This window comes from Stegodyphus dumicola, chromosome X1, assembly GCF_044657685.1.
Source record: "Stegodyphus dumicola isolate Sdum_Otavi_A_Nest chromosome X1, ASM4465768v1".
Taxonomy (NCBI): domain Eukaryota; kingdom Metazoa; phylum Arthropoda; class Arachnida; order Araneae; family Eresidae; genus Stegodyphus; species Stegodyphus dumicola.
In genome coordinates, this window is record NC_140780.1 from 159106931 (window position 1) to 159179019 (window position 72089).

The 72089-nt window shown below is 32.7% G+C and overlaps 2 protein-coding genes across 2 annotated transcripts; both read right to left on the reverse strand.

Moving 5' to 3' along the window:
* Nucleotides 1-3185: 3185 nt before the first annotated feature.
* On the reverse strand, nucleotides 3186-6851 carry LOC118199968 (uncharacterized). Its single transcript, XM_035371874.2, has one exon. The coding sequence runs from the start codon at nucleotides 6797-6799 to the stop codon at nucleotides 5723-5725; it is 1077 nt and encodes a 358-aa protein (XP_035227765.2). The 5' UTR covers nucleotides 6800-6851; the 3' UTR covers nucleotides 3186-5722.
* A 14869-nt stretch (nucleotides 6852-21720) lies between these two features.
* On the reverse strand, nucleotides 21721-43099 carry LOC118199971 (guanine nucleotide-binding protein subunit gamma-1-like). The gene is made up of 3 exons (XM_035371877.2): nucleotides 42701-43099; nucleotides 27770-27876; nucleotides 21721-25753 (listed from the first exon to the last, which is right to left on the reverse strand). The coding sequence occupies exons 2-3, from the start codon at nucleotides 27866-27868 to the stop codon at nucleotides 25652-25654; spliced, it is 201 nt and encodes a 66-aa protein (XP_035227768.1). The 5' UTR covers nucleotides 27869-27876; nucleotides 42701-43099; the 3' UTR covers nucleotides 21721-25651.
* Nucleotides 43100-72089: the final 28990 nt, after the last annotated feature.

Genomic DNA, 72089 nt, shown 5'->3' on the forward strand with positions numbered 1-72089 from the left:
ATCTTATTTTTATATTTCTATTAGCATAATTAAATAGCTCATTCCCTCTCAATAGCTTTAGGTAGCAAAGAAAAATATATCGTTAAAAAAAACCTTAATCCTAATCTGTGAACATATAAATTAAAATGAAATGTCTTATTAAATAAAGTTGAAAGAAGGTCCACAAATAGTTTCCGCTTTACAGAACGCAACAGGGACCCATTATATAGAGAATCGACAGTCATCTTAACATGGGGTTATCCTAAAATAAGTTAAATGCCTATAAATATAAACGAGTTTTTTTCCATGAGGAAGTAATTTAGTACCATTTTATGAAGGAATTCTTACAAACTTACGACCTCTTCCTCCTTCCGCTGACCCTCCAGTGATCGAACGGTTAAGATCGCTGAATACTGATAGTTCCATCCTTGTTCAAGCTCAAATGAACGGGCCTCATTGGTGATTTCCATGGTTTTCCCTATGTGTAATATTAATACCAGCCAGGTTTCCCTTAGAAACTCCTCTTTGAAGGTACCCCTTCCCATAAGCATATAGCCCTCACGTACTTTGCTTTCAAATAACCTAACTCGCCTCGCGTTTGCTTCCGCGTAATCAGTCAAACAATATGGCTACTAATCAGGTATGAAAAGGCTTTTTCTGTGCTTGAATACGCAAAAACAAATTTCGTTACTATTGTAAAGCGTTGTTTTAAAACACATCGGGAATGAAAATGCGCCTTGCCTTAGACTCACCGTTCAAAAGGCCAAAGCATTGCTCTGATTTTTTCTTTTCCTTCATACACCCTCCTCCAATATTCTTCTGTGCATTTCCGCCTTGGTGTGTGTGTGTGTGATTATGGCAAAGCACACTAGGGCTATCTGCCTAAGGGGAGGGATGCCTTTCGTGGAGGACTTTCTAAGGGAAACTGGCTCGTATACACGTTACACATGGGGAAAACCACGAAAACGCCCATGCAGCCAGCCCGCTTGCGGGATTCGAACCTCGGACCGAACTACCAGTGTTCAGCGTCTTTACCGCTCGGCCGCTGGTGGGCTCCGGACTTTCTAAGGGAAACTGGCTCGTATACACGTTATACATGGGGAAAACCACGCAAACGCCCATGCAGCCAGCCCGTTCGCGGGATTCGAACCTCGGACCGAACTACCAGTGTTCAGCGACTTTACCGCTCGGCCGCTGGTCGGCCATTTCCGCCTTGGTATTCAGACTGTTGTTTAAGACCAGTTTCATTTAGGCTAACCCGGAGTAACAGGAAACAACATCTTGAAGCAGCGAAAATTTCACTAGTTTAAAAATATGTGTGTGTGTGTGTGTGTATTTAATTATGGCAAAGCACACTAGGGCTATCTGCCTAAGGGGAGGGATGCCTTCGTGGAGGACTTTCTAAGGGAACTGGCTCGTATACACGTCACACATGGGGAAAACCCCGAAAATACCCATGCAGCCAGCCCGTTCGCGGGATTCGAACCTCGGACCGAACTACCAGTGTTCAGCGACTTTACCGCTCGGCCGCTGGTGGGCCGCCTAGTTTAAAAATAATTTTACATAAAAGAAATTTATGAGCTATTTATCAATAAATATTTTTGAAGTTTGTAGTCTAAATGCATCTTAACATCAGTTAATTACAAAACTCCAAAACCTTTTCTTTAAAATGAAAATTTCTCACAGAAGAGAAAACTTGGTGGAAAGGGGAGGATAAAATTCACTGAAACGGAAATAAAAGTTGATATGGCTACAAGAACAGAAATGATATTGAATGATTCATTTTGGTTGGCGGCTAACTGAATATGGCAAAGCACAGGAAATTTGCCTGAAGGGAAGGATTGCCCTTATGAAGGATTTCCCAGGAGAAAGTCTTATTTACATTAGAAGTAGGAAAACCCACATGCAGCTAGACCATTCGCTGGAAATCGAAATAAGATGAACTGTTAGTGTTTAGCGGTTCACCATTCGTCATCGGTGGGCCAACACAATTGTGCTGGCCCACCGATGCAAACACAATTCCTACATTTAAAAATTGATATTTCAGTATGACTGAGAAAAGTATTTGTAAAGAATACTGAATATTACGAAATAATTTCTCGTGATAATTCATGATAACATGATAGTTTACATCTGGTATTTCTAATCTGCACTAAGTTTGAAACTTGTTTTACGAAGTTGGAAAAAAAAAATTATTTTGAGAATTGCCAAAAGAATTTTTCCTTTCCAAATTTATGCAACACTTTTTAGGTTAATTTCAGCTGTTTTTTCTGTTCGAAAAATGAAAAAAAAATTGTTTCATTTTCACATTCCGTCCTAATATTTTGCATAAAAAGATCTTGTAAATAGATACTATGTATTATCTTAATATTTCAATGAAGTCAATGTCAGTGAAATTTTACCGACTCATGATGATCACACATGTATTAGATTTCACCTGTGTTGGGGAAATATTTGGAGAGCTTACCTCAGAGTATGTAAATAAGGAAACAGTTTTGTGGCTTTGGTCAGCTTTTATTTAAAAATTTGCTTTTTCGTTGCTTCTCTTACGTTTTCTTCTAGTAAATGAAGTAAATGTTTAAAAAAATAGTAATAAAATCAACCTTATTTTTTAAGTCGTTATGGAATTTATGCTTCTGCACTTCGTAGGTGATATTTTTCACAAGTTCTTTGCATTGCTGATTTTTAAAGCGTTTGAATTAATAATACGCAAATCATCTTTATTTGTAGTAGCTATAAGCAAGTGCTTTGCTTCAATTAGTTGTACACTAAAAAGTGTTCGGTTGCCTACATTATATGATACAAGTCGTTTTTGCATAAAAGTTTTGTTCCCTTTGCATTATCCACTTACTTCGAAATATAGTAATTACTTTGTAATAAATGCTTACATCTGTTTGTTACATTTAAAAATATGGTCGAACTGTTTTTATAGTCAGCGATGTCGTATTGTATTAATCGAAATGCATAGAAAATTGACCGACAGCCATTTTTTTTTCCATCTATTTCAGCTTACTAAAATCAGGATACTTAATGTTGATGTATATTCAAGCAAACTGCAAGATATACTCTAGGCAAGTTCTTGATTGACTAGAAGCTGACCAAACTAACTAGGATTTCATTCTTACAAATGAAAGAAATAAAAACTTTATATATAGTTTTATACAAAGCTCATGTATCAAACAAAAAATAACTGAGTTAAAACCAAATTGAATAGCAAAGGAATTTAATTAACACATCAGTAGCATTCAAAATTAAGGTTAATAACTCAAAGTCTGGCAGAATTCTTAGATTCAAAATTTCAATCATTTGAACAAAGTAGCACATAATTTCACATATCTTAAACACAGATTATATTCATGTAAACTACCATAATTAATGAAAAAAGCTAGACTAATGATTAAACGCACTCCATAAATATGGAGTAAATAAATGTAATACATTCTTGAAGAGCGGAATAGTGTGTATATGCATAAAAAATAATCCAGATAATTGCATATATTCGATAATTGTATAATTAGTACAATATATAGTTTGTAAACATTCTAGATTTCGAAGATTTTGCACAGATATACTGGAATATACAATAAACCTAAAAAATATTTTGAAATATTATTTCACACCTAACTCTTTCACATTATATGAATTACAACATTATTCCTTGAATAGAACACTAATATGGAATTTCTTCATTATTACGCTTACATGTACAAAAAGTTAATTACTATAGAAGTATAACTAAAATTGTGTATGTTTGAATTAGAATATGACCAATGCTTTCCGGAATTGCATGCAACATTATCTTCAAAAATTATTTGTCTTTTCTATTTACATCAAATTTTAAAAATTCAATATTATTCTCTAAAAATAGATTTCTTCCATTTTTGAAACAAATAACTTTATAAACATCTTTAAAGAATAACAGCTATTAAATAGCCTTTAAATGTTTCAGCGTTAAGTGCCTTTCTAGTTCACAATTGTTTTGCAAATGCGTTACAGAAATATCTATTACAAGGACATAGGATATCATTTACAGCACAGTACATTGTTGTACTCTGTACAAGACTAAGTGACAATTAAAAAATTTAGAATTATATGGGCAAAAAGCTACTGTCGGTAATTTTTAATCAAATTTCAGGCAGCTTCAAAATTGGTCACTTGCATATCAAAGAAACACTTCATTACAAGTTTAAGCATAAAAATTTTAAATAATCGGCAGGAAAATATCCGATTTTTAGACGATTCAACGATTAAAACATCGGCTTTCTAATAAGTTGAAATACAATTTGAAAATTTAAATACCTGAACCTAATGGAATACAAATATAAAAATATGATGTAAGTATCAAAAATTCTCAGTCTAATTTCGTATAAAGTTACTATTAAATTTAAAAATCAAATTCCTGGAACTCTCTGTAACTAAGCAAATGACAAAAATATGGAAAAGAGGGTAGTTCTTTTAAAGCACTGCATGCTTTAGCTTAATATTTAAGGAACAGTAAAACATTGAAACTAAGATGCTTATAAATAGGTTCCACCGCAACACTTTTATGATTTAAATAAGTTCCTGCATCTAATATTAGGAAGAATAGATTTTTTTAATGTAAAATATTTAAATGTTAATGTTAGCTCGCATTTAAAATTTAATGCTCTGATGAATGTCATTTTCTTTTTACATGAATGTGCTATGGAATATGCGTTAATATGATGACCAATGACTAAATCAATTGATATAATAAGAAGCTCATGAAATATAGCTTTCATTAAGTTGTTCCAAAGAGTCAGCCTCTATGTACAAAATAATTAAATACTAAGATAACGCATAATGTAGAAAATTTATAACTGCATTACTCTATGTCTTTTATAAGAAACCAAGAAAAAAATTTATAATACAAAATATGACAACAATTTGTACGCTAGAATAAAAAAGTAACTTTTTCTCCTGTGTATATTGGAATGCTGTAGAAAAATCCATAACATTGTGCTGATTTGAGAAATAAAATAAATGAAATTTAATGAGGTACAGCTATGATGATATATTTCTTGATAAGTTTTCCATGCACGCCAACAATTCCAGGAAACTATATTTGTCACAATTCTCACAGAATATCAATAATGATTTAAATAGAAAACTTCTTCAAAACAGAAATCTAGTACAACAAACTTATTCTGAAAAAATTCTGATAAAGTTAAAAAAAAAAGAAAGCTAACTTTTCTAAAATGCTACAGTTTTTTGAAAGAAATGACTGTCTTAACAGGCTGATTTCAAGGAAAAAACTTAATCAAATACATCTTTCTTTTAACTCTTAATGTCCGCCATTTATGTAAAATAAAAATCTTACTTATTCACAATCAAAAATAAACAGTAGGAGAAATTCGGCAAAAGAAAAACATTTCTGAATGCATTTTGTGCATACTTTCTAAAAAAAAAAATTACTCTACCACAAAAAATAAAACTATTCAATTAGTCATCCTTGGTACAAATACTGCATATATAAAAACTGCAGTGCTGCAATTATCTATCAAATTATGCAATTTATTAACAAACTTTGCGTTTTACTTATAAAAAAAACATAATTAACTTCATAATTTTACTTACACAATATTTCATTTCTCTTTTCTATTCTAATACTGTAAGGGTATGATTTCTCAATAGAGCAATTTTATAAACCTGAATATGGATAATTCATTTTGAGAGCTCGTACAATATATCGTTTCTTATGCAACAGTACAGTTGATTTGATATTTTATTCTCGAGGTTTGTATTTCTTTGTTTTTTTTATTACACCACCCTGAATCATTCCATGAACAGTGTCAATTAGCGTTTCAGCAGCAGTATGAGGCTCCACTTTCAGAACTTCCTTCATTCGGCGGTTCGAAAAAGTGTACGTTTGCTCGATTCTGGGTAAAATCAATCTCGTTGAGCTATCGATGCAACTATAAATATAAAGACACATGTATGGAGCAGGCCATGTTGGAATAAAATACCCCTGAGGTGCGAATTCATTCCGCAGCATATGGGCGATATCCTGCAACCACAAATGAGCCGATGTTACAATATGTCTGTGATTCGCAGCTTCCGGTACAGTCATAGCTCGTAAATGAGCGAATGCAACATCACGAACGTCACAAATTGCAATGTACAGACGAGGAATCAGCGGCATCGTGCCATCCATAAGACGTTTTATGAGTTCTAAACTGGTGCAGACTACACCGCTAATGGAAGGACCCATAACTAAACTCGGATTCACAACTGCTAATTCCATCTTCTTGCCAGCGGGCAACTCTTCTCGTAAAAAATCCCAAGCCGACCTTTCAGCCAAAGTTTTGCTTTTAGCATAAGCATCCATAGCTGGAGAATTCACATCACTCCAGTCTTCTTCGTTATAAACACGGCCTTCTTCGTTCGTTGATTCGCCATGAATCGCACTAATGCTACTCGTAAGAACCACGCGTTTTACCGAACCGGCATTTGCACAGGCCCTCAGAATTCTTCTGGTACCTTCTACTGCTGGAATCATCAATTCATCTTCACTTTTGGGGGGAGCGTTTGGAAAGGGCGAAGCAACGTGGATAGCAAAACTACACCCTTTTGCTGCGTTATCCCAACCTGCATCTATGGTTAAATCAGCTTCGACTAGTTCCAAAGGATAGCGAGCATCTGGACACAGACTTAGCAAAGGTTTTATTTTGGCTTCATTTTTAAGACTTCTAACTGTACCCCGAACCTTATAACCCTCTCGTTGTAGCAGCTGTATAATATGCAAAGCAATGAAGCCAGAAGCCCCCGTAACTAACACGGGACCGTCATTGATTTCGGACATGTCCCTACTGAAAGCGAAGCAGTTCTAAACTCAGGAAGCATGAACACCGAAGTGAAATAACGAAGGCAGGTTAGCCGGCGAAGACAGCGCCATGACCTTCTTTCGACAAGTTTCTCGCTTCACGCTACAGCTTAGTAGAAAAATTAGCATCATGTTTCGTCATCTTCCTTTTATTTTTCTTTTTCCTCATAGCCTTCAAAAATATCTTTCGTTAATAATAATGCTATCTTAATACGAACAACCTGGTATTGGTAGAAAAACCTTTGTTGCTGTAAATAAAATGCTCTATGTATTCAGTTAGTATCACACAAAACATATTTATATATCGAATGATTTGAAGGAAATAGGAAATAAGTTGGTTGGTGAATTATTTTAGTAAAGCATAAAGCATGAATTAATTACTGTCAAAGCTTACAAAACTTTTATATTAATGTAAAAGTTTTAGAAATTATTCGGAATACTCTTAGTAATAGATAAAATTATTCAGAGCTAGGTTTTTTAACAATATATTTTCGGGAAAAATATAGCATAAATTTTACGTGGTAAGTAATTTTATAGACTCTACGAGTAGAATATAGGTTATTTTTCTAATTTTCTATTCCTAAATTAAAATGTTTGAATACTTTTAAAAATAATTTCCCTCTCCTTCCACCGTATATTTAATTCTTAAAGTTTGATGTTTGTTTTACCCCTAACCATTTTTTTAATTTTTATGAATTTTTGTGCATTGCATCTCATGTTCTAATGAGATTCAAGATTTTCAAGCATAAACTGAAAAAAGTGCTTGAAGTTCTACTGCTAAATCAGCCACACCTCAGAAATCAAACGCGATATATTTCGCTTTCAAGTGACATACTAAACGATTTCTTTCGAATTTACAATTTATCCACTTTTCCGATTAAATACTGGCTATGTATTAATATGATAATAATATTAATATTTTTTGTCTATATATAACGTAAATACAGACCAATCTCCTCCAGGAAGTCCTCCAGGAAGCCATCCCTCCCCTTAGGCAGGTAGTCTTTGTGCACTTTGCCGTATTCAAATAACCTAACCTACCTTGGTTTCTTCCCAGTGGCTAAATCGGTTGTTGCATGAACATTTAATATCCCATGCGTATTTTGTCATACACAATTAATTAAAACCAGTCTTTTGAACCAAAATAATCTTTGAGGCTAATAGCTATCTTACATAAACTTAAAAATAGACCTACAAATGAAATGTCGAAACTGTTATTAATATATGTAAACAATAATCAAATACATTGGTATTCAGGTTGGTGGAAGAAGAAGAGGAGCGGGAAACTCTGGGATCTGCCATCTTCAAAAGTGAGATGGAGGAGGGGCAAATTCGTACTGTGAATCTATAAAGGCTGAATTTACGACAAGCGCAAACCTTGAGTGTTTAGACTCGAAGAATTCGTAGACTTGATCTGATGCTGATTTCTCGGTTAAGTGAGATGAGTCACAATAAAATTAATTCAATAATTTATGGTTGTCAAAGAGAATTTGTTATCTTAGTTTCAGGGGACAGCAGATGCTTGCATATTAAAAATTAAATTTGCAATCAAAATAAAATATGGCATAATAAACATATAGAATTTACTGAATTTTTTCAGGTCTTTAAATTGGCGCTCGAAACTATAATATAATAATGCTATCACAGTAAGGATGTTTGTCATCGGTCATCGGTAAAGCTTCGTGTTGCCACTCTACAAAGCGTGAGCTATTTATGTTTCAAACTTAATCAGAAAATTCGGTGATATAAAAAGAAGTGTGTTGCCACTTGTAATATATTTTTCTTTTGAATTAAATAAAAAAACTCGGAGATTTAAATGTGTTGCCAGTGTCTGAATGAAAACATTTTTATCGCCAGCGCGGCAGTGTTTTGTAGTTCAGCAAAGCGTAAGCTATAATTTTTCGTTCAAATTGATTTTGTTGTTAATTAACAAATGAAGCGATTTAAAAGCAGCAAACGCGGAGCGAAAATTAAGATTATCCTATCTAAGATGTAAGGGGAGTATTTAAGACGTCTCTAAAGTAAAAATGGAAATTTAGCAAGGTCAAAAATTATATTGCGCAGGACGTAAATATGGCAAAAACATTGGTGAAAACCTCAAAATTAAAGAAGCAATGAAAAAGTACATAAATGGTTGAAAATGGCTTTTCCTTTTTCTGTTTCTTTTAGCGTATTTTATATTTATCAGTAGAATATTAAATGATTCAGATTTAAAATGAGTAATAAACTTTAAAATAATTTAATTGAAAATAAATAGGACTTTAAGATTTTTTTTTTTTTAATTTGTAAGTTTAACTTACCTTTAGTATTTCATAACTTATATGAATAATACTTTCAAAATGTGTTTGAACAAATCTACTAGTCATTTTTTTTAATTTACTGTAGTTTTTATGGATTATGAGTTGCTATATTTTTATGTTTTACTTTTATTTGCTTTATTAGCATATTTTACGTTAATAAGTTTTTAATTCTTACTTTAATTTTAAATAAGACGAATAACACGTTGCAGTAGCACTTCAGCAATGGGAGACGACCTAGATGTATTTTTTCGATAAACAAATTAATTTACAAAGGTTTGAAGTCTTACAGTGCTGAGAGGAACGACACATTACTCATCTCTCATTAATCTACCCGGTTTCATGTTTTAAATACTCACCCCTTCACAAGTTCTCTTTGAAACATTAACAGGACAGATTAATAATTTTAATTGTTAACCATTTACAGACATTTTCATCGCTTAATTTTTTACCGCTTCTTTAATTTTGAGGGTTTTCACCAATGGTTCTGCCATATTTGCATCCCTTATAGCACACCTTTTGACTTTGTTAAATTTCCATTTTTATTTTAGAGATCTCTTAAATATCCCCCCACACCTTTTTCCTTAGATAGAATAATCTTAATTTGTATTCATATTGAACTTTATCTTTTAGTTCAATCTTTCGCAGATTTAGGGAAGGATTTCTGAATTTAAAAAAGTGCAATTCACATTCAAAACAAGAATAAGATAATTGTCTACATACAGAGTCGTAGCTAGGGTTTTCAGCGCCCAGGGACAGCTGAAGATTTCGCGCCCCCTACTGCTTGCCAAGGATGGCAAACATTTAATTCTAAAATGTCGTAACATCAGTTTAGCGCCCCTTGGATTCTGCACCCGGGGACAGATGCCCCCTTTGCCCCCTCTAGCTACTCCCCTGTCTACATAAGATTTTAAAAACCACCCACGGGGTCTACACTCAGGTGTTTTATATTAGAACGCTGCACTCATGTCACCCATCTTAGGTTTATATCGCCATTATTGCGTTCCCGGTATTAGTGGAAGTTCATATATGTTACGCAAAGAATTTATAATTCTTTTCTTACATAAAAATTAATATTAGTAGTTTCATTTTGGAAATCACGTCACCCAAAATAGGCTCACGATGGAACTGTTGTGTTCTCGTTATCAGTTCTTACTAAAACCGTAAGACGGCGCGGTGTTCGTTTACTTTCTAGAATAGTGCAGAACTTTCCAGAACACTCTAGAGCCTTTAAAGCAGATTTTTAACGCGCTCTCTCTGAGTTTCTAATGAATATTTTGACAACGAAGAAGAAATCGGCCAAAGTGGATTCCGAAAATTCATTCCGGTTAAAATTCATAACGATAATAAAGCAAATATACCAGTTCTTATTAAAACCGTTATATAGCGTCGTGTTAGTTGCACACTGTTCTTAAGTTTACTTGAGATTAATAAAAGTTTTGCCAATTCACCTTGAAGCAAAATAAGAGGAAAATCATTGTTTAGCTGAGATTTCGAAAAAACTACTTCCATCCCAATAAATGAAGCATCTTCACTCTGCGTAAAGCCCGGGCAACGCCGGGTCAAAATTGTGTCATCGATATAGAGTGTTCATGGAGGGTGTTGCAGGGATGGGGAGTGAAGAGGAAAAAAGTGGCAGAAAAGAAAGAGGAGGTAGTGGGAAGCTCTCGAAGGGGGGCAACCGGAATCACCAGTATGGCCCGTCACTTTCTGCTTTAAGGTTGTGCTTTTTTTTTTCCGGGGGGGGGGCTATGAGAATAAGCCTTTGAGTGTTTAAAACAAATACGCGCTACTCTGGCGTAGAACGGGTACTTCAGTTAACACAGTTTTACTTGGTCCGTACCCTTACATTCAAAGTTCAAATTAACTAACATAATACAGCAATGAATATCGTTGTACAGAATAGCATTACAAAATAATTGCAATAAAATATCGCTTTCTGACAGCATTTTTGCAAAAAGTGTAAACTGTTTTATTAAAATTTTAAAATAATCACTCTTTTGAAACAACAGTCTTCGACTTCATTTCTCCGAATATGATCAGTGTGAAACACTGAAATCAGAAGAAGACATTTTCTAGGCTCGACTAGATTATTTTGGATCGGTTTGCTTGTTTGAATATGGCAATTCACATGAAGATCAACTTTCTAAGTAAAAAGATAATTTCATGGAAGACTTTCTAAGTTACGAATAAGAACGAATTCGTAACCGGTTCAAGTTACGAATAAGTACCAAAAAATATTCATAAAACCAGTCTTTCTCCGGGATTCGAACCAGTGTCCACCAGTATCGGTGATTTTTAACCATTCGAACACTGGTGGATTTTCTAAACTGGCTGGACTTAGCAGGAGGGCTCAAATTGCTACAGAAAATAATAATAATAATAATAATTCACAAATTAAGCAATATTTCAAACCAATTAAGAACAGTAATGCATATATTTGCAAATAAAACCGAAATTTTGGATTTTTCTTAAAATAGTTTCCAATTTAAATTTCCTGTGGGGGAGAGGAAGTCCCTCACCTGTTAATGGAATATTTTCATCCTAAGCTGTAGTACATTCTGAGACTATTAATGATTCTATGTTGGGTGAAATAAATCCGGATTTTTTTTTTGGGGGGGGGGGTGATGTTATTAACTGAAGTATAACTGATTATGACAAAGTACGCAAGAATTACTTGTCTAAGGGAAAGATACCTTAGTGGAAGACTTTTACAGGGAAGCTGATAGATGTTCACGTTGCACATGGGAAAAACTTAAAGATCGTTAATTTTACTTGTTTTTAATATATATATATATATATATAATTTTAACTACCTAATATTAATACGACCTTGATTAACCATTATTTTTGTTTTTGTTTAAAACTTCCTGTATACCATTGCATATTTTACTTTTTCATATCATACGTTTCGCTTTGTTTCTACCTGGATCTAGTTTTTAACTATAACTATATTACGCAAACCTTGAATATAAATTATACTTTTACACTTTCTAATTAAAATCTACGTCGCTGTAAGGTTGCGTTTTTGCCTAACTTCAGTTTTTCATTGGGATGCTTCTCTCCAAATTATAGTTCGGGTTTTAAACTAGGTTTCTTTAAGTTACCAAACCCTCATACAATCAGCCCGTTTAGCCGTAGAACACGACTCAAACTAAGAATGCTTAGTGGTCTTATAAACTCACCCACTTTGCTTGTAAGACTGTCTTGTACAAATGGTGTTTACACATTTTTAGAAGGATTTCGGAGCCGTTTAATTAACGCTTAGAATATAAAAAGTATGTTTTTAAATGTTCAATTCTACTGGTAGCCTTTTTTCTCCACTTTAAGTCTGTATTGCGATTTCCATGGTATAAGGGCTTTTCGTTAAATTTCCAGGGGTATTGATTTCCCTTCCTCTTCCACAACTTTCTACAGTCTATCAATCGGGGTGAATTTGCGCTTAACAAAAAGCCATTTTCAAAAAACCAGAGACACAACAGACCATAGGTGAAATACCAGGGAACTTCGCAGGAATACATTGAAAAGATATACGCAATACCTATATCAATATTCGTTTTGTCAAGGAATGCAAGTGCTTTTCGAAATACGACTCGTTACTTTGCCTTGATGAAGTTTCACTCTTTTAAAGTCACGGAAATGAAGAATTTTTTTTTTTTTTTTTTTTTTTTTTTTTTGTAAATATCACATGTAAAAACTTTCTCTTGATAGATGCTGAGTTGCTTTTAAAAAATTTTCTCCACTCTCCTTATTTTAATTTTCCATTGTAAGACAATCATAAACCCCTTACTGAAGCATTCTTTGCACTGACGGAACCAGGTTTGTACACTTTTTTCTCTTCGTTTTCTATAACAAAGAAACCTTTTCTTGTTACAGTCATTTAGGTAAACCCATGCTTCACCAATGGTAACAATGCATTTTCATTTATCTTCCGCTAAATAGTACAAATTATTCTTCGTTGAACCACAATCCTCGGGAAGAAAACATTATGCTTTTTACCTTTTTAAAGTTGTGAATCTCGGTTTATTTTACTTATTGTTGCTACTGATATATTTAAAGACTTCACAATAGATTTCTGCTTCTGCAGATTTTCTCTTGTTACCAGTGATTTAGCTTTAGAAACAGTATATACCTTTTTCGCTTGGAGTCTTCTTTCCATTCAGAAGTAATGACTGAAGGTTTTTTCCTTTTCGACTAATAACGGTCCTTATTTTGCACTTAGAAATTTTAATAGTATGCGATTCAGAACGTTTTTGAATTATGGAATAGGAATATTTACCTCCGGAAAGCGCATAAATATATCCTTCAATCCACAGTTGTTTACATGGAACATTTTCAAAGAATAAATTCAAAAGTAGAAGACATTTTTCAGTTCACATAAAAGCTGTTGCCAGAAATTTTTATTGCAAAGCATTTGATTTTATTATTATTATTTCTTTATCGAAATCGTTCTAAAAATGTGTAAATACCCTCTATAAATTCAAACGCAGAATTGTTGCTGTTAATAGAGTCCTTAATAGCAAATGAAAATGTGTTAATATGGAAGCTATCTAACCTTGAATGGGAAAGCTATTATTGCTTTGGAAAGTACATCAAATTGTTTACAGTGCTGGCTAATATCCGCAGTTTCACATACTTATATTCAGGTAAAACATTTCTATTTAAAAATACAAAAATATCACATAAATATGTTAGATGAAGGAAAAAACCGTGTTAACATTGTTTGTGCAGATGATTTATGATGCATTCACCGAGGGCACTATGAGTTAGACCACTGGACTACGGTAGTTTTACCCAGGTTGAAGCCCCGACGAGCAGATAGGAATTTTCGCATTTTCTTCTTTCTAATGTGAATACGAGTTAGGGGCGGGGGCAAAGCCGCAGTCATCGGTGCAGCCACAATGGGCTACATAGTTTAGGAGCTGCAACATTTTTGAGAAAAGGGAAGGCACTGATTACTAAAATTCAGGTTTAGTTTTTTTAAGTATGGCAAAGCATGTCAGAGCTATCTGCCTAAGGGAAGGAATGCCTTCATGAAGCACTTTCTGAGTGGCTTGTATACACGTTACACACGGGAAGAACCACGCCCATGCGGTGAGTACGTTCGCCAGGATTAGAACATCGAACAGAGATACTACTGTTTAGCGATTTTACGGTTCGTCCGGTGGTGGACCTAGCGGAATATAACCTGCAGAAATTGCAGTGAGTGGCAAATCGCCCTGGATACAAACCAGTTGCCGTTTGAAAGTCATCCACGAAGGCATTCCTACCTCTTATGCAATAGCTCTTGTGTGCATTGTAATCTAATAAACACAAATCCAAACTTAAAATGTGACTCTGAGAATCTGTAAAGGCTCCAGAGTAAATGGTTGGTGAATTATTAAGGCTGTTCGCAAATGTTTTAGATGATTTTCGTTGTAATTACAGAAATACTTTACCTAAACTTTTTATATTTTAAATGTTTTACTTGATAACCCTTATTCTTCACTATCTTTATACACTGTAATTTCCGAGACAATAAAGTCTTTTCTAGTATTGAAAGAGGTATTTTATCCATTGCTATCGTACAGCTTTCTAAAGTCTAAGGAGGTTGTAGGTCGACGTTTGAACAACCCGCTTTTTAAAAGTCCAAAAGCTCAAAAATACATTGATAATAGATTAGAAGATTTAGTAGAGATATGACTAAATCTACTAATCTCCTACTAAATAGTAGATTAAACCGTGTTAGAAACGGGTGTCAAGGCAGCCACTCAGGTTGCCTTGACACCCGTTTCTTGTTCCATTTTTCCCAGGAAATTATCAGTATTATTTTGAAGTATTGCTACTTACTTTGTCTTAATGCAGTTCTACTGATTGATCACACTGTGGATAAAGAGAAGGTTTTTTACGTTTAAAATTGGGTATATATGTTTTTGATAATGCGGAGTTGATCTTAACATTTTTCTCCACTCTCTTTACATTTTATTTGCCGTTATATGAAAAACCAGCAACAATCATAAATCCTTTAAGAAAACTTTCTTCAGATTCCTTGTACCATGTTTTAAGATATTTTTCTCCACTTTGACAATAATTGGATCCCTTTTCATTGCAGTCATTTAAGTATATCCAAGATTCATCTATTGTGGCAACATTTTTCCATTTTTGTCCGGATAAATGTTTCTCAAAGAATTCAGCAGCGCGTTCTGCATCCGGCGATAGATATATCGTGGAGAAAGACGATCCACATTGTTTTTTCGCCCTTTTAAGACTCAAATCAGCATTAATCACTTTGTTTACAGTTGACACTGCACACAGCATTTTAATGATTTGGCAACTGTCCTTTGACTTGGTGGATTTTCGTTTAAAATTAAAGATCTCACTTTTGGAACATTCGAATCATTCCGTTTTTTCCTTGGATACACATTTGGAACAATATTTCAACTTGAAACTAAATTTTGACTTCCCCCCCTTTGTTGTTGACATTACATATCATAGCTTTAGATATTCAAAAATCATGGCTTTCACAACGTTTTTTAATAACTAGATACGAATAATTTTCTTCGGAAAGGGCACGAACATAGCCTTCGATCCATTGCTTCTTTAAAAGCAACATTTGCATGAAAAGAAAACGGTCAAGTAGCAAAAGGTAATTTATACTTTCAAAAATACTGCTGCAGTTAAAAAAAGTTCCAGAGTTTTTTTTTTTTTTTCCAGCAAAGCAAAATCGTCTAAAAAAATGTGCGGCCTCTGTATTATATTCATGCACATACTTCTTACAGCTTGATTATCCCCCTAACGTTTTCAGCATATGATTTTAAAACTGGCTCAGGTTAATATGCACGAATGGATACATAAGAAAGTATACTGTGCACATGAAAAGTATATTACTGAAATTCAATTGCTTTGAAGTGTAGAATATTAAGTCTTTCACGTGCGCTTTTTAATTATTAAGTCTATTCATGAGAGCTTTTTAATTATTAAGTCTATTCATTGTGCTCTTTTTAATGTGCTGTGTTCTTCATTTAAGTCTTCCCCTCAGATATGGTTACACATCATGTGATTTTTCGATCAATCTTCAAAAGATAAAATTAGTTTAAAAAATGGTGGAGAATGCGTAAGGAAATACGTTAAGTCGACGAATTAGCAATCTTCAAAGTCATAAAGCAGAGGTTTTTGAAAACACTTGTTTATAAACACTTTTTTAATGTAGAAGGAAAATCATCAGCTGAAAACATTTTTTAAATTGATGTAACACAGAAAAACCTCCCCAAATACCTAACTAATTACCTCAGTTGGGCATTTCACCCAAGCCCACGTTCATCATTACACTTGCTAATGACATACTGATAAGGAAGGTTTTTCAGCTTAAAATGTTATATTTGTTTGAAAATATAGAGTGCTGACTCTGAATCTCAGTAGATAATCAAGGAAAGAAAATTTTAAATGCCAAATCTTCGTCGCTAAAGTCGAACTTGCTGTCAAGATTTGGATCTGTTAGAGAACTGCTTTATATTCGTCAGCTTTGTTAAATACTAGTTCGATGGTTTATGCAATTTTCAAGCTGTACTTTGAAACATAATAATGATTAAATAGTTTACACTTTATCTATATTAATGACTGCTGATCAGTTCTTTATATATACTTGTAAAAAAGAAAACTCACCTGTCACTTTTGGATTTCTGTTAAGTCACAAAGAGTATTGCCAATTGCAATTTTCATATTTTACTTCAATTTACTTCGGTAAGTAGCTGGCGTAAAATTTATTAATATTCTAAACATTTAACCCCTCTGCAAGTCAACAAGTGGTCTGGTAGCTAAAGCCGTGAACTGCCAGTTCTTCCCAATGTCTGTTTTCAGTGATTAAACGGGATGAATGGCATAAGGTTTCAGTGGCTTTTCTCATGTGCAACATAAATATGTCCCGTTGTTTTCGGAAAGTTCTCCACGCGGGCGTCTACCAGAGGCAGACAATCCTTTGTCATAATCAAATAATTCAATTGACCCAAATGTGGACAGGTGACTAAGACCGCCAAATACTTGTAGTGTTATGTATGTTAATGGCCTGGCATCATATGCGAAAATCGCGAATGTAAACCAATTTACCTCAGAAAGGTCCTCCAAAAAAGCTGCTCTTTCCTTAGGCTGATAGCCCTCGCTTATTTGATAAATAAGAAACTAAACATACAATTCAATCCACTGCGTTTTTGGACTAGAAGTTTGGGTGCTTTCAAAAGTTTTTCCCATGTGTAGAGTACATACGAAACAGCTTCGCTTAGAAAGTCCTCCACAAAGGCATTCCTTCCCTTAAAAGCAAATATCCTTCATGTGCTTTCTTTTCCATGCTCAAACAAAACATCCAATTTTGTACAATCTATTTTTCACTGCACTTCATATGTGCTATATATCCAGACTGTAACTAGATAAGTACTGGTTACACCTTGGGGAAATGAGTATTTTTTTACCTCAGGTGATCATGACTGCAGTACGAAACATTTCTTTTCGAAAATTAGACAATTCTCAGAATTCTATGCATTCATGCTATGTTTTTTAAAGATTAAATGCCGTCCACATCTATTTAAGTTTTCAAAGTATCTATTAAATTAGCATATAACGATATACATCTTTCTTCAAAAAACAAACTGGCATTTTTTGTGTGTGTGTGTGTGTGTTTCCTTTTTCAAAATGAATCGTTTGAGACTCGATAAACAGCATAATGAAATCACAAAGAGTTGAGGGGGAGAAAGTTTCACCTCTAATTACGTTGCTTTTAGGTCTAATTTTTTATGGAGTGTCTACAGCAATTTGGCAGTTTTTTGGCATTACGTTACTTCGAGATAGTGTCAGTTTAAATAATTTTGAGGCCTCCTAACACTGTCCCTTTAAAATTCAGTTTTCTATAACACTTTTAAACCATAACGTAAGTTATCACCACTAATCATTTTATTTCGAAATTAAAAAAGCACTAGCACTTAGGTCATCTATTTTGTATATTAACAATTTTCAGAATTATATGATTTTTCACAGCCAGATAGAACACAAGCTTAGTAAATATATATAATGCGACACTTTCTTCCCAAAACTGCTCTAGTTCCTGCTTCAAAAGATGATTGCTTTTTTAAATTTCCATATTTGGTATCGGTGAATTGAACATCACCACATGCAAGCATGTAACTAATTCATTTGCCTTTTCATAAATTTTTTCGAAACCATTTATCTGGACTCTTCAGTAACGTTCACAGAGCTTCATTGATAAGTTCACTTTAGTTAACAGTATCTAATAACAATCCTTCTTTTGAATTACTTAATTGGCCCAATTAAAAATAATGTACCAAATTACAAGACAAAATTTAAATGCTGCGATTTCTTTCAACAAACTAGATATTTCCTAATACAGAAGTATGTCTTTAAAATTTTTTTGAGCTCTTCTAAAACTTATATTTTGTTCTTAAGTTCATACTTAAAAGATTTTCTCATTTATCATCTAATTTCATTGGGAAGTTTTTGCCTCAGATTCACATAACTAGTTAAAATTTTCCAGTGTTTCATAGATGCAGAAAATAAAGTAAACAAACTTTGGTCCCCCTCCCCACTAAAAGACTACAGTTTTTGAAGTTTTAACTGCATCATTAATAACCAAATTCAAAATAATCTCTTGAGTCGATTAAGCATTGAGAACAATGAAGAGTTTAGGATCCCCCTCCGCTTCCTGGGAAATTTCTGGTTACTGTGATAAAAACACAAGATTCCTACCATTTTTGCTTGCACATTACTTAATTATAGAAACATAAATTAAAATTTCTAATTATTCAGAATTTCACACATAAATATTCAAAATATAGTAAAAAAATTTTCACTTAAAACCCATTACACTTAAGTTATTGTTTTAAACACAACACAGATAGTCAAAGGAAATAAACCAATTTTTAAACCAATTCAAAACAAATGTTAGCAAACCTTAATTTTGCCATATCTAATGAGGCAGACAGATTCATAATACAGTACCTTTTCCAGAAACCAATATAAAAGGCATACTATGTTCATGTTTGGTACTCGTATAGTTCCGTTAATTTTTACTGCAGACTGTAACAATAATTATACCGCATGCATTTACTATCACTATCGATACTGCTGTAACATGAAGTTTCCAGTAGTCTGCTTATTGAAAAATAAACAAAACATAAAACAGCAAATGCAAAACATAAAACAGTATATGCAAAAATATAAAATTACAAATGTTCACTTTTAAATTTTTTCTAATGATATTTCTCCTCTTATATGAGAAAATCTTAAGTTTTACTTTGGAAATCCAGATTACTGGATTCTTTAGATACAGGTTTATTTTGAAATTTAAATTAAAAAATTCTGCACTACTCTCTTAAATTTAAATACATCATTCATATTATAGAATATAGCAACATAATTTTATACTGGTTATTAAGCTTGTAGAGTTGTGCGCCTCCAACCTGCACACAACTAAGAGGTGACTGTTGAAACTGGAAAATAGACAGAGTCTTGCTAAGGGTTTAAGTCCCTTTTTATTCAACTTAAGAAATTACAATAGCGTGCTCTTGACGCTCACAAACTACGCCGACCCGGCGGTAAAATAAAAATAAGAACCTGAAAAGAAAATAATAACAAGACTCTAACTACGAGGCTCTCTAAAAGTAACTAACCTCACCGCGTTTTACAATACCGCTGCTAATTCAGCAAACTTTGAATATCACGTTGAACAATTAACAATTCTCCGAGGCAAGTACACAGGCCGAAACGCGGGTTCTTCAATTTCCGGTTAACTACCTCCGCACTCGTGAAGTACGAACAGCACACCTCGAACTCGTTTCCATTCTATTTAACTCAGAATACTTCCGCTGATAATTTGAATCCTTGCGCGTTCTACTAAAATTTACATACTCTGGCATTGGCAGTTCCAGGGGAAAGTAAGGCTTGACAGGAAAGATAGTTTAAACTTAAAATAAATGTTAGTTAAAATAAATATAAACCCTACAAGCTAACTAAATTGCCCACATATTACAAATAATGTACGCATTTTAACAATTACATTTTTATAGACTTCTACATACGAAAACTTTCACTGGCAACTAAATTTAATGATTTTAAGAGGATGGAAAATAAATAAAGTGGAACTTCAAGCATACTAAAAACATTAAAAGCAAAAGAATATTGACATTTTTTAATCCCTAAACAAGAAAATTATAAGTGACTGTGATATTAAAAAGAAGTACTTTCATGTTCTTGGGATTGCTGATTGAATTCACTTGCTACCTTATGCAGTTCACTTATATTTCTTTTGCACTGTATAATACACAAATCACATTACTCCCTCCCCCTTTTAATGCTGATATTCAAATAACTTTATTTAAAATGCCCAGAAAGTTTCTTAAAACCATAAACATAATAGCACACATTAATTACTTCATGTCAGCAATGTATCAGTTAATAGTACAACTCAATAGCATTATCTGCCACAAATTATTATAAAAAAAATTTTACCTCTAAATTTCAGTACTATATAAGCAAACCTAAATTTAAATTAAACAATTCTGCAGGCATTACTTATTTATCACTTCCTCAATGCAAAAAAATAACAGCATAATATTTTTAAATTTTACTTGGTTACTTACAGATACAAAAAGAAATGTTATGTAGTTCTCTTTCTTACAACAGATCTTGAAATCAAAATCAAAACAATTATTTCATTTCCTAGAACCTTCTCTGCTTCAAAAAAAGGGGGGAAGGGGAAAGAAAAAAAACTAATACAAAAATGAAGATTAAATTTGATGAGCTAATTTATAACAGCTAATATTCAAAGATTAGACTGTTCATTTTGCAATGTGTGCTTGCGCTACATTAAACAGGTTAAACAGATCCCGTGCTAAAAATACACTATTTCTCTGCAGCATTTGTAACAGTGTTTTATAATAAGGAATATAGTTGAATATTATATTCGGTCTACAGTCAGAATTAAGCCAAATCATTAATAGCTTAAAAATGAAGTAGCAGTATGGCACAAGACTACTCATATGAGAATCCAAATAAACTTACACTACCAAAGGAGTTAAAATACATGTTTAAAGAGAAAAATGTGGAAAATACAAAGAAAAATATGTACATAAATGAAGATTTCACTCATATGTAATGTAAATTTTTAATATTACACTAATATTAAATTCTGCATCCTTTTAAAGATGTTTTACCTTTAAAGATTTGTTAAAGTGTCAAAAATTATTTTTTTTACTATTTTAGCATGGTAATGAATATTTTAACAAATTTAAAAATTTAGATCCCACTTTCCCAGAGAGAAAAGGAACCTCTCTGCCCCTATCAAAAAATCAGTTTTGAACACAAATTTGTTTTTCTTAGCCCAAATAAAATTAAAATATCCACAACACATTTATTTCATTAGATTATTTAAACTTTGAGAAAACGATACATAATGGCTTTGAAGTTAACATATGGCAAATATTAAAGTTACAAACAAAACTAAAGCTGTAATTTAATTAGGTTAAGAAACTAAGAAGAGCTCAAATTATAACAAAAAATGACTTCACTTTTAACATAGAAGACACCAAATTAAATAACACAATGCAGTCAATAGACCAAGAATAGCTCACAAAAAAATTTATTTATACAATTGGAATATGTACAAATAATACAAACCTGAAAATATGTTTAAAATAGTTTTACTTTAGTATATAAATATGATTAAAATACATTAACTTCAGTTAGATTACTTTAGGCTGGTTTTTTATGATAAATATTAAAATATTTATATGAACTGCAATAATACTGACCTCACAGAAATATATTTCATTAAAATATAAAGAAGAATATAAAAGCAAGTGGTACTGATATAACTTTTATTACATATCATTTATACGCAATAGAATTTAACATATAGGAAAAATTTCATATTTTAATGATGCACATTTTTTCACCCATAAAAGACAAAAATTACAGTAATACATTTCATACAATAAAAACCAAATTTCCCACCAACTTGAATAACTTCATTTTGCTTCTGAAAATAACTTTTATAAAAAGAAACAGAAACTTGATTTTATTCTCAAGTTGCAGATAAATAAAAGTTTTTATGACAGATGAAATACATAAATTAAATTATATTATTAAAAAATTTCTAATTAAGGCACTTTATATAAAGAAATGTAAGGAATTTAGTTGCATAAATATCTTAATACTGTTTAAATAAGATAATAAAAACATCTATTACAGATCTTAAGGAAATCAAACTGAATCAAATATCAATATGCTATTCTATTCTTCAGTTAACTACACATGCTGTGAATGGTCTAGCTTCAGCACAATACTGAAATGAATTATCTACTAAAACCAACCACTGCTATTACATATAAATTTCTCATAGGAATATCTTTATCTTAAGGCTTTTTTATTGGAAAAGTGTAACTTAAAAGTAACAAGTGATATGTATGTACTCTAGTCCTACAAACAATATTTTCAGATGTTTATTGCAACTACTACTATTTTATGCGAATCATTTTTAACTGAAACTTCTTCTGAAATTTACATTCTAACCAATGTGGCTACAGAAAGTTAACCAAAAAAATTCTGAAGAAGCTCCATACGTACATTTTACACATAAATAGATTTTAGCATATAAGATCTAACTAGACACCTACTCAAGAAAATCACACAAAAGTAATTTTCATTTTTGCAGTTTGGCAAGTTATCTTTTGTTATCATAAAAAGATAACATATCAGAAATTCTGATTAAAATGTTAAGAATGTAAAGATACAGTTTAAAAAAAATAGGTTAATTTACCATGAAAAATTAAAGTGCAAAAATCAGTTTTATTCATACCACTTTCATAAATGTATCAAAATAGACATTTGCCTAATACATACAGTACAGAAACTTTTAGCAAATGCATGCTTCATTACAAAATGTAGTAAATGGATTCATTCAAGTGAACACATAATATTTGCGAAAAATTGACATTTTTTAAATAGTAAAAATTAAATAGTAATAGTAAAAAATAGTCTCATATTTTTCATTTAGACAAAACTATTTCATGTTCTTTTACATACTTTTTTTTTAACTGCAAAGACACACTGACAGATGCAGAAAAAAGAATCGGATTTATATAGTAATTAACACTAAATACATTTAAAATAAAATTAACAGTTTGAAAAAAAATGTACATGATATACATAGTATAATTCAATTTTAAAAAGTTATATAGATACTTATTCATCAGCCAAATTACAAAGTTCGTTCACAATTCAAAGTGCCGTATGACTGTAGTTTTCCTCATCTAGATATTTAAAACTCTCAGCAAACATTCTTTACCTTATGTATTTAAAATACATTACAAATTCTTTAATAAACATTACAGAAATAAAAAAAAAGGACAACACTGCTTTCTGATTCTAAAATAATTTATAATACTTTAAAATTTTTCCCAAGAGCTTGAGAAATTAGTTAGAGAAAACATTCTTATACTGCTATTACTTTTAAGTTCAAAGCATTCCATGTATGGAAATTTATGAAGCAAAAAATACAAAAGTTATTAAAAAATATGGAAAAAACTAAGGTGAAAAGAAGTAACCCTAGATCATTAAAACTTCATATGCCCTTTTAAAGACGCTGCCATGCTTCTCAAGGTATCCAGAGAAAGTGAATTTTTTGAAAAAAAAAAATTAAGTATTCCAAATAAGACTACACAGTATTATTACCAATAAATTCCTTTTCATGTACTAAATTTTCAATAAGTAATTTGCATCAATAAATGTATTGCATCATAAAACTTGCAAAAGTTTAGTATCATATTTTCAATTCTTATTTTTTGTACTCTAGAGTAAGTGAGACTTTCAAAATTGGAAAGCCAAATAAAAAACATCATTGTAAAAAAAGGTATAAGATACAAAGTTAAACATGATTTAAAATTTCAGACAAAATTAGAAATTAAAAATAAATGGGTAATAAGTAACAAAAACTTATTAAATCACAACATATTTTCAATTTTATATGAATTTACATCAACTGATCAACAATTAAGAACTAATACAAACCATAGAACTGACGATTTTAAACTACACACTTCTTGCAACAAAATATTTCCCAAAGAGTATGAATATTAAAGAATATCTAAGTGAATACATAAAGAACTATGAAAGAGCCTTCCAACACATTTTTGAACAGGATTACATACATAAAATAATTTCTGATTGATATTATCATTTACTGTCATTTTAGGTTTATGAATAATTTTATTTTTCTAGATCAGCATTAGGAAAATGCAAATATCTCAAACAACAACAAACTGCACAAAATATTTAACACTTTTTCCCACTGTTATTTAATTAATATTGAAGGTTTATGCATAGTGAACAAGCATAAAATTTTGTTAATCTGTAGTAAAAAAAGCATTAAAAGTACACTAAATTATGTATATGAATACCTTAAAATCTCCTTCATAAACTGAATTTGAAAGCCTTACTAATTCATATTAATATTATGATGAAACAATATCTGCTTTGTTACCAATTACTTAATTAGCACAAAGTTAGCTAATTTTCTACAATATATTAACATGATTAAAAGGTGTAAAGAGACATATAACATCATCTATTTATGGTAATAGCCTTTCAAATATTTTTACAAGCAAACTGTTTATACACAGTGTAACAACATCTGTTCATATCAATGCACTTAATTTGTAATTAAAACATTACAAAATCACATCTGAAACAAAAATCTGTATGAAAATATTGTACATGGCACAATTTTAAAAACGCAAAATGTTTTTAAAAGCATTTTAATCAACATGAGCTCTCATTAGTAAAAGCGATCTTATTTAGAAATTAAAAAATACATATATAATTCGAAATATAAATACATCACCCGGCACAGTAATTCTCAAACTATTTATTCCCCATGACGCAGCACTGAATCTTAGAATGAAAACAGCAAATAATGCTTGTATAAATAATATATATATGCGTATTGATATACACATATATATGCAAACACACATACAAAATGGATCACAAACAATACTTATAAAATGAACCAAATCACACATTCTCAAAGCCTGAGAAACGCTGATCCAGAAAATTGCATCAGTTTATTTAATACCAATGACAAATTTTTTACACTTTAAAATACCCCCTTCTTTGTATCTAATCATGAATAATACATACACTAGAATTAGCAAATCTCTCTTTGCATAATGAAGAAGTAAAAAAAAGGATAGCTAAGATAAATTTCAAGTATTCCTCACAAATGATTCAAAATATTGGAATTATTCTATACTTTTCAAAAGAATTATGTATTCTGAACGCTAAGCCAAAATTAGTTATGTAATTTGCTATAAAAGAAATCGGGCAAAATTTGTCGACTGTTACACATATTACATGTATCAAAATAATCTGTTTATATACTACAATTTCTAACTTTTTTCAACTGAAACCCAAGTTTTTATAATATTGACACTTATATACCACAAAGATCTGATGGATATGAAACTTAATTAATTTCAACTGACATGCAGAATAATTATAACAGTGTACATGAACTTTTCTCTCGAAATGGGTTCGCTTTCTGGGAGTGAAAACCAATGAGAATATAATCTTCATTTTCATGCTCTTGAATATATTTCTAAATAATGACAACAAAATATATACATATATAAAATATAAAAAATTACTTTAAATAATTATTTTTATGTATCCATCTTAGAAGAAATAATGACAATTAATCATAACAATAAAAAAGAAAATAACACACAATGAACCAATTGCTTAAAAATGCTATTAAAAATTATTGATTAACAGATTATTCTTGTATTTATTTATCATGATCATTTCCTTAGTTTTCAGAATTTGTCAAATAATGTCATTAACTTTTATAGCTGTCAAATAAAATGCCTCCCCCTTTTTAAGAATGAAGAAAAAGTTTATATTTATCCATGCAGTAACATTTTAAATGGTTAGTGAAATTTCATATGCAGAAAGTTTCAGTCAAAACTGAAATTGGTTTATTACAAATTATTGGCTGAATTAAGCATATTCATTGTATTGCTTTAATAAGGAAGGATCTGCTATCCTTGAATTACATACTAACTGAAAAAAAATACAACTGATTCTGTGCATACAAAAAGAACAATATCAGTCTTAATTAGCCGCTAAATAACTGCAGATAACTGAGGGGGGAAGTATTTAATATGAAATTTTGATTAACAAGGGCAAAAATGTGGCATCATTTTGAAATTTCTGGATATCACCAAAATATAACTAACGCCAAATACATTTTTTAAAACGCCAATTTTCATAGATTTCAAAGCTACTTTTTTAACACTTTGAATTTCTAAACTAACAGAATAACAGGTAAAAACATATACATAACAGTATTAATTTAGACAATATTTTAGCAGCTATAAACTCGCAAGAAAACTGAAAGCTTAAAAAAAACCTTACAACCATTGTTATTTATTACACAGATTAAAATACTGCAGAAGAATATTACACAAAAGACAATAAGTTCATAACAAACACGAGCTTAATTAATTAATATGGTAATCAAAATTCCCCTTTATTTAAAAACATAAAAACTGGAAGAGTTCTTATCAGATTATTTAAGTTACATACTATTAATGCAGAAATTTTCCATATACAGCAGAATTCTGCTAATCTGAGTCTGCTTGATTCACTAACACTATCCATGAAGTAACCATATACTCATTTTTTAAATAAGTAATAAATATTCATTTTTTAATACAAAAAAAAATTCAATTTTCAGAAAATTCAGCATATCAAATTCAATGGCATTTTTTTCGTCATACAAATCTAAACTTTTAAACATAAGTACACAATATTTACAGCATTATTTAGATGAAAATCAAGAAATTTATTTCATAACAGGAGTTTAGTGTTTTTGCTGCCATATTTGGTGCTGTCTTTTCAATATAAACACACTATATCAACCTATGCAAATTTTACCATTTGAATAAATTCCTACTTTTGTGTTTATATTCTGCTGTATTTTAAAATTGATTTCTATTGCATGTGTAAAAAATTTATTGAATCCCAACTATTCATATGTTGAGACGTAACCTAAATACACCTCAAAGCCAATTTATTTAAATTTTGTGCAATGAAGAAGGTTGTTCATATTAACAATGAATGTGAACATATTCTTCATTTGCAAATGCATGGAATATAAAAGCAGCAGCAGCATAGAGTTTCAGTTAAGGGGAACCTTACTGCATGAGCTTTTGCAGGGCATTTTTCATTTTGTTTAATAACACAATAAGGAAAAACATATGTAATTTTATTTGTGGATATTAATTTTTTTCCATAAAATATTCTGATGTAATTTTACAAGTTACTCATTAAAAAAACTCCAATACATTTTCCCCTTGAACTGATACTTTTTTATGTAATTACGTTAAAAAATATATAAATGGTTTTGTAATCAATAAATACTGATTAAGTCATTTCAAAGTATGAGCCTGTTTTCATTAGTCATTTGGGCAAAAATTAGAGAAAAATATAACAAAGATCTAGAAACCACAGTTTTTAGTCCCAAGATGTACATACAGACTATTAGAATTCTACTGTATATTAATATTTCTACATACAATTGTATAATAAAATATATAAATAAAATTCATACTTTCATGTCATCTATAGCTAAAGAAACATTAATTCGCCTAAGAGATGCTTCTCTTCGTAACTGCTCTACAACTTTCCGTTGCTGCTGTAAGCTAGACATTGCCAAATCTGCAAATGTAAGATAAAGATTATTATTATGAATTTTGTACATCTATAGATAATTTCAGTAAAAATAGTTGTGAAACTGATGTATTTTTTCTGTATAATGAAACATGAAAATCTAAAGAAATGATTCTCTACCAGAAAAATAGATTACAGGGGTAAATCTATTTAACACTGACTAAGGGATATCATTAATTTGGTGACATTTTGGTGCAGTCCCTGTACAACTATGATGGCTACAGTAATTGAATGACTAATTGATCATCTATGCAACTGTAACCATATCCGGCCTTCGCCCATGGCTTCCAGTAATTTCCAGAAATACTACAAATATCTCACCGGTGGGAGAACACTACACTGTTGACCATTAAAATTGCAACAACATGAAGAAAAGCAAATACAAAAAAGATATTTATTGTACGTAAACAGTATGGCATGAAGACAAAATGGTTAAATTTGTAAGCAGTTTGGGGGTTTACAGGGGGACGAAATTAGCAGAAACAGCTGCCACCCCTGGCAGCTAAAACGGCTTTTACCTGGTTAGGCATGGAGTTGAACTGGGCTTGGATGACAGAAATGGGAAACTCATTTCATGCTGCTTCAAGTCTATGCCACACTTCATCAACAGTGTCAGCTGGAGAGGGGTGGCAGGCCAGTTTCTCAGCAACCCATGACCAGATGTTTTCAATGAGTGATAGATCTGGAAACCATACAGACCAGCACAGCAATCGAATAAGTATATCGAGGAAGGTCAGAACATTATGTGCAATACGGTCTTGCATTATTTTATTGAAAGATAGCGTTTAGCAGACCTCGAAGATAAGGCATGACCACTAGATTAAGACGTCAGAAATGTAACGATCTGCGTTCAAATTACTGTCGATTCAAACCAGAGATGTGTGTATCATGTACCCAATAGCTGCCCAAACCATCACACCAGGTGCAGGGCCCCTATGCCGACATCGAATCCAAGCAGGAGACTTGCGGTCTCCTCGAAGCCTTCAGATGGTATACAGCCATCAGAATACTGCATGCAGAACCTGGACTAGTCTGAAAAGATGACATTGTGCCACTCCTGTATCCAGCTTTGCCGTCTGGTGCACCAGAGTCTCTGTTTCTATCTATACTGCATTGTAAATTAATTTTTTTCTGACATCAAACCACTACCATAAGAAAATACACTTAAGTCTTGTTATTAAAATTTCATAATGATAATATTACCTGTAAACAGTTGATTCAGTTATTTTATATAAATAATAGTATAAACCTATTTTCCTTTTATATACAAATATTTGTCAAATTTTTTATTAACAATAATCTACCATTTCATAGATGCATTTAGAGATACAAATTCTGAATATGATTTTGATTCAAACTCCATCATCAAAGACTCACAAGATCTCCCCTTAAATAAGATAGATCACATTAAAGCAATAGAAAATTATTATAATCAAGCAATAAAACTACTAAAAACAAAGAAGGGTAAAAGGATAATTATACAGTCAAAAGTCTTTAATCCAGACGTCCACAATCCGGAAAGATCTATAATCTGAACCTCAAAGCTACAAAATTTCTGTGCATTTGCATACCTTTATGCATGCGCATATGCGTTTACCCATGTGCATAATACGTTTACGCATGCGCATTTAATGTATAACGGACAGTATAGGCTAAGCTAAAATTATCTAATTATCTATTTCAGTTAACGTTGCAGATTGCGTTGTTCCTTAATCTTCTAATTGAATCTGGCTTATTATTTTTTGCAGACTGTTAGAGAAATTTTATAAAAGTAAGCTTGAACTTTCGATTATGTCCAAAAGAATTTTCGATTCTGAAGCTGCCAAAGAATCTCCAAAGCGAAAGTATGTTTCAATGTCCATCAAACAAAAAGTGGAATTGCTGCAAAAAATAGATAAAGGCATCATATCCTTTGTTTTTCTAACCATTCCAAAATCTGTTTATCAATTTCACGCTGTTTTCCAGGGGGAAGGGGACATCGCGGCGCTCAATGAACTGGAAGTTGATCTGTCAGCACTATCCTCATCTTCAGGGCAGATGTTTTTATTTTATTCAGCTTATAATTCCTTACTAAATGCAGTATTTCATCTCGATGTACTCCGTCTTTGATATGATTTAAAACAAATTCCTCGTCATTATAAATATCACGAATACACATCAAACGTTTTTGGTTGCAATTTTCTAATTTCAACTATGTGTAATATATGCTTTACACATGCGCGCGTTGAAAGAAATGTTTAATAAAGTAAACAAATAAATATTAAGCTTTTTTTTGTAAATTTTGACACCCTTTAGATCATAATCATCTTTATTTCATAAATTACAGTTTCATATTTTTAATTTTATAATTTCTGCATGCCATCTTACCAGATTTAAATTGATGTTCTATAATCCGGAAAAACCGATAATCCAGAATCGTAGAAGTCCCGACGAGTCCGGATTAAAGACTTTTGACTGTATACCTCTGAAACTTCAGAATATGATCAAAACTATTTTCAACAATTTAAAAAATGTAGTATTGCTCTCTTCAGATAATACGCAACAAGTTGATAATGCAACTCCTTCCAAATTTACATCGAGCAAAAGTAAAGCACCAATGTTAAAGGAAGGTAAATCTATCCAAATATTGCTTGAATGCAAAGTTCAAGAAATATAGACTGAAAGTTATTCTCATACAGGATCATCTGCTTATCAGTATCAAAATCAGTTAGCGAGTGCCCCGGATGTTTCTCTTCCGACAAAATTCAAGAAAACCATACTAGAGAGGTTCAAGACAATTTCCAAGTATCACAGACGAAAAATCATTTCTAAACCGACCTTCCTGCATGCGCCAGGGTTCGTACACATTTCGGCACACAGATATTAAGTACTTTTAAGGACCATTGATGAAAAAATTAAGGCCCTATGAGCAAATGGGAACTGAATAAATTCAATTAAAAATACTAATATTACCTATGGCTGAATTTCACTTTTGTAATGTCATCTTAAAAATAAAATAGATCCCCAAGTAGCATGCATTATTACTAAACATGAATTAACATAATTATTAATAAGTTTGAGGAAAAAATTAACTTTATGCAATTTATCAAGTAGCATTATAATAGTTGGTCATATTTGAAAGAAGGTTAGCTTTACATCGATTTTTTTTATCTCATTTTTTCACATACTTAGTCAGTCTAAAGCAAGGTTTCTTAAACTTTTTTTCAGTCATGACCCCCTTTTAACACCGAGATTTTTTCACGACACCCCCCAGGACCCAATAATATTTTCAAAAAATTTTGTGAGACCCCATAACTATTGTGCAAATCTGACACATGCGAGAGTGAAACTGTCAATTTTTTCCTGTGTATTGTAATATACTATTGCAGTTTTAGGTCATTAACTTTAATTTCTAATTTAAGACACAGAACAATATGAAAATTTTAAATAAGTAACAGATGAAATGACAGCGTTGTATGCAAAGCAAAGAAAATGAACGTTTATATTATAAAAAGGTGTCGACACGGTTTCATTTTTTTCTTTGTCTGCATTGTCTTATCTTTATCTATTTTCAGATACATTGTGTAAAAATATTTGGCAATTGTAAAATTATTACAATAAATTAACTATCAAACCTGCTAAAATTTTTGGCGACCCACAGTTTAAGAAAACCTGGTCTAGAGGTTTAGTAAATAGCAGGTAGATTTTATGTCAAATAATATAGGTTAAAATGAGATGTAAGATCATAATCAGTATGATTCATAACACGCCAAACATGCCTGACACTAACGGACTATTTATTGCTGGACATGTTCAAACACACCGGGAGTTTCTTTGATTGTAGGACCTGTACAGGTGAGTCTTGCCAAGAGATCCATTTCAGATACACATCATGATACACGACACTTTTGATGGCTTCCCACAAAAAGAAACCAAGGCTCGATAAATCCGGTGAGCATGGGGGCCAGGGAACTGGTCCACCCCGCCCAGTCCAACGATGCAGGAATGATCTGTTCAAATAGCTTCGAACATCCAGTCCAAACACATTTAGTGAAACATCACGCAAATTGGGAAGAACCTGCTCCAGAAAGATCAAATAATTTGTGGCATTCAAATGGCCTGTCGGTGTCAAGCATGTTTGGCATCTGATGGTGCAAACCTCGAGCATCTGTTGTAACATTCAAGCTGTCATACACCATTTGTATTCATGTCCAATAAATGTTTCAAATTAATCACTCTTGCTTCTTTTCCCATCTTCTACCTCAGCTACCACTTACCCCTGACATTTCCAGGTATAGGTTCCTATGCAATTCTTAATCCTTATGATGTACCCCACCTCCCCAAGAAGTCTGTCACAACATTTATGGTACAACCTGTATATCCTGAGTACACTTTCGAGACATGAAAAACGCAATTTGAATTTTTCGTCAATCAGCCCAGTAGAATGCAAGATATAGAACTGTCCCCCCTTTTTTTTGCAGTGTACATGCTTGTAATCAATATGTAACAAATTTATAATATCTATGCCATCAACAATATAACATTTCCCGGGGACTACTGTGGTTTAACAGGCAGCAGTGGCCATGCATTAGGCTCTGGGTCTCACCGGTCAGCGTGAGGCACCTGTGCAACTCCTGATTTCACAAGAAGGTATCTCTAGATAATGGTGGACATGGCACTAAATCGATTAACCACAATGGTAGAGGAATGATGCCCACGTCCCCCTTCATTCACTCACTCTATACTACATTGTCTAGGGAAGATGAAGTAATGGTCACCATGCTCATACTTCAGACTGCTGGAAATGTCGACGCACCATATGAGCGGATACTGGGTGTGCTGAAAACACGCCCATTTCCTGACTAATGGTCTGTGATGTGGTTGTGCGGTTTTACAGGGCAGACCTCACAATATGTCTGTCCTCTCGGACATTAGTCATGAGAAAGCATTGAGATTCTGAATGCCATTCAGTATGACCCTCAGCAGCCCATTGATTCCATATTTGCATGACAGAGGTTGGATGTCAACCAGTGAGACAGCAATATCACAGAACAATAATCCACACTCTCAATAGGCAATGATCCTGCCTCTATCAAATTCTGACACTTACTGGTAAGCATTTCTTCTTAGTATTTGAGACATAACATGATATTCTGAGCAAACCCCGACCTTACAAAACGCTTTCCAAATGAAAAATCCACTATGCGACTTTTCTTTTATGCAGTGCTTCAGAGTTCATTTCTGTAGGCGATGGTGCAGTCGCAAAAGCATACTTTGCTTTAAATAAATGCCAGGACTAATAAAATGAAACTAATCTTTATTTCATGACTTTAAATAAAATAAGCTAGGCTTTAACACTAGCCAACATTAAAAAAAAAAATTTTATAAAATTCACACTTCAATTCTATGATATAGACACAATACTTATTGTTCTTAATTACTTAAACAATTAAAACTTTTTCAAGTCCATAGTACTTGGAGCTTTCGTAAATAAGTCCGCATTATTTAACTTGGTGGGGATGAATTTGAGGTCAAACACCCCATCATTCACTAGTCTTCTAATAAAGTGATATCATACGTTAATGTGCTCACTCCAACTGCTTTCTATTGGTGATCTAGAAAATCAATGGCAGATTTGTTATTATGAAATAGTTTACATTCTTTCAAACTGAACTTCAAAACTTCATCTCGTAAGATGTTTTCCGTCCACATCAATTCCTTTTCTGCTTTCGATAAACCGATATACTCTGTATCCATGGTGGATAAACTTACACATTTCTGTTTGAATGTTTTCCAAATTACCAGTACTTTATCCAAATACAATATGAATCCACCCATGCACATACAGTCATCCCTGTTACTTGCATAATCAGCATCTGAATAACAATATACATTTAATGTTTAATATTCAATAAGTTTAATGATTTAGTACTACTGAGATAACCAAGCAATTTTGACAATGCTTCCCAATGCCCAATTCCAGGATTCTCCCGAAATTGTGATGAGATATTTACTGCATATGTGATATTGGGCCTTGTTCTATTAACTAAAAAAACTAAATATCCCAATAGATTTCTAAAACATAATTTTTACATTTCAGCAATTTCTGCACTTGTAGAGAGAGTCTAATTTTTTTTAGAATAGTGCCTTTAGCTATGGGGAGAGAAGTTATTGATATATGAAAATGTTTAAATTTTTCAAAAATTTCTTTCATATATTTTTGCTGATGCATGAAAGTGCCCTTGTCATTTTCTAAAAATTCGATTCCAAGTACTTCTAGTTCTGCCTAATACTTTAAGACTGAAAAACTTACCCAACTGTAAGAATCTATACACTGATGATCTTTACTAAAAATTACAATATCATCTACATATAATAAGAGAATTACATTAGAATTACACCATACAATTTTCTTAAAATCTAGATTTCCTAAAGTATTTTCAAATTCACAAAACCATTAATGTCCGCTTTGATGCAGACCGTAAATGACCCTGTGTAATAAGCACCCTTAAGTTACCTTTATGACACACCATGTTCTACATATGCACGAAACATCCAAGAGCTTCCGCCCACAATGCTTTTCCCATTTTAATATATAATGTTAAATTATATTTAAAGTAATTATATTAAAATTATAATATTATATTTAAAGTATAGCGTTCACTGCATCTAATGCCGCTTGGTTAAAATGTTAACATACACACCGTTCTCTTCTGGCGTGTATGCGTTTGTACGTTCAATACTAATTCCGTTTTCGGCTAAATACCCTTCGTCTTGCTTGTTACAGAATTCCCCACTGTTATCCGTGCATATACTAATTAATTTTCTATTTGTCAATTTCTCTATTTGCCTATGATAGTTCTCAAAGTTAACCAATGATTCATTTTTATTTTTCATGCAATATACTGTTACTAATCTACTGTACCCATCTACAACAGCAAGGAAATATTTATTCTCACCTTTAGAAGGAACTGGGAGAGGGCCACAAATGTCAAACTAAACCAACTGCAAGGTTTTTTTAATCTCTTAGGAATAGTTTTATAAGTTATTCTACTAGATTTAGAAATAATACAAGGTTCGCACTTCACCATTTGTTTTTTGATTTCTGGTAAACCTTTCACATTTTGGTTTTTACTAGCATTCTGTATATAATCAAAATTTGCATGACAATATCTTATATGCCATAGCTTCGCACTATCTACTTTATTCCACTTTCTATACCGTAACCAGCTTCCTTTCTATCTGTTGCATACCTAAGTGGTTTTACCTGATAGAGTCCCTCATATCGTTTTGCGTAATATAACCTTTCCCAATTATTAAAATATATCCATATCTTTCCATTTGAATCTATAAGATGGGCACCTGCCTTTTCTAACCTTGCTCCCAATAGTAAATTTCTTCTTAGATTTGGATTATACAACATATTTTCTAACTCAATCCAATCTATTTAGTTGCCTACTTTTACAGCAAATTTGACAGTACCCTTTCCTAGTACTTTACTTTCACAATTTCCTACAGATAGACACATACTTATAGCATCCATTTCCTCAAAGTTTATCATTAAATTCTTGTTATTCCAGAAATGAGTTGTAGCAGCTGTATCTATGGCCCAATTAAATTTATCCGAGTTACCTCCTTTATCTGTAGTTGTCACATAATTTTCTACTAACATTAACTCTATCTTTAAGCTGCCCATTTTTATAGTCCACTTTGAACTTTGATTTTTATTTAAATTTTCTTTACACTGAGCGATTAAGTGTCCACTTTTACGACATCTATAACAAGGTTCTTTCTACATATTCCCCACATTTTTCTTAAGGCCTGTCTACACGAAGCAATTTTCTCGGCCGACTTTTTCGTAGAGCAACAATTTTAAGGATTTGCGCATGCGCCAAAAAATCGATCATATTCTGTGCCACGACTTCAGAACTGGTGTTCACTGCTCACTAGCGTACGATAAAATCGGAGTCTCTAGCCAATAATATTGCTTTGAGTGATCCCGTGCTTTTCTCCTCATTTGGAATAATAAACATGGCTGCATTTTGTTGGAGCGAAAACTCAAATTTTTCAACTAATAGATTTCTATAGAGAAAATGTTGTGTTGTGGGATACACATAATGTAAATTTTAAAAATAAAAAATTAAGTGATTTCCTTATTTTGGTAAGATTTGTCTTCCTCATTACTTTATATATTCAAATATTTTCTATTCGGAGAAAAAATTATTTTAACTCCCCCAAGAAAAGTTCCAAAAACTATTAATGATGCCATGTCATGGGTACTAGACGAAAATACTCAGAAACTCCTTGAAACTGTGGTCACACTTATTGAAAAAATTCAGAAAGCAAAATCTCCAATCGAGAATAAAGCAGCACAGAGGCTCATTGACTTCGCCGAAAATGGGAGTTAATCAGGTGACGAAGTACATAGCTTTTCCGACACCTCATATACGAGCGATCATAACCGAGTGGTAATGAGCAGAGCCAGTTTTCTCCATACATCAAGATCATGGGCTTGATCCCCCCACCTTAATTTTGGACTTTCTGCGAATGCAAGGACCTTTTTAATATCGTTTCTCCATCACTAAATTCAAACTGAATGACATACTTGAAGTTACTTTTTATTTTTTCGCCTATGGTTGTGATGTTTATTGAATTTTAAACCCTTTTTTTTTTAATTTTTTGAATGGCCGTTGGCAAGTGTTTTAGATCTACTGGTAAAAACTTTAGTAGCTGCGTAGCAGCTCAAAAGAAAGTTACAAGTCAAAAACTCAGTTTTATGTTAATCGAGTTTTGCGAAAACAAATTACAGCCTAATTTAATACAATATTGCTAAATTTTATTAGCTGATTAACTGATAGAGTCATATGATAATAGTTTTCAGACTGTATTAATTATTTAACTATGCTGATATTAGCTTTTTAATGTTCAATAAATATACTACTTAAGACTTTGCACCTTTATGATATTTCTTATTTGAATTTTTTGCACTGAAATTACACTGTTGCTTTGTAATGTAGTAATCTTCATTCTTTATTACTATTTTTTACTCATACTGGTTTGATATTCATGACAGTATTGTCTATTTATTCATTAATAAAGCTTTTGATTTAAAGCACAGTTACTTATTTTTTCTGAAACATGGTTATTTTATTATTTATTTAGGAATGCCAGAAAATGAAATTTTAAAATAAACAAAACAAAAAAAAGGAGTAATCTGTGTACTCAGTACACAAACGAAAAGGTTTTTTTTTTTTTTTTTTTTTTTTTTTTTAAATTTATTTTGCTGCAAACTAAATTTAGCAAAAAATCAAAAATCCTGCAGCAGCATCCGCAAATACTTTCTGAATTCTACCGTGACTTCAATACGCAACTCTCGAAGCAGGGTATTACGAAGGCACCATGAATTCCTCGTCGTCTGACCCAATTTCTGGTCCAAACGCATTTTCTTTTTTTTCCCTTCTGTAGTAGTATCCAAGTTCAAAATTGTAGCTGTATCTATAGTAACAATTTAAAGTAAAATAGTCATCCATTATTTTGACTATTTGACAATACCGTAAGCTTTGTTTACAAATCATAGACAGTGTGACGCTGTAGAGGGCGGGAACACTTCCTTTCACAATAATTGGCTGAGTGAATTCCAGTACTAATGAGAAAATCGTTCTGTGTGGACAGGCAAGCTATCTCAGATACTGTCAGCCAGCTAAGTCGGGCGAGAAAATCGCTACATGTAGATGGGCCTTTACATTTAGTTTTACTTTCAACATGACTATTTTTCTAGCCATTAGTGCTATTAGTATTAAATATGCTTACCTTGCCGTCTTCTAAATCTGCTTGTACCTGGCTAAGCCGACTTTCTTCCCTTACCAGTTCAGCAATTTTTTCCAGCGTAAAATCCTCATCCTTCCACCTATAAATCAATTGCACAATTCCAGAGTATTTCTGGGGTAACCTCCAAATTGCTTGAAACCCTTTAAAACGATCTGCTGTGTTCAGCTTCAACCAGTTTCTTTGCAGTCATTTTTATCCTTGCGGTGAATAGCCCAATTTCTTCATCAGGTGCATATCTGATGTTGAAAAATTCCTCTAGAAGCTGGATTATTCTGGCTCTTGTTTTTGATTCCAACTGCTTCTGTAGAACCTCCCATGCTTCTTTGCCACTTGAACATTCTTGTATTGATGGCTTGAACTCAGTTTTATTCCATAATATAAGTAGTGAAAGCTCTATTTTCTCTCAAAGTGAAATCCTGCTTGTCACGCCTTGCTGCAGTTTTATCCAATACTTCTTCTTTACCTTCTATCAAGTTCCAACAATTTCTGTCTAGCAACAGCATCTTGATATAGATTTTTCATTGGTCCCAGTTGTCATGGTTCAATAACTCAAACCCTTCTGTTAGTTAGGACATCTTTAGGTTCACGTAAGCACAACCGCTTGAACCAACTTCTAAACACTTCAAATTGTTTTTGCAGATAACGGCCCTCTTCGCTTGCATTCCTTCAAAGCTGAGCTGGACCCATAACCTGTTGGCGTTAGTGAAGTCGCAAAAGCATATTTTGCTTTAAATAAATGCCGGGACTAGTAAAATAAAACTAATCTTTATTTTATGACTTTAAATGAAATAAGCTAAACTTTAACAATAGCCTGTACATTTAAAAACAACAAAAGGGAAAAGAAAAACTAGCAAACAAAACAGAAAAGAAAAAAAAATATATTTTAAATATTTTAAAAAAGAGAAGAGTGATAGGTAATTCATGTAAGTTTTACAAAGATTCTGTGATAGACTAACAACATATACAACATACACAAGATTTTGTTTGTTTGCACTGCAATTTTTGGTGCAAAACCTTACATTTGTTATCTGCACTAAATTAATGGTTGAAGTGATACGGTTAAAGTAAACAGTTTCCAGGAATTCAGTAATCTAAGAAGTAATGGAGAATCAAGAACAAAATGGCAAGATAATTTAAAAGCAAAAAGAGAAACTAAGCAAAAATGGCATCACCCGTTACTAGATCGGAAGTTAATACAGTACAAAGTCCGTAATCCGGAATAATTTATAATCCGGACCTCAAAGCCACAAACTTTTTTTAATTGTATACTTTGCACATGCGCGTTGGGAGGATGTGTTTCCAGATACGTTAAAAAATGCTTGGTATAATTTATGCCCAGCTACCATATTTCATGGCGAGGATGATGAAGATGATAGCAGCGAATTTGAAAGTTTTCGGATATCGCAAACTAAAAGTGAAATTTTCCAGTTATTGGATTTTGTAAAGAAATGTGGAAAGCAGTAATAAATGAAGAAGTTTTCATTGCAATGACAGAAGTTTTTCATTGCAACGACAATGTTCCAATCCTCAATCAATTAACGGATGGAGAACTCTGCAGTACGATTCTAAATTCAGAAAATACCACTTCCAATAGTGAAGAAAGTGACAGAGAGGTTATTGAAAACGAAAAAATTTCGATTGACAAATTAGTCGGTATTCTCGACACAGCAATTACATGACTTGAACAGTGGAACTTTGTAACTGAACAAGAAATTATGTCTGTTTATAGAATTAAAGAGAAAGTATTAGCACAAAAAACGAAGCAACTTAAACATTTTACATTGAAAGAAATGTCTAATAAAGTAAACAAATAAATACACTACAAAGTCTGTAATCCGGACGTCCATTATCCAGAATAATCTATAATCTGAACCTCAAAGCCACAAACTTTTTTTTTTTTTGTATGCTTTACGAATGTGTGTTTAATGTTTGCGCATGCGCATTTAGCACAAAAAACGAAGCAACTTAAAAAACTTGCATTGAAAGAAATGTTTAATAAAGTAAACAAATAAATATTAAGCTTTTTTTTTTATAAATTTTGATACCCTTTAGATTATAATTGTTCTTTATTTCATAAATTACAGTTTCATGTTTCTAATTGTATAATTTCTGCATGCCATCTTACCAGATTTAAATTGATGATCTAGAATCCGGAAAAACCCTTAATCCGGAGTCACCCAAGTCCCAACAAGTCCGGATTACGGACTTTGTACTGTATTAAGCTTAATTAAAATAGCACTAAATATAATCTTTTGGCCTATGAGTTTCATTAACAAAATCTATTTTTAACATATGAAATAAAAATTTTTGTTGAACTTTTCCTCGTCAACATTTCTTAAGAGTATTTAAAAATCTACAATCATCGGCAAGCGTAAAAGGTTGCCACTCTTGTTATTCAATTACTAATATAAAAAAAAGTTTAGACATCACTGCATGAGTTATTACTGAAGCTGTCATGTATTGATAAACATGCGGTGATGAAAGCAAAATGTAATAAATAATGGCTCGCCAGGTTGGCATGGGGGATATAAAATAGGTGTATGTTTCAGTCTGAGGTATATACCAAGCAGACATTCAGCTACAGAGTGAAATTATTAATCTCACAAATTTATGCTTACATGTTTGCTTTCCCATAACGAGTTATTTTAATGCCTAAGTGAAATTAAAAATCGAAATTTAAGTTAAATTAAGAATCGTAAAGCATACAAAAAAAAAAAAAAAATTTTTGTGGCTTCGAGGTCCAGATTTTAGATCATTCCGGAAAATGGACGTCTGGATTTTGGAATCTGTACTGTACAATGCAGGTCCAAGTGCATTTCTGAATAAAAAGTTCAGCGGACACTGTTGGATATGAGACTGCTCAGCAGATGTTCCACTCATGTACCTCTATTGACCGAGCAACATTGTCAACTATGCCTATAGTGGGCCCGGGAACATCGAAACTGGACCATGGACAAGTGGAAGACAGTTACCTGCTCGATAGAATCACGATTTCGCATTCCTCAAGTCAATGGTTTTGTCAGGGTAAACCATCTTATAGACAAACAGTTACTCTACTCCCTTCCTGTACAGCAGGTCATACACAGATGAGTGGTAGCAGTACCTCTAACTCACCAAGATCTTCACCTATAGAGCACATTTGGAATATCAAGGAGCAGCAGCTCAGAGCTCCACAACCATAATGTCAAAATATCTTGTTTGTGTGCGACTGCTGTTTAGACATTTGGTATAACCTGATTCCAATCATCAACCAGGATCTTGTGACATCCATGCCAAGGAAAGTTACAGCTGTTTTCCAGGCTAAAAGTCGCGCAACACGTTTTTTTGAGTAGATGTAATAGTGTTTTGGCTCTTTACTGTATATATAGATCTGCATCTACAACAACAGCTGCTTTCTTAAAAGACCAATAATTATTTTATTTTTAGCTTATAATTATTCCTTAAATTATTTACTCCTTTGGTTAGTTTCCAACAATTTACCAGTTTTCACTAAAATATATTACTTAAAATTTATCTGTAACAAATACTGAAAATTTTCAGTATCAGTTACCAAACATAAAATGAAGCTACAAAAAACTAAGATCAGGACTGGCACAAACTCCTATACAGCTGAAACGCATTCCCATTTTTCCCAGTTTTTGACTGAAATCTTAACTCCAATCAAAGTGTGTGCAAGAGCCCAAATAAAACTACATCCCTAATAAGAACCTAATGGCCCTAATAAGAACACGTGGATTTTATTGTATAGCCAAATCCTAATATTAACAGATATTCCAATTATTACAGCTAGTATCTAATAAAATTCATATTGATACTACATACTAAATGTAAACCTCGCTTTAGAAAGAGAAAATATGCAGGAAAATTAGAGCACCTGAGAATGATCCCCTCTTGTCAAAATATTAGCCCTTCAGGAAGACAACATTTTATTAGCTGTATTCATCTGCTCAAAGCTCAGGCTGTACTCATTTGGAGAAAAAGCTTTAAATGGATTAAAAGCTAAATAATGATGTAATTTTCTCTAACTGTGAAGACTACTGTTCAAAAAAGTACTTACTTTTATTCCATGCTCAAATTTCTTTTATAATTTCATTTGATTTTGATAATACTTACCTTTAATTAAACATCATAAATTATTTTATTTTTGTACACGACTCCTGACAATCTTATAAGGGATTTACTTTAAAAAATTGTGTCCTGATTGAGATTCAACAAGAATGAAAATTAGCACTAAACATATAGAGATATACCTAAAAGCTCACAGAAATTGAAATAATGACTGGTAGAAGAAATATTTTTAAAATAATTCAGAAATTTCCTGACTTACATTGCACATATACCTTTACACATTTTACAAATAAAAGAATTCCACACACATTTCAAAAGGTTTAGCATAAAAAGTATTAGGTAGCATTTTTTTAAGTTTATTCATTTTGATGCATTCTAAGTTTCATAACTCCACCTAGTTTCCAGAAAAATGTTTTCATTTCTAAAATTTTATTTTATTTCAGAATATGTTGCTAGGGGGTAGGAGGTTCAGTAAAAAAAATTTTAACTAAGTTTGCCTTGCAAAGCTATTGGAACATTCTTATAAATATCAATGGAATATACTCATGATATTACAAAAAACGATACCTCGCAACTATGCTTATATCTAAACATATTACAAACGTTATGCTTTGTCTAAAACTATCGATAAGTTTCAATACTCAAACGCCTACAAACACGAAGCTCATAAACTCGGATTCATAACAGGATAATAATAAAGGATATTTTCTACATCCATTTCATAATTCTTAATGACATACAATCAATTGGCAACGTCTCATAATACTAGATAACCTGCAGCAAAATAATCTACAATCCAGATCTTCCCAAAATTTAACAAACAACTGAACCAATTACTATTAAAAAGGCATTATAAAGTATGGAAAAAATATGAATCCTTAACTTGGAATATAATTTAATATTACACACATATTATAAATTTCCATGAATAACTTACTTCAAATAAAGAGGGGTCTTTTCTTCCTGAAATATTATTTCTTTTTATTAAATGTAACTCCTCCCTTTCTCTCCAGGACGTTCAATTTTTGTATGCTTCCTATTTCAATAAAACAACGAAACTGAATTTAGTCAGATTGCGAAAAGTTTCCTTCCCCGGATCGCAGCAGGTGTTACAGAACAGTCTGCTTTAACGTTGCGTACGTGTGCGGCAAAATCACTTGAATAACAAGAACTAAAATTCCCTGTGTAGAACCTAAATTTCCCTTTTCCCAACTAAATGCTCCCTAAAGTTACCACAAAGTTTGTCGCCCACCCCCTCCTACCATACTACTCCTCTTCCTCCTTCTTCCAGATGCTTATGCGAAGTCGAGTAAAAAGTGTTTCAACATCTTTAACCAACATCTTCTGACATCCTATTCTAACCTCCTTGTCTTTGACACTCGAGAATAAAATACGATCTGTGTGTGTGTGAGACCAGGGATAAATAGAAGGGCTAGCTCATTTCTTTATTCGACTCCTCGCCGACGCGAGCCTAATGGAGGAACGTAACAGGCAATAATCTGACGTCACTGTGATGCCACCTGTCCTGATTTCCCGCGTTTAAAACAGTAGTTTCATTGAGCTGCGAGACGATTTTCTAGAGTTTACATATCCCAAATTAATTTTAATAATGTATATATATCTGTTTTCTAATAATGTATATATTTAAAATAATTTATATATATGTAATTTTAGTCAGTTTTTATTTTAAATTCTATATTGTAAAGTATCGTTTACGTAATATGGCTTTTTGCGCTGCAGTAACGTGCCGTAGCACTTACAGAAGTATGAAAGGATGAGATATTTTATTTCATGGGACCAAAGGATCCAAATGAGAGTTTGCTTTTGAGAAAGAATGGATACACAAATGTCAAAGAAAAGATTCTATTAATGTGAAGAGCGGAAAAATCTGCAGCGAACATTTTCTATGCAGTGTTTATGAAGATGATATGAAAAGTCGCTTGTTTGGATAGCCACAAAAAGAAACTGTTGAAAGGGAATGCTGTGCCGAAAGTAAATTATGATGACAATAATAAATCGAAATTGATTATGACAATAATAAATCAAATTTTAATGATTTTGAAATAAAACTCACAAATGAAAATGTAGATCATCCCGAATGTTTAAGGATAAACAAGAATGCATTGATAATTTGAAGAACAAAATAATATCCTTAGAAAATTGTATTAAATTGTATTAAAGTATTGAAAAATAGAGAAAAGAAAAATTTTAGAATGTTTGTTCAGCGACAAAGAAGGTGGACGACATCTATACAGAAATTGGTATCAGAAATTAAAATCTCAAATAGAGAAATTTGGGGGGGAGCACAAATCGGAAAATTTGGAAAAATGTCTAAAGCCTATTTTTATAAAGACGCAGATTAATGCATTACTGAAAAAGAAGAAAGAAATCAGGTGGACTAGTGAAAATATTTCACGTTGCATTGTCATAAGAGCTCTGTTATCTTAAAGCTATGATTTTTGGAAAGAAAAAAATTGGAATATCTTTACCTAGTATTATCAAATTAAAGAAATGGTGTTTATTTTATTTTTTAGTGTTTTCTAAATTTTAGTGTAGTCCAAGAATTCAAAGTAATGTTCTTACTCTAAAGAAGGAAAGAGGTGAATATTTGTATTCTGTAGAAAAAATATGCGTTCTCAATTTCGACGAAATGCATATAGATTGAAAACTCTGCTATGACTCTAAACTGGACTAAGTTGGTTCTTTTCAAAATGTGCAGTTCGTTTTAATCAGAGGTCTCATTTCGCGCTCTGCCTCAAATTACTGAGAAACCGCGTTTTAGATAGAGGGTTTGTTTTAGAAGATGTAACTGTTTTAAATTTTGATATTATTAAAGAGGTTTTAAATAGAGATTGAGAAGAAATCAAATTGTGTCACAAACTAAAACCAAATTATTTAATGGTCAAGGGAAACGAGAGACAAAACGTCGCTCCAGAGAAAACATTATTTTCAAAAAGTACCGCAAAAGGTATACTCTACCCCACAGGAAATCAGAAAGCATCTGATTTCTATGAGTTAATCGATAATATCTTCGGTATTATGAATAGTACCAACAAGAATAACAAGGTTAGAAGTATTTAACAAACTAATTTTGTTAAGTACTTGTTAAAGTTATTCTTATTGTATCCTTTGTAACTAATTATTGATTAGATTTTGTGCTAGATTAGCATTCTAGATAAAATATAATAGTATAAAACATCAAAGTAATTGGCATAAAAAGACCTGCTTCCTTTACTCACACTTTTGAAATATTAAATAACTGTTTTAGGTACTCTGAATGAAGCTATTTTGTCAAAATTAAGGTAACAATCTTATATACATTTATTTAATTGTAATATAGACATAAGTATAAATTACAAAATTATTTTAAAAATATCTATTATATTGAATCGGAAGAGAATTATAAATGTAAAATTTACAATTAGGCAAAAAATCAAACGTAGGTTAGCAGAAATGTTGCCATACATGTCATATATGTTTAAACCTATGTCAATGTAAAGTTGTTTTTTGAGTAAATTTAAATAGCTGCTATTATAGTTATCTTAGAAGCAGTATAAAAATTCTCTCAGTTAGCATGCAAATAAAGAAATGATTAGAAATAAACGTGCATTAAATAAAAAATCCTGCAAATAAAAATAAAAAAACCACGGAACTTTATGTTAAAAGAGTAGCACATTTTATCTATTATTTTAAAATTGAGTAAGTATTGTTAAATTTTTAATGGTTCAGTCGAAAATGCATAAAGCAGTAACATTGCCTCTTCCAAAGTATAGCTCTCTTTCACACACAGCTCATTTAAACGCTGGTTCAAAAACGCTAATTTCCAAACTGTGAATTATATTGGCGCGCTCAGTGTCATCATGGCTACGTCATCACTTCTCACTTTCTGCTTCAGGGGAAAAAGCTCTATGAGCTAGTCCTTCTCTTCTAAGTCCTGTGTGAGACAACCTCTATATCTCGCGCTAGGAGATAAAAAAATCATAGTAGGCAAACAGATCCAAAAATGTCAGGAGATCACTTGAAGCGCTGCAGTTCCTTTCAGCGTTTCAAGTGTCGTTATAAGCAAGGAGGTTAGAATAGACCTATTCTAACCTCCTTAATTCTATAGGTTAGAATAGGTCTAGAATAGACCTATTCTAACCTTATAAGCCACGATTATTATTCAATTTCGCACAACATGCTCCGGCTGTCATTAGTTTGATGCCTAGACTGGCGCTTGAGGTAGAGGTATGCATGACTAGTATGGTCCAGAAGGCAGTACTGAAGATGCAGGGTGTGTATGACCAGTTATCACGTGAGTAGCAAAGATATCTGATAAGTCAAGGTGTATCTAGAGCAGAGGATTTAGTAAAGTCCATTAAAGGGTGGCCTCACAATCATAAATGCAATTCTTTGGTCACGTGATAAGCGTCCACAGAATTGAAAACTTCTACAATAGTCCCTCATGGCCTTTTAGCGATTCCAAAAGTAAACATTTATACGCTTTGCGAGGAAAGGGGGAAATGTTTACGTTTTTATGCGTTGGATTATGTTTATAATTATTTTTTAAAAATTTTATGTTTGTTATTCTATTAACTAAAATTCTTAGATTCTCTTCTCTAATGATTATATTTTACTCTTCAAATTATAAAATGTAATGTATGCCTTTCGTGGTTCAAGGATTGTAGTGCTTTTTATGAATGCTTAATCTGAAGAAGTCATTTTCCAATTTTCCCACCTAACAAAAGAATCATATTACTATTAATAATATTTAGGGTATAAATGTTAAATTTAATTACTTTTCTTCCCTCTCTTATTTTGTAAAATGCTTATATCGTAACAGAGTTTGTTTGTTATAAATTATAACATAATTTTTATAAATGTTACGTAGAAAACAGTCTAGAAATTTCTTTTCTGTCATAATGATTATGAATTAAACAGCAATTTTGATTTGATCATACTTTTTTGTTAAAAATTCTCATACCTTTGTTATTTTAAAAGGACAACTTGGTCTATTAATAACGCTTTACTCGTATATCAGTTTCTGGAAAATGCTGTTCACAGATAACATCATTCCCCGAAAGTATTCGGTCTGCTCGAGGATTGCATAGCTCCATTAATTTAGTAGGTTTGGTTTGGTTTAGTTCATTTGATTATGGCAAAGCACACTAGGAAGGATGCCTTCATGGAGGGCTTTTTAAGGGAAACTGGCTCGTAACACATAGGGGTAACCACAGAAACGCCCGTGCAGCCAGCCCGTTCGCTTGGAGTCGAGATGAGTTCAAACCATAATTCAGCGATTTTAACGTTCTTACGATGAGGACTTCAAAAACTTTACAATGCGTAAATATCGTTTGGCTAAACAATCTGTATTCAATACAATTCGTAGCGCTATACTGATATTTAAGAAATATATTGTATAATTTCATATAGCAGGAGACCATTAACAAGATTTGCTTCTTCAGCAATGTCAAGAAATAGCACTTAACACTTATTGTGTAAATAATGCCTGCCGCAGTTTTCATGAATTAGCGGTTTATTTTGCAGAAAAGTGTTTTTAAAAGTGATATAAATGTAAACGCTAGTTATTTCTTCACAAAAATTAACCGTTTGTTAACTAAATAAACTTTCTTTCATTTATTGGTTGTTATATAGAGACTGTTTGGTATCAAAGTTGTTTGTAGTCAGATTAATTTTTTACTTTCTAATTCTAGGCATTAATTTCTCTTCATTTATGGTTAAAAATAAGATAAAGTGATAAGATATTTTTAAGGCACTTATAATTTCGTTTATTTGACTTTGTCAATTGGAGTTATCATGCAGTTTTTTTACGCATTATTATTTTGTATCTTAACTTTTATAGCTTATAAAAAGTGTTTATTGCCAAATGACTTCGATATTCATCTTGTAGGGTTTATATTTATTTTAACTAACATTTATTTTAAGTTTAAACTATCTTTCCTGTCAAGCCTTACTTTCCCCTGGAACTGCCAATGCCAGAGTATGTAAATTTTAGTAGAACGCGCAAGGATTCAAATTATCAGCGGAAGTATTCTGAGTTAAATAGAAAGGAAACGAGTTCGAGATGTGCTGTTCGTACTTCACGAGCGCGGAGGTAGTTAGCCAGCAATTGAAGAACCCCGCGTTTCGGCCTGTGTGCTTGCCTCGGAGAATTGTTAATCGTTCAACGTGATATTCAAAGTTTGCTGAATTAGCAGCGGTATTGTAAAACGCGGTGAGGTTAGTTACTTTTAGAGAGCCTCGTAGTTAGAGTCTTGTTATTATTTCTTTTCAGGTTCTTATTTTTATTTTACCGCCGGGACGGCGTAGTTTGTGAGCGTCAAGAGCACGCAATTGTAATTTCTTAAGTTGAATAAAAAGGGACTTAAACCCTTAGCAAGACTCTATATTTTCCAGTTTCAACCGTCACCTCTTGGTTGCGTGCAAGTTGGAGGCGCGCAACTCTACATTGGCGCCCGAACACTTATCGAACTGAAATGGCCGAAAATCGGATGGAAGCTGCGGGACAACACCAAGAAATGGCAAGCCAATTGGAAGAATTTGGATACCTAGTCCAGACTTTGAGAGCGTCAATCAAGCCAAACGTCAATTTCGACGGAAAAAATTCGGTGTCGATATTTCTAGAAGGCCTAGAAGATCACTTTCAGCTCTACCCTGTGCCTGAAAGACAAAAAGTTGCCATCGCCACATCAGCACTAAGAGGACAGGCCGCGCTATGGTGGAAAATATAGGCAAATTTTTATTAGGTGAATTTGGAAGCCAGACATATACATTTGAAAATTACAAAAAATCGTTAGGAAAGGCCTTCCCCATAGTGAAAGATCGAGCAAGGCTGGAAGCCGAACTATATAGTTCCTATCAACGGGATATAGAAGAGTTGACGGACTTTATTTTGCGGAAAATTAAGCTGACGGATATGCTGTATGGGAAAAAACCCGATGCGGAGATTATTGAAATAATCTTACCAAGATTGTTACCTGCTGTTCAAGACTACTTCGAAATTAGAAACCCAAGCACATTGCAGGAGCTCTTCGAATTGGCGGTGAAGTTTCAAAATCGCAGAATAGGGGAAAAAGCTAGAGGGGCATCGTATTCTCAAAGTACCCGAAGGAAATCTTCAAATGAGCAAACCAGAAATGCAAACCGCTCTTATGGGGGAAAGAGTTATCAAGCTAACTCATCGAACCTCGAAGGTCAAGGCCCAAAAAGAAAATTCGAAAACAAACATCCGCGTACCCAGAAGGCAGAACTTGAAAAGAAACCTTTAAACGAGTAGAGGGGCCTGTGAAAGCGAGGGTCCAGACCCCGGAAGTTTTTAAAAAACCCTCAAAAAGACACTTAAATACGGTCATCGTAAAAAACTCACATCTACCAATTATACAAGTCCTGGTTGGCGATGTACCAGTAGAAGCCCTCATCGATACAGGAGCAGAAGGAAATTTTATGAGCGAAACATTCTTCAAAAAGAATTTTTATAGGGTACGATTATTTAAAACCAAAAATACCGTAATTATAGCGGCGCAAGGAAAAACCTGTCACTGCATCGGGAAATTATCATTAAACATACAGGCAAAAGAGGAAAGCCTCAAATTATTAATTTTTGTAGTGAAGAATCTGCAAAATCCTCTTATTTTAGGTATGGAGTTTTTGAGGGCCGCGAGGGCCAAATTGAATTTTCAAGACACTTCTGTGGTGCTGGAGATGGACCAGAGGGTGGTGGAACCTTTGGAACAACCGCAAGTGGACCTTAGCCATCTGAATGACCATGAAAGTCAAGCCATCCAACAAGTGGTGAGTAATTTTTCTAACTTGTTTTCAGAAAAGCCTGGTAGATGTCAAATAGTTATGCATCAGATACAATTAACTGCCGAAAAACCTTGTAGGACTAAACCATATCGTTATGACAAACAAAAAGACGTAATCATCGAAGAACATATTCAGGAGATGTTAAAGAATAAAATAATAACGCCCATAAATAGTGAGTACGCGAGTCCAGTCGTACTATGTAGGAAAAAGTACGAGTTTCCTCCTTCGGATAAAAGGGCTTGGAGGTTTGCTATCGATTACAGAAAACTAAATAGTATTACTAAATTCCCAGTTTACCCTTTGACGGTTATAGAGGAAATTATTAGAAAGATCAAATCTACAAGATACATGTCTACTTTGGACTTAACGTCTGGCTACTATCTAATAGCTATGAGACCCGAAGACATACATAAAACCGCGTTTATAACAAAATCGGTCACTTATGCATTTTTACGCATCTCTTTGGGTTGTGTGGGGCCCCATCAACATTCCAGAGAGTTATGGACATTGTTCTAAAGCCTGTCCTAGGAAAATCAACTTTAATTTATGTAGATGATATAATTATAACGAGTAGTACGTTGGAACAACACATTAATGATCTAGAACAAGTTTTTAAATTATTAAAAGAGGCCGGTCTTACAATTAACGCCTCAAAATGCAAGTTCGCAACTAAAAAACTTAAATATCTCGGTTATAAAATTTCGCAAAAGGGTATAGAAACGCAAGATTCAAAAATAAAAGCTATCAAGAATTTCCCACCGCCCAACACCGCCAAGAAACTTTCTTCTTTCCTTGGGTTATGTTCTTACTATCGGTCTTTCATAAAAGATTTCGCTAATATTGTTGAACTACTCTTAGTAATCAAAAGAAAGAGAGGTAAATTTACGTGGACAGCGGAAGCAAATACAGCATTTGAAAGATTAAAAGAAGCGCTCATCAATGCACCTGTTTTAAAATTCCCGGAGGGGGACGAAAACCTGGAAATTGCAGCAGATGGGTCAGACTATGCGGTGGGTGCGATTCTTATGCAAAATAGCCATCCTCTGGCATTTTTTAGTAAAACGTTGAATCAGACACAAAGGAATTATACAGCTACAGAAAGAGAAACATTAGCCGTATTAATGGCTGTACACAAATTTCGAGTTTATTTCGGCAAATCGCCAGTAACAGTCTTTTCGGATCATGCGGCTGTTGGTATACTTTACTCGGGGAAAACCCTAACGCCCAGGTTAATAAGATGGGCTTTAAAACTCCAAGAATATAATATCACAATAAAATATAAACCGGATAAGGAAAACAATGTAGCTGACGCACTTTCTCGTATAAAACTGGACGATGAAGGAAATGAACTTAAATGCGCTGTGTTGACTTCAAAAATTTTAGATTCTAGAGATACGATTATCACTGAACTGAAAGCTGATCCTGAATATGGAAATATCTATGCATATTTGAAAGACCCCGAAAGCTCTGAGCACACAGATATCGATGCGATAAGAAATAGAGCAGAAAACTATGAAATAATAGATAATTTATTATTTTATACGAAAACAACAAACGAAAATCTCGAGTACAAACCAGTCATTCCAGCCTCGCTTCGATTAAGCATTTTGAAGGAATTACACGACGCGAAAACAGCGGGTCATTTAGGCGTCAGAAAGACTTTAAAAAGGGTACGCGAGGCGGTATATTTCCCGCAATTATACAAAATAGTAACTGCGTATGTCAGGTCCTGCAATCAATGTCAGTTAATAAATGATATTAATTACAGCCCGGCCGGGTACTTAAATAGCATTCGCGCTTTATTTCCGAATGAAATTTTAGGCATAGATCTTCTTGGTCCCTTTCCCCAGAGCGAGTTAAATAAAAATCTTTTTCTTTTAGTAATAGTAGATCATTTTTCAAAATGGACAGAAATTGTTCCACTTAAACGCGCATCAGCCAAAACAGTCGCAGATGCATTCTTACACAGATACATTTTAAAATACGGTGCACCGATAAAAGTCATTAGCGATAACGGAAAACAATTCATTTGTCAAATATTTGAAAACATATGCACTGGACTTGGCAAACGCCATATCAGAATGCTTCCGTATAGACCACAGGCAAACATAGCAGAAAGAGTGAATAAAAACATCGTAAAAATAATTCGCAGTTACGTTAGCACACATCACAAGCGCTGGGATGGCTACATAAATGAATTAGCTTATGCTTTAAGAACGGCAAATCACGATACTACGGGAAACACCCCAGGATAATTATTTTTAGACCGAACGTTAATTACGCCTTTAGATAAATTTTCTTTGTGCAACAAAGAGAGCAAGAGTTTAAACAGAAAGATGTGCAAAAACGTATTGATCAGGCGCTTCAAAGCTCGAATACGGCAAGAAATAAGCAAAAAGTGTATTACGATAGAAAACGCCGTGAAGCAGATTTTAAAGTTGGGGATAAAGTATTGAAGCGGAAATTTGCTTCTCCAAAATTTGAAGGCCCCTATGTAATTCAGGAAATCAAAGGAGTCGTATTGTACCTTAAGAACGAGAGAGGGGAAATCTGTGAAGCAAGTCCCGACCAGGTGAAAAAATACTGTAATCCAAATGATTTTGAAATCCTTAAAATTTGCTTGCAGGACTCAATTCTAAAAGACGTAGAAGGTCCAGAAATAACAACAACTGTTCCACCACCCAAGAAGCAGAGAACTGAAGAGAGACCTAGCCCTTCTACAACCCGGACGACGGTACCAAAAAGAAAAAGTGAAAACTTTCAGACACCAGCATTTAAGAAAAACAAGAATGCAAAGCCACCGCGTAAAGAAACCTTGGTAAAGAGGAAAACACCACCTACAACGTATCGCAGTGGAAATTATACATCAAGGAGAACGCTCCCAGGGCCAGAGAGTCAGGTGCAAGCAGGGCCGCCGTTCCGGAAACTGAAAAGACAGCAGGAGGAACGAAAATACCAGGAACAACAGAAGAAATTCAAGAAGGACTCCAGACCGGAGGACGTCAAGACCAGCCGTCCAATGGAAAAACGAAAAACACAACAACTCGACGATTGCTACGCCAAGAGGCCAGCATGCAGAGGACGCAAGAGAAAAACTAATGTGGGCGACACTCGGAGGTCAGTAAGGAGAAGATTGACGTCCATGAAACCTATAACGTGGGAACAATTCTCCCAGAAAAGAATGACGGAGTTTCAATCATCGAAAACTCAAAGATAAGTTAAAATCTTCTATAAATTTTTTTCTTTTGTTCCGAAATGTTATGCATAAGTACGAAGTTCTATGTTTTGACGAAAGTCAATATGTCTCGGTTGAGACTTAGTTTTGTTTACTTTATTTAGCTAAGGCAAAAGTATTATTTTCTTTAAGTACAAATCTAAGAACAAGCATTTTCTGTTGGTCGAAAGAATAATTCTGTTATGTTAAAGCCAAAATTTGGCCGAAGATAAAAATAACTTCGTATTCTTGTATTAATAAGAATTTTAGTTTCAGTGCCGCCAGCTTGGCGAAGAATGAGTAAAGTAAAAATTTATTTTCTCTTATTCATTTTATGGTAAATTGTAAAAATCATATGTATTAAAATTTTGTAAATATACGTAAATACTTGAAAGTTATGTAAAAGTAGAATTTAGTCTAGAAGCATAAAATTTTAGGTGCTAAAAGTAAATGCTTAAAAGCAATGAATTCAAAATTTAAGTATTAAACTGTAGATAAAATCATGCTTTAGAGCGAAAGCTTGCATGTCTAAAGATGAATGAGGGGGAAGTTAGAATAAATGTGTTTCGTAGGGTTCTCCACCTACACTTGAATTTTTAAGAATGTTAAAGTAGCTCATCGAGTTGTAGAATGTCGAGTAAGGTGTGTCTGTTTGGTCGTTGAATTCTAACAAATCATGGGGGTTAGGGGAAGTGTTGTAAGACTAAAACACAAATATTCCCGTTTGACACCACACATGGTGGAGAGCCAGGGTAAAGTTAAATTAATGCTTGAATAATTGAATGAATGTGAAGTAAGCAGTAACTAAGGAAAACGAATCGTTTAAAAACAAAAATTTATTCAGTGTCAAGAAAGTGTAAATTATAATGTATTTAGAAAGATACTGATACTTATTCCTTCCAGATGCTGGAAGGAAAAGAACAAGATTGATTGATGAAGTGCAGGAAAAGTTGCTGTAAGAAGAGAGATTTATATAAGTATTGACAGAAATTTAGTATATATTTTGTTACATATGATTTTTTTTTTGTGTGTAAACGAGGCTCTTACCAGTTAGTTCAAAATTCTAGAAACCTTACAACAGGTCGTTTGTAGGACCTGCTTCCAAGTTTTCCAAATTCTGGCAGCAGGAAATGTAGGGTTTATATTTATTTTAACTAACATTTATTTTAAGTTTAAACTATCTTTCCTGTCAAGCCTTACTTTTCCCTGGAACTGCCAATGCCAGAGTATGTAAATTTTAGTAGAACGCGCAAGGATTCAAATTATCAGCGGAAGTATTCTGAGCTAAATAGAAAGGAAACGAGTTCGAGATGTGCTGTTCGTACTTCACGAGCGCGGAGGTAGTTAGCCAGAAATTGAAGAACCCCGCATTTCGGCCTGTGTGCTTGCCTCGGAGAATTGTTAATCGGTCAACGTAATATTCAAAGTTTGCTGAATTAGCAGCGGTATTGTAAAACGCGGTGAGGTTAGTTACTTTTAGAGAGCCTCGTAGTTAGAGTCTTGTTATTATTTCTTTTCAGGTTCTTATTTTTATTTTACCGCCGGGTCGGCGTAGTTTATGAGCGTCAAGAGCACGCAATTGTAATTTCTTAAGTTGAATAAAAAGGAACTTAAACCCTTAGCAAGACTCTGTCTATTTTCCAGTTTCAACAGTCACCTCTTGGTTGCGTGCAAGTTGGAGGCGCGCAACTCTACAATCTAATGACTAAAATACTGATAAACGGTTATCGACTGCACATTGAATTGTACCTTTTTTCTAATACTGTGTATATTAACAATATATTTCTGAAGCTGGTTTTTGTTTTTGTAATTTTTTATCAAATATGACAAATTATTCTATCCTCGCCCATCGCTTCGCCTGTTTCAGCGCTAAAATGACCTCGGGCTCAAGCTTTTGGCGGCGAGCAAAAATGCTGCGGATAATTCTTTTCGTCACTGTATGACATCAGAAGTCGTGTCCAGCCAGGCGCTTGCCTGCTCCAGTCTGATGATCACATGATCTGACGCCACGATGTTAGGCTTTCAATTTTTTTAGTTGAGTATGCTTTACCGTAGGACTAAATGCTGGTGAGATGATTGTATACATGCGTGTTTTGTTTTGAAAAAAATTGTGTTATGGCAAGAAAGTGTAGTCTACCTAAATGCCTATCAAATTACAATCGCACTGATGAACATGTGTCCACTTTTTAATTTCCCTCGGATCCTATACTCTCTCAGAAATGGGTAAAAAATATGCATCGAAAAGATTTTGTACCTGGGAAATACAGTGATGTATGCATTAAGCATTTCCAGGAAGAATTCATCGTTCGACAAGATAAAGCCGTTCGTGATGACGGAACAGTATTAGTAGTTCGAAGAACTTATCCACCGATTTTTCAAAACCAGCCCGCCTATTTATCAAAGAAACTTCGCACAAAAAGAAAAACACTGGAAGAAAGAGAAACTGAAATTAATATTCGTTGTGATGAAAATAATTTGAACAGTAGAACAAGAATATTATTTGCGATTTTGAAAACCTAATAAATGGTTTTGAAAGAAAAATAGATCTTCCCTGTCCATGGATATTCATAACAACAGGTAAGATCTTCTGGCTATCGAAATTAGAATTTTTAAACTGTCCAAAAGTGCTTGTATCTTTAAAAATATTATAAGATTTAAATGCTTCTTTCAATGAAAATGAAATTCCTGTTGGAAAGTTCAAGTGGATATTTGGAGAAGAATTACTATGTGATAAGTGGTATTTAAACTTGAAAAAATTATTAGTCATATAGATGGTTTTTCTGTTTCTGATGATCATGATGACTGCAGTTTAAAATAAGATAAAATTTTAATTAACTTGTTTATGCAAATTGGACTTGCTAACGCCCAAGTATTTAAGTTGTGGCTTTTTTTTCCAAGAGCAGAGTTAGATGGAGAGAAAGTGAGCCGCCTTACCACTGTATTTCACGCGAGCTTGCCACCAGTTGCTGTCTGCCTTTAAGGCCAGAGGTTTTATTCCTCTCGAAAGCTAAAGACGTATTTTAATTTTCCACAGTTTGCGTACTACATACGTAGTAATTTAAAAGGCCATTCTTAGCGTTAGTCATTTGTGTAAAGGACTCAGAGTTAACTCTTATTTTTTACTTAGTTAGTAGTTTTTATATTTTTACGTTCAGACCACAAGTGATTTGTCTTTGCATCCCGAAGTGCGGGAGCACCTGGAATATCGTGGAAAATAAAGGATAATTTAACCCCTCTTATCTTGTCATCCTAGTATTCCACAGGACATAGTTTGTAGTCAAATTCACTGTCGATTCAGGACACGTCATGTTCCCAAAGCAGATTAAGAGACATATAAGTCCTGATAAAATAACATATTAATAAATTTATGTATTTCACCTGTGTATTTATGTATGTCCGCCTGTGTATTTATTATTGAAAAGCGTCTTAGGATCTTAGATTGAATACCGAAAAATCTTTATTGGAATAAAGATTAGAAATAGCTCATTTTGCTTTAATATCATTGCACAAATAAACATAAACATAAAGCAATATTTTATTATATTAGAATAATGTGTTGATATTAACCCTTAGCCTGTCGAGGGATTTTCTGCGAATCCTTTTAAAACTGTCGCTAGTTTTGGACCGAACTTCCCGTAAAATGTCGCAAAAATAACCCTAAACCTCTGAAAATTGTCAGGCAGTTCTTTTGTTATTTCCCATCCCTACCAGAATTTTACTTCAATGATTCCGCTAAGTGAGATTGTTTATCAGATATTGTTCCGTAGATGTCAACTGTCAAGAGAATTGCAAAAGACTAGAATCTCCGTGATGACCGTCTCAATGCCGCAGGGTACAGCTGCGAAACTTAAAAGTTTACTTTCCTAAAACAATCTTATTTTTAAATAAATTGGTTTTAAAATTGAACCGGTTAAATTTTTAATTATTACGCATTTTTAACCTAAGTAATCTAAATCTGTATGTCACTGATTATCACCTGGATTTCAATGCAGACTGATTAAACTGCTATCACTAAATTCTCATATCTGACAAATATCTGGTGCAACTTTCATTCCTTCTGAGATATTGCTGAAACATTTCGTATTATTTCCGATTTTCTCTATTTTTGTCATTAATTAAAAATCTTTAAAACTTTCAACATTTTCCTATGTTCTTCAACTGCATGCAAATAATAATTATTTTAAATAATTTCTTTTTGCCTTAATTATCACGTAGTTTTAAGAGTAATAAACGAAATATTTGTGTGTTATTTAAGGGCTGAGATGGTGATATTATCAATATTAAATTTGCATTTTTATTTTTTATATGCATTCAAGATATTCAGAAAGGGAATTATAACCTGAAACCGTTTTTAGTGTATCATAAATTTATTGACTCAATCTAAAAATTCTTGCGTTCCTGTCCAAGAAATACTAGTAAACTTTATCTGAAATAGGAAAGATGAAACATATTAATAACAAACAAAGCAATGTTGTTACTCATTAGCTTACAATATAATTTGTTCAGTATGGTATTTTTGTTAAGAAAGAGTGTTGCTGTACATTTTGTAAAGTATAAATAAGCATTGCATTTAATAATTAAAACAGTTATTAATTACTAATTCAGAAGTCAAACAACAAAAATCAGCGTTATATTTACAAAATTTTTACAGGACTAGTTTCGATGGTTTTACCGAACCATCATCTTCAGCTGCAAAACCGCAAATGAACAAGATAGGAAATAATGATTAGATAAGATAAGAAAGCCTGGACAAGAATAAGCAAGTGGCGCCATCTGTTGGCGAAACCAGAACTAAAACATAATTTCTCTAAAAGCCGAAGGCAAATTTGGATTGGAATTAGGATCGTTAACTAGAACAGAAAGATTTTTATGAATGTGAAATGCCTCTAGAAAATCCAGTTCTCCAATGGAAGATGTTTTTTGAATAATTTTGGCAGCAGAAAAATTGAAAGTGTGATTTTCGGACCAACAATGTTGAGCAACAGAAGACTTCTGTGTTTCCTTTTTTCTAACATATGCCTCATGTTCTTTGACGCGAAATTTTAAGGCTCTCTTAGTTTGGCCAATGTAAATTAAACCACACTGGCAAGGAATCCTATAAATACCCCAGGAATTCATATCCGGAATGGGGTCCTTGAGTATAGAAGTTGGCATTTTATTGATGGGAGAATAAACAACCCGAAAGTTAAATTTCTGCAAAATATGTGCAACTTTATAGCTAATTGATGGAAAGAAGGGAATGACAACAGAATTTTTATAATCTCCTAAAATAAGAGTGTGGCTTTTAGTGTGTTAAGATGAAAATTTTTTAACTGCTTGATTAATAATGTTGGGTGAAAAGCCCCTGTCAATAGCTATTGCTTTTAAATAATTTAGTTCTTCATCAAGGGCTAGTTTGGAGGAGCAAACTTGAAGAGCACGGAAAACATAGGAATAAAATGAAGCTAACTTTTGTTTAGTCGGATGACATGATTTAAAGTGTGGTGGAAGGCAAACCGATGAAGGTTTACGGTAAACTGTAGTACTGAAGTTGGATGTGTTACGTGTGACCAGAATGTCGAGAAACGGAAGAGAATTGCAAGTCTCAAGTTCAAAAGTGAACTGAATAGCAGGATCAATAGAATTCATTGTTGAAAGAACTTTATTTAAATCATCTTTATTACCTTCAAACAGGGTAAAAGTATCGTCTACGTAGCGGAACCATGCCGGGAAGTTTAAAGTTTCAAACAATTTTGATTCATAATAATGCATGTAGATATCAGCCAGGATGGGACTGAGGGGGCTTCCCATGGCTAATCCCTCAGTTTGCTTGTAATATTTATTTTGGAAAACAAAATGTGTTTGTTTCAAACAGAGTTGAGTGAGAGAAATTAGCTCATCAATTTCGATGCAAGAGAAATGAAATTCGCGAAGTCTGGTTTCTAGACATCTTAATGCACCCTCCACTGGGACATTGGTGAATAATGATTTTACATCAAAATAAACCGTAATCAAAAGAAACCATGGTTTCTTCTGATTTTTGTTGTTTGACTTCTGAATTAGTATTTATTCGGCGTGTTATTGTGTCTTAGTTATTAATTACTTAATAATTAATCATAAGAATATGAATAATTAAATATTTTTTTCAGAGATATATTTTCCGACCATATTTTTTTTTCCTAGGGATCCCAGCATTCATTTTTTGAATCATTATGCTCTAAATAAATGTCTTGTTTAAACATAGCATTAATTATAGACACCAAATCTCCAACCAAAGGAAATACCCTACTAGGGAGGATATTTAAACAAAAATTTTTATTATAATAACTATTTTCGTTATTTTAATACTACTAATAATGTGCAAACAGTAATTTAAGTTCACTATAGTTGAGTGAATAAGATTGCTGGATGTTGGTAGTTTGTTGTTGGCAACCAAACAGTTTAGCTACTTGTGGTCTTTATGATTTTCTCCATGCGTAACGTAAATTCAAGCCACTTTTATTTAGAAAATTACCCAAGAAGGTGTTCTCTTAAAACAGATAATCCATGACTTCTTAAGAACTATAAAATAGAATCTGTGGGTATTTTCCGGTGTGCGATAGCACGAACAAAATAATTTCCTATACAAAAACATATGATCAGAGCTGTTACTGGCCGCCGTTTAGTTAAATGCATCGATCTTATTCCTTACAATTAATTTTCCTTTTTGAAAGAAAGTTTGTTATCCGTAAAATGTATACTATTTAGAATGTGCCATTTTATTTTGCTCATTTTTTATGCAAATATCCAAATTCAGATAGATATTGCATAAGTTCAGAAAGCAAACTAGTCTCCAAGCGGTAAGATAGCTGAGCACCGGTAAATTCTAGCGGCTGCATGGGAGGTTTAGGGGATTTTCACAATTACAGTTGTGAAGTAACAGTTTGTTTCCCTCAAAAAAAAATCTACCACGAAGACTTCCTTTGCCTTAGACAAATAGGTCCTGTGTGCTTTATCATAATCCAAAATCTTAAGCGTAAAAACTTTTTATCATAGCAGATGATGATGATGAAATATTTTCTATCTGATGTTAGCATAATTGTATATTTCTAACCAAAACTGTTTGGCTCATGTTACCCTATAAACAAAAAAAGATTCAAATCGTTTTTTAGCTTAAACAGTATTTTCATTATTAATTATATCACAAATTTTTATCAACAGTATTTTTAGTATTAACCCTTAGCCTGTCGAGTAATTTTCTGCGAATCCCTTTAAAACTGTCGCTAGTTTTGGACCGAACTTCCCGTAAAATGTCGCGAAAATAACCCTAAACCTCTGAAAATTGTCAAGCAGTTCCTTTGTTATTTCTCATCCCTCCCAGAATTTTAGATCAATTGTTCCGCCTAAAAGAGATTGATTGCACTGTAAACATTAGTAGATGCGAACTGTCAAGAACTTTGCGAATGAATAGCTTCTCTCTGACGGACCCTGGGAGTGCTCTAGGGTAATTGTCCACCAAATACTCATCAACATTTCATGAGTAAACGGTATCAGAACTAAAAGGATATTCTTTCATACAAACATCTCATTTTCGAATAAATTGCTTTTAAAATTTGCCTGTTTTCATTTTTAATTTTTATGCATTTTATAACCAAGTTATCCAGATTTCGAAGTCACTGATTTCATTGCAGATCGATTAAATTGCATTATAATTTATTAATAAAATCTGTATTAACTGGTACATGTTTCATTCCTTCTGTGACACTGTTACAACATTTAAATAGCATTATTTATTAGTTCTCTTGAATGTTACATTATTTTCCGATTTTTTTAGCATAAATTAAAAATCTTTAAAACATTAATCTTTTTCTATATTTTTTATTTGCATTCAAATAATAATTATCTTTTAACAGTTCTATAATTCCTTATAGATATATTCCTTTTTACCTTTTTATATTTTTAAGATGTTTAGCATAATATTCGAATAATTATTATAAAAAAATGGTGTTTTATGATTTCTGCAAGTTTAATCAACGGAATATGATGTGACTTTTAAAACTGCTTTTTAAAGAAACTGATAGTGAAAAATAAGGTATATTTCAAACTTTAAGCTTCTCTTATGCTCAAATTCGAATCTTTTTCCGAAGGAATGGTGTTTTCTGGAAAATTATTTTTAATTTGTTTATTTATAGTTGAAAAATTTATAGAAAAGAATTTTTAAACAAATTTAAATATTCACTAACTTTGTGACTTTGTCACTTTGTGACTAAATGTCTAAAATTCAGTGTAAAGGAAAGCATTTTTAAAATTATACGTGGATTGCTGATTTGAAAGAGGATAGGTATTAAATATGACTTATTTAACGAAAACAAAGATTTGGATTATTTAAGGACAGTTGTTTGAATCTCAATGCAAACTATATCAGCTCCAAAATAATACACTCTTCTTTTTAAGGATTGCATTTTTAATGGTATTCTTGCAGAACTTAGAAATTCATGCAGCTTAGAAATTTATTATTAAACATGTGCACTGCATTAACCCTTAGCCTGTCGAGTAATTTTCTGCGAATCCCTTTAAAACTGTCGCTAGTTTTGGACCGAACTTCCCGTAAAATGTCGCGAAAATAACCCTAAACCTCTGAAAATTGTCAAGCAGTTCTTTTGTTATTTCTCATCCCTCCCAGAATTTTAGATCAATTGTTCCGCCTAAAAGAGATTGATTGCACTGTACTTCTTACTTCTTCTTACTTTTCTGCCACTGAAACACTAAACTTGATGTGAAATAGGATTAAAACATTACTTTTATAACTTATAAGGTATTTTCTCACTCCTTTCTTTAGGCCTTCGTGGTGTAATTGTTAGCACATTGGGCGTGTATTCGAGAGATCAAGGTTCGAGTCCTGGCTAGGGCATTGCACATTTTTGATGTTTCTTATTTCAAAAATAACCTAATGACTCTTCAGTGGCACTCGAACTAAAAAAGGTGATGCATGATGATTCTTCACCATCCTGATATGGCGATTGGGTACCCTAATCCCCAGTCGCTCTTTAAAAGGGAGAGTACATAAGGTATTTTTCCCCTCCTTTCTTTATACCTTCGTGCTGTAATGGTTCGCACACTCGGCGCGTATTTGAGAGGCCCAGGTTCAAGTCCTGGCTAGGGCATTGCACATTTTTCATGTTTCTTACTTCAGAAATAACCGAATGACTTTACAAACTGAAAGCTGCAAAGGAATTATGTAACATAATTAATATCACTATGCAATGTTTTATTACACTTTATCTAAGTTATTATGCATGAACTAAACTTATTGTTTATTAACTCACATAAGTAATATAATCGTTCAATATAGTATTTTTGTATAGAAAAGTAAAGTATTATTGTAAAGAAAGTGTATTGTCGAATGTTTTGTAATAAATAAAGATTGCATTTAATAATTATGATAATGTGTTTAATAAAGGATATGAGTAATTAAATATATATTATGGGATTCATTATCAGGGAGATATTTTTTTTTCTAGTGATAATTTTCCCAGTATTCATTTTTTGCAACATTAAAAGCTCTAAATAAATGTCTTGTTTGAATATAGCATTAAGTATTTACACCAAACTCCTAACCAAAGAAAATGCCATACAAGGAAGGATCATTAACTTTTATTTAGAACAAATATTTTTATTATTTTAATGCTGTTAATAATTAATATATAAAAAATAAATTAAGTTCACTATAGTGGATTGAATACGTCTGCTGAACGTTGGTAGTTTGTGACGAGTTTGGGTCCTGGCAACCAAACTGGTTAACTGCTTAAGTCTTTATGATTTTTCTCATGCGTAACCTGAATTTAAATCATTTTTATTTCGTTCAATTTCTATTCTTCCTTTCATGACTGAAGCGCGGAAATATAATTTTTTTTTCCTATTTTTCTATTGCAATTTATATTTCTGTTTTTCAGTACTTTTTCATTGTGAATTGAAACAGTAAAACCTTTAAAATCTTTCTTATTCTCCATTTATGTATTAGCAACAATTATTTTTACAATTATTTTTAAAAATACCTCTACAGTTTTCTTATTTTAATAATATTATTACAAAATGCATAGCCTATGATTTGATGAATAATTATACATAAATAATTACTTTATTAGTTACACTAAATTTTATCAACTTAATTTGATGTGAGATTTAAAGAAGTTAAATTTAAACAAAATTCAGAATTATAAATTAAGGAGGTTAAAGTATTTTCATGTATTTTTTATACTGACAATCACGTCTTCTTTCAAAAAGAGGACTTTCTGTAGGAAACAAATTAACCTTACATACGGGAAAAACAAACACGCTGGAATGCCATTCGCCTGGGTTTCAACCGAAAGTAAATCGAACTACCAGTATTCAACAATTCAACAGTCTTTAACTTCTCGTCTACTGATGAGGCTTCGATCATGAGAAAAGTGCAATATTTTTTAACATCCTCACAAAATCTCAAACAGTGAGCGCAAAGGGATTCTGACTCTCTTCCTTTCATGTTTCATTTGAAAAGTAAAAGCTGCAGCACTAGATGCTAGCAGACTAATACGAGTTTTATGTGAAAATCACTGAGTTAGTATGTAAATTGATTTTAAGCTTCAGAATAATAAGTACACTTGCAAAAACATTCATTGCATTATCGTGTTTTCATAAGAGATAATTTTATCACGTTTCTTATAGTAATATTGTATTTTATTATTCTTGGGAAAAATGCCAAAAGAAATACATTCTTGTTTATGTTTTTGTTTTAAAGCTTTGAGAGAAATTATATAATTTCAAGTCATATTTGTAACGAAAGATATTTATGCATTAACAAGGCTTGTTGACTTGAATAATAATGTTACCTCTACACTTAATAATTTGTGTTATAAAAGATGCATTGAATGTGTATTATTTTAAGAGATATTGAGAATTAATAGAATAAACCATGAAGTGATATACGAGTATAATTTCATTAACTGGATTTTCGAATATAAGTTTAAGCTATACTTTTAATGAAGAAAATCGTGGGCATATATACAAAACCTTACTTACACTGATTAATTTTCTCCACGCATCATACAGAATCGTACTTCCAATTCGAAAACATTTTGAAATATATCGTATAAATGCCATTTATTCTCTAAGGAGCTGTATACGCAATCGAAATAGAAAACAGACTCTTTTTGTACATTTTTTAAGTAGATTTATATACAGCTAATAGCCAACGTACTAGTAAATATTAGTGTATATTTTCAATTAAATTAAATAAAATTATATGGCAGTGTGAGGTCAGTATCGTGAATCGCTTTCTATTTTTCTCCTTTTTGAAGGGAACAATCTGAAATTAGCTATAGAAAATATTGTAATAACCGAAGAATTAATTATTAATTAATAGAACCAAGCAAAATTTTTTAAATTTACTGTCATTGGTTTACACTTTCCATTGTTCTTTTTTAATCCGCGATGGAATCTCTTTTTGCCCCAAGATTGTATTTATGACGATTAGAGGATATGATAATCAAGATTTATTTCATCATAATGCAAGCAGAAAGTCGTCAGGAGGAAGAAAACAGATATAAAAAAACAACATGCATTTTGCGTTCCAAAGTGCCATGTAATTGCTAATGAATTGTATATCTCCATTAACAATTGCTGCTTGATTTTAGCAATGTTATGAGGATACTGTAACTTTTAAGCATTCATTTGTAAACTGTGACAGTTTGCAAGTAAAATCTAAGACGAAATGGTGTTGTTAACGATGTATCTCAGAAGAATTAGATAAGTGATAATCTAAATGACATTTAGAGAAAGTTTCCCTAAGAACACTTTTATGCCCTTTAGCTTTTTTTGCGTAAAACAGTTAAAAATCATTCAGTATTTACTTAGCACCATAAATAGCATCACTGAGATTATGGCACAAAAACAAGATGTTGTTTGACATATGGTAGTTTATTGACAAAGACGTCCAAAGCAGAAATTTTGGTATTTCAAAAACAGAATGACGAATTATTATAATTATTTTACAAGAAGTAACATTAAAAATATGAAACATAATGTTGTTTTCAAAATATATATAAAAGCGGAAGTTTTCGTTTAACAATATTTGTGTATACGTATTTTGATTATTATAAGCCGACTACCGATGTGATCTTAAAATTCCATGCAATACACTGCATTAAACGTGTTTTAAGCAATTAAAAATTACTGTATTTAAAAGCGAATCATGAAATTTGAAATTAAAATCTGGATAAAACTCGCGAACGGCAAAGTAGATCTACATCAACAAGATGTTTTTACTCCTTGGGGAAGAGAACAACATGTCAGGTTCTCTAATTACAGTAGTAGCTTGATAACCTCGGTCAAATGGTATGTAGACTTCGGTTTAGCAATAATTTAAACCTAAAACTAAATTTCCGACGCATGCCTTTGAAGTATTTATTAGAAGATCTAGAAAATAAAAATAACATTAAAAAAATATTCTTGACGATCACCAATCATTATGATGTTTTACAGGGCAAGGAAGTGAGGCAGCACAATGAAATAGAAAGCTGTAACTGCTTTTTTAAAAAATAATGTGATACGTTATCTATACTGTACTCTTATCTATGTGTCATTTATATTAGAGGCCATAAAATTTGTTAAATTCAATATTCAATATATTTGAGTAAAAGAATAGTATATGTATATGTATCTATGCAAGCGAAGTATTACAGTTTCGGCAATTACTCAATATAACTCAGAACAGCATTATTTTGAAAGATTTGCTATGGACCTTTCAACCGCATTCAGTAAAAGCTTCTTTTCAAAAAGGAAGAATATTTTCTTGCAAAGTACTCTTGTTTGATGGAGAAAAACTTATGTCCAATATAATTGAAAGATCTTTCATATTATTACCAATCTGAAGATGAATTTTGTATAAGTTTCAAATTGATGCGCTTCTGCTTACATTAAATTATACGTATATCCTTTACATTACATTGTAGAGACATTAGGTGTTTTTTTGAAGTCAGGAAAGATGAAAAATTAGCAAACGCCTTCGCCGGGAATCAAACCACGGCCCTCTGGAATACCGGGCCAGCGTGCAGAACCACTGCACCACGAAGGCAGGCTAGGAAGGCGGGAGAAATATCTTATATACTCCCTAAGGGACCCAATCGCCAAATTCTGGGTGAGGAGAATCATCATTCAACACCCTTTTAGTTCGGGCGCCACTGTAAAGACATTAGGTTAATTGGAAAACCCGTAGAGATCAAAAATGAGCAATGCCTTCTCCGGGAATCCAACCACGGACCTCTGGAATACCGGCCCAGCGTGCAGAACGACTACACCACGAAGGCACCCTAAGAAGGGGGAAATACCTTATATACACTACACCACGAAGGCACGCTAGGAAAGCGGGAGAAATACTTTATAAAATAACAGAAAGATATCTGAAAATTACATTTGTCCTATCAAATAGCTGAGAAAAAATTAGTATACTCTTTTGTATGTTTTATTGCCAGTTCATGAGTATGCTCTAGATCTCTCTTCTCTGTTCAGGAATCTGAAAGAGAAACTGCTTTATTAGTGTACGAAAAAGGTATTTGCGCTGTCGAAAATCTATAATTTGTACATTTCCCTAATGCAGCATTTTAAATAGAATGACGGTAAAAATATTTGTCTAGAACTACGAAATTTAGTTCTATCATATTCAAACTGCCCTTTATAATATTTGCGATTTCTTGGGTATAAATTTAGAGCAGACTATGATTGCATTAAATATAACGCATACTTATAATCTGATGTTGATGAAGGAAATAATTTACTATATTTCAAACTAATTACGAAAAGAAATAGACGAGAAGGAAAAAAAGAGCGAACGAGATTTTTCGCAGTTCTTATTATGCATCTGCACCAGGGACGAAGGAAATAATTATTAAAAATTAAACATTTGCGAAAAGTATGGCCAAGGAAGTTAATCCTACACACTTTAGATCCATAACAAGGTTTTTAAAGAACAAGAAAATAAAAGAAATATAGCATTTATAGTTTGAAAACATCAGATTGCCGCCCGATGCTTCAAATAAAAGTTAACCACTGAAACACTTTTTAAAATAAATATCAATAAAATTTAAGCTTTTACTCCCTTCTTCTTTTAAACAATAATGCAATCTGCTCTTACCAATTTATAAAATTAAATACTTTCCATTTACTCATAAGGCCAAATAAAATACAAATATATAAAATTGAAACTCAAAATCAATCAAAATTTGAATTTTATGAGATCCATGGATTGTTTTAGTACTTCTTTATGGAAAAAATGTTATAAGCCAAAAAATATCAAACTATTAAAAAAAAAGTATATTACAATTTACCATTGAAATGTAAAAAAAAAAAGAAAGGAATAGGTGATGGTTTTTCAGTATACATTATAATATTTATTATGAAGTAATATGTATGTTTTTTGGGAGCTGTAAGATAATAACATACATAAACATTAAAGGTAGGAATTTTGCAACTGAACGTTATCATAAGATGTTAGAAGCCTATTTTATTTATGGCACTCATGGTACGAAGAAACGCTTAGTGAAAAATGTTGCAATGAACTCCAGATAAAATGGCTTTTTGAATTTTGCTGTACTGAGCAACGATTTTTTAATAATGAACAAGATTTATCGCTAGATGAAAATAATAATATTTCTTACAGTTGCTTAAAAATAGATAACAGTACAGAAAAATATTTTCATTCTAAATTTAATTTATACATTATTAACCTTCTAAAACCTGGCTTAAATTCTCATAATATAACCTTTAGGACGGCGCTATCCAAAACACTTTTTCCCCCTCCTTTACTGTCCCCTAATGAGAAAAGCCGTAGGAAGTACTTTCTTACCTCCATGGTTAGGCTGGATATTTGTCCCTATGCAGTAAAATTTACATGTTTGTCAGACGCTGGACAATAATCTAGAATAGGTTACTATATTTGCGACTTTTTCGAGGTTTATTTTGATTTAATTTAGGCTAAACTGTATTTATTTATAAAGAACAAAATGTATAGGATGTTTATATAAATTTACTATTTCTGATCAATCTGGGTAATCATTTGTGAATTTTATGTCTTTGTTTCTTCTAGAAATTAGCAAACGAGAACAGAACTTGACAAATATGAACTAGCTTTATATGCCTGAGAGTCCGAATGCAGTATTTGATAATCTATTTTCATTAATAAAATAATACTAATGAATAAGTTAATGAAATAATAATAATAATGAATTCATAATAATACTCATTACTATTACATGATTAGAATTTGATTCATTACTATTTGATTTTTGAGGTGATAATAAAGCTTTAAATCTTTTTTTTTTTTTTTTCGATAGCTTTGTTATTGTTACATAAAAAAGAAAATCAGAGATCTATTAGTTGTGTTTGATTATTTAACTTTTAACAAATATTACTTTGGACTGTCGGGCAAAGGAGGTATATCTGTTGAGAGAATTTTTTTATAAAATTGGATTTTATTTACGTTAGCAGGGAAAATTTTCCGAATACCCATATAATCAATCCATTTTATACCTGCAGTGTGAAGTGAAGTCTGATGAGATAATTTCTTAAATCTTTGCATTTTCGTAGTGTCCGTAGAGAGAGAAAACTTTTAGGTTTCTTTTTAATATTTGCTGAAGAGAATTTTGATGTATGATTTAAAATTTCAGAAAATATAAATTTATCAAAAATATTTTTCAGAAGAGTTTGAAATGTTTATAAAGAATCCACGTCAATTTTCTTTCACAGGCGGATTTCATTCGAAACCATCGTTATATCCAAAGTTTGATTTTTCCTAGGTTTTAAATGAATATACATAATATTCTACATAATAAATTTTCTAATTTATTTTAAATAAATTAATCTTTCATACTTTCAAAAGAATAAGGGCATACAAGGTGTTGACATTTACAGCGTAGGAAATATGTATTTTATATTTCTTTCCGTGATCAAAAAGAGTAGCCAGGAATATTTTCAAAGCAAAATTAAAGAAAAAAATTATGACAAATATTTCATAAAGTATCCTCTTTATTGGATGATGTCCATTAAATCATCCAATAATCTCGAGTGCTGTCTTTTTCAATACGCCCTGTGAGTAAGACTAATCCAAAAAATTTCTGAAACTTATCTCATGTAACTGGCGTTCAGTCGCTTTCATGCTTCCTTTTTCCGCTTATATTTGGTGGCAACTCTAAGATTTGAGAAGCATATCGATTCCTTTCTCTGGTTAAAATTTTAAACAATTCATCTGAAAAGTATAATTTAAAAAATCAGTAGCAAGATGAGTTTCCGAAAATTCAGTCATTATACCAGGATTACCGCTAAATGTCAATATGTTAGCTTTGTCATGCTCATTTCGCTGTCTCCATTCAAATAAATTATTAGCCTTGCTTTTGAAGTCATCGGTAACTTTATCTTTATTAAAAGCTTGATTAAAATATATTTCTTCTGTATCTGAAAAGTCCGAATCTGTATCAGCAAAAGTTTCCTCTTCTAAATCTCTTTAGAAACTTATTAATTTCGTCCTGACTGGAACCTTTGACACGAGGTGCCATTATAAGAACTGAATAAGACAGCGAGAAAAAAAGGTTACACTGAAATCACGAGAAAAAGCTCTAATGTTTGAAAGAGAGATAGCATCTGTTTTATTTTCTAGTACACTGGCATGAGACGAAACCTGCGGTCTTCGCCAAAACGTAGCTAACTAGCTAAGAAACGGGAAACAATGCATAGCCAACAGAGGCGTAGCTAGGGTTTTCAGCGCCCGGGGACAACTGAAGATTTTGCGCCCCTTTCTCTGTGCCAAGAACGGAAAGCATTTGATTCTAAAATTTCGTAACATCAATTTGGCGCCCCTGAATGCTGCGCCCGGGGACAGATGTCCCCCCTTGCCCCACCCTAGCTACGCCACTGATAGCCAAGGGCTGCTCCGAACAGGAATTTGGACCACCTGGAGAATCTAAAGAAAAACGATTACTCGTAAAGGGGGAGACAGAAAGGCTAGTTGGACAGTTGTACCATAGACGGCTTGAAAGCAAATAATTTTCGCGGTACAATAGTTGTACCAAGAATCTATAGGGTAATAGATACTTTGATTGTACCGCCTGCTTTAGAAAGTTAACGTTACCATCATATCTCTGGCCAGGGCTGAGTTCATTTATGAGATTAAAATATCATGATTAAATAGTTCAGATATCAAATCGCGAAAACATTCACTTGCTACCGATTTCAGGATAATGGCAAGTTTATAACAATTTCAGCAAACGCGATGAAGAAAAGAAATTAACATTTTCGTTTAAATATAAAATATGTGAGATAATAATTATCTATTTTGATATTAACAAAAATTTACTTTCTTCTATTGTCTTCTGATTTTTAAGAAAATAATCGCAAAAGTTAAGATAATCCCTACATGTTAACAAACAATTTTTTCCTTAAAGTGTCTCTTATATTGCATTTTCTTTTACTGTGGCAAAGCAAACTAAAGAGGTATGCTTTCGTGAGGTGTGCGGAAAAAATGTCACCCGGAAAAAAGGGAAACGGAAAGAATGTCCCTGGAAAATAAGGAACGGAAAAAATGTCACTCGGAAAATAAGGAACGGAAAAAAAGGAACTCTAAAATCTCGCCAAATAATGTCGCCGATTGGAGATGGGGAAACCTGCCAAACGGGCAGGGTTATAGCGGGCTCTCTTGAGGGAGGTTTTAAGGGTAAGACGTTGAGCTGGCTGCAGCTGAGCAAGGTCATTTCGATAGCAGGTTTTTCCAACTTGCCTGCGGAAAAATCGTATGTTCTTCCCCGTGGTTTGCTTCACCCGTTTCCTTAAAGAAACCGACCCACCTCACCCGGAAGGAAAGAATTCATGGGGAGCAAATGTTTCTCCTCTGTTAAATAATGATTGCCCGTCTTTAAACTAAATTTCATCCATCCCTAACTGGAAGCTAACAGATTGTTCACATTAAAGTGTTGATAAATGACGAATTGTCAGTAAAGACGGCACACGAAAGCTGCTAAACAGAACTATATTATTTTTTATTACGGTTTAACGAATCTAGCAATAATATTATATTATGCATTACGTTATTATTTAATCTATCCGTAATATGAAATATAATTTTCTAAACACTAACGGTTTATCATCAGTTAATTTATAAAACGACAGATATTTTATAGTGTCATTTTTTTTCCCACTTTAACGGTTTATCATTAGGTGTAAGAGACTTTGATCCTGGAGGACCATTCTTTTCGTTTTGCGATTTTGCGTTGAATTACTATAAACGGCGAATCACTTTTCAAACTGTTGCCACCAAATGTTAGAGTCCTGCATTATATTCGAAGAAATTAAATAATGAAAAATGTGCGTAAATATATGCATATTTCTCGCATTGTGATAAAACAACGGTACATAGAGCCATCGAATTTTGAATATGGGCATCTGGAAGCCCAAATTTGAAATTTGTTTTATTATCTATTTCATATTTTGTAAAACTTTAACGAATTTTTGATTAACAAACTCAACGATGTAAAAGCGAGGAATGGCAACACTATACGAAAAAAAAAAAAATTATCTCCAGCGCGCGGAACTGTGTATCGGAAATTCTTCTAAAGATATGCTTTTATTAAATTCTTTTGCGACATTGCTATTTAAATGAATTTTATGGTTTAAGTGCAAAGAATATGATATTTAATAAATAAAGGTAGCACACAAAACGTTAAAAAAAACGCCCTCTTTGGACGTAGTTTAAAAGCTGAAACCTTTGAGACTTTTGTTTGTTATTAAGTTTATATATATATATATATATATATATGAATGATGGTCCCTCAGCCGATTTCCAGAAGCAGTTGTCACTTTATTATGCAGTCACCTAATAGGTGGGCCACCTTTGCCTCCTATGAAGGGATGGACCATTAGAACTATGCATTCCCCTGGATTCAAACCCAAGCCGTTAGGTATCGAAGTTGGCTCCCCTAACCACTACACCGTCTGAGCGGCATTTATCATTGGTTAGTTTATAGAATATTATATTCTATACTAATTAATATAGTTATTTTAAAATAATTAGCTAAACCGGCTTGGCTAGTTCCCCCCCCCCCGCCAAATACTTACTTATTCGAGGAAATAACTTAATTATACGCTTTAACGGTAACATATATTTTACACTATATTTATTTTATATTAAAATTTTTCCTATATATAAATAGATACGGCCATACACGCAATCGAATCGGCTTAATGTACTTTCATTTATAGAATAATGCACTTCCGAATGTGAACAGTGAACTTTCTTCTGGTGATTATCTTCCTATGATGATCAGTATTT

Bases quoted from the DNA above. Each gene is read 5' to 3' on its own strand.
- LOC118199968 (XM_035371874.2), bottom strand. From the start codon at position 6,799: ATGTCCGAAATCAATGACGGTCCCGTGTTAGTTACGGGGGCTTCTGGC.
- LOC118199971 (XM_035371877.2), bottom strand. From the start codon at position 27,868: ATGTCTAGCTTACAGCAGCAACGGAAAGTTGTAGAGCAGTTACGAAGA. The intron at 25,754-27,769 runs GTATGAATTTTA...GTCATTATTTAG, and splicing joins TAGCTATAGATGACATGAAA to AAATATATTCAAGAGCATGA.